This window comes from Pangasianodon hypophthalmus, chromosome 19 (genome assembly GCF_027358585.1).
Source record: "Pangasianodon hypophthalmus isolate fPanHyp1 chromosome 19, fPanHyp1.pri, whole genome shotgun sequence".
In the NCBI taxonomy this organism is placed as follows: Eukaryota; Metazoa; Chordata; class Actinopteri; order Siluriformes; family Pangasiidae; genus Pangasianodon; species Pangasianodon hypophthalmus.
In genome coordinates this window covers 1,912,361-1,984,449 of record NC_069728.1, presented here as the reverse complement: position 1 = coordinate 1,984,449, position 72,089 = coordinate 1,912,361, and the positions used below count along the sequence as shown (strand labels likewise).

General features: G+C 38.1%; 4 protein-coding genes and 1 long non-coding RNA gene across 11 annotated transcripts; 3 read left to right on the top strand and 2 right to left on the bottom strand.

Moving 5' to 3' along the window:
- The first annotated feature begins 15,033 nt into the window (after window positions 1–15,033).
- On the top strand, window positions 15,034–21,847 carry LOC113546837 (E-selectin). 4 transcript variants are annotated; one of them, XM_034313763.2, is made up of 15 exons: window positions 15,036–15,160; window positions 15,764–15,821; window positions 15,933–16,319; window positions 16,530–16,637; window positions 17,072–17,263; window positions 17,372–17,563; window positions 17,813–17,986; window positions 18,098–18,277; window positions 18,802–18,975; window positions 19,087–19,266; window positions 19,544–19,723; window positions 20,092–20,214; window positions 20,421–20,439; window positions 20,549–20,636; window positions 20,840–21,847. In XM_034313763.2, the coding sequence occupies exons 1-14, from the start codon at window positions 15,158–15,160 to the stop codon at window positions 20,607–20,609; spliced, it is 2,031 nt and encodes a 676-aa protein (XP_034169654.1). In that variant the 5' UTR covers window positions 15,036–15,157; the 3' UTR covers window positions 20,610–20,636; window positions 20,840–21,847. The 4 variants fall into 4 exon arrangements, 3 of the variants coding, with proteins under 3 accessions (XP_034169652.2, XP_034169653.1, XP_034169654.1); XR_004580119.2 differs by having other exon boundaries at window positions 15,034–15,160; window positions 20,421–20,636; XM_034313761.2 differs by having other exon boundaries at window positions 15,034–15,160; window positions 20,421–21,847.
- Window positions 21,848–23,522: 1,675 nt separating this feature from the next.
- Window positions 23,523–40,307, top strand: LOC113546838 (E-selectin). Of its 2 annotated transcripts, XM_026946923.3 has the most exons (8): window positions 23,523–23,660; window positions 23,806–23,878; window positions 24,436–24,804; window positions 29,068–29,175; window positions 29,530–29,700; window positions 34,128–34,217; window positions 34,338–34,359; window positions 37,667–40,307. In XM_026946923.3, exons 1-8 carry the CDS (start codon window positions 23,658–23,660, stop codon window positions 37,740–37,742), a joined length of 912 nt encoding a protein of 303 aa, XP_026802724.3. In that variant the 5' UTR covers window positions 23,523–23,657; the 3' UTR covers window positions 37,743–40,307. The 2 variants fall into 2 exon arrangements, with proteins under 2 accessions (XP_026802724.3, XP_053098221.1); XM_053242246.1 differs by lacking the exon at window positions 29,530–29,700.
- On the bottom strand, window positions 26,139–27,506 carry LOC117599747 (uncharacterized). Its single transcript, XR_004580120.2, has 3 exons — window positions 27,157–27,506; window positions 26,866–26,994; window positions 26,139–26,409 (listed from the first exon to the last, which is right to left on the bottom strand). It is a non-coding gene; the product is annotated as an uncharacterized LOC117599747 (long non-coding RNA).
- A 3,301-nt stretch (window positions 40,308–43,608) lies between the features above and the next one.
- LOC113546835 (P-selectin) lies at window positions 43,609–54,799 on the top strand. Of its 3 annotated transcripts, none has more exons than XM_026946920.3 (15): window positions 43,643–43,962; window positions 44,070–44,136; window positions 44,449–44,766; window positions 45,263–45,370; window positions 45,449–45,634; window positions 45,743–45,931; window positions 47,368–47,553; window positions 47,671–47,856; window positions 48,121–48,309; window positions 48,724–48,909; window positions 52,522–52,707; window positions 53,634–53,819; window positions 53,943–54,152; window positions 54,354–54,473; window positions 54,594–54,799. In XM_026946920.3, exons 2-15 carry the CDS (start codon window positions 44,070–44,072, stop codon window positions 54,656–54,658), a joined length of 2,382 nt encoding a protein of 793 aa, XP_026802721.3. In that variant the 5' UTR covers window positions 43,643–43,962; the 3' UTR covers window positions 54,659–54,799. The 3 variants fall into 3 exon arrangements, with proteins under 3 accessions (XP_026802722.3, XP_026802721.3, XP_026802720.3); XM_026946919.3 differs by having other exon boundaries at window positions 43,660–43,962; window positions 44,449–44,820; XM_026946921.3 differs by lacking the exon at window positions 52,522–52,707 and having other exon boundaries at window positions 43,609–43,962; window positions 44,449–44,820.
- A 4,601-nt stretch (window positions 54,800–59,400) lies between these two features.
- lmx1a (LIM homeobox transcription factor 1, alpha) lies at window positions 59,401–71,527 on the bottom strand. The gene is made up of 9 exons (XM_026946974.3): window positions 71,369–71,527; window positions 70,891–70,945; window positions 68,867–69,047; window positions 62,191–62,408; window positions 61,171–61,349; window positions 60,557–60,634; window positions 60,132–60,216; window positions 59,820–59,966; window positions 59,401–59,731 (listed from the first exon to the last, which is right to left on the bottom strand). The coding sequence occupies exons 2-9, from the start codon at window positions 70,919–70,921 to the stop codon at window positions 59,586–59,588; spliced, it is 1,065 nt and encodes a 354-aa protein (XP_026802775.1). The 5' UTR covers window positions 70,922–70,945; window positions 71,369–71,527; the 3' UTR covers window positions 59,401–59,585.
- Window positions 71,528–72,089: the final 562 nt, after the last annotated feature.

The following is a 72,089-nucleotide window of genomic DNA, read 5'->3' as shown; positions in this document are numbered from 1 at the left end:
TATACACTGCACATACACCGTATATATGTATAGCACACTGTACAGCTTCTACACTGCACACACACCATATATATGTATAGCACACTGTACAGCTTCTACACTGCACATACGCCATATATATGTATAGCACACTGTACAGCTACACTGAATATACACCATATATATGTATAGCACACTGTACAGCTTATACACTCAATATACACCATATATATGTACAGCACACTGTACAGCTACACTGCACACACACCATATATATGTATAGCACACTGTACAGCTTATACACTGCACACACACCATATATATGTATAGCACACTGTACAGCTTATACACTGCACACACACCATATATATGTATAGCACACTGTACAGCTTATACAGTGCACACACACCATATATATGTATAGCACACTGTACAGCTTATACACTGCATATACGCCATATATATGTATAGCACACTGTACAGCTTATACACTGCATATACGCCATATATATGTATAGCACACTGTACAGCTTATACACTGCATATACGCCATATATATGTATAGCACACTGTACAGCTTATACACTGCATATACGCCATATATATGTATAGCACACTGTACAGCTTATACACTGCACACACACCATATATATGTATAGCACACTGTACAGCTTATACACTGCATATACACCATATATATGTATAGCACACTGTACAGCTTATACACTGCACACACACCATATATATGTATAGCACACTGTACAGCTTATACACTGCACACACACCATATATATGTATAGCACACTGTACAGCTTATACACTGCATATACGCCATATATATGTATAGCACACTGTACAGCTTATACACTGCACACACACCATATATATGTATAGCACACTGTACAGCTTATACACTGCACACACACCATATATATGTATAGCACACTGTACAGCTACACTGCAAATACACCGTATATATGTATAGCACACTGTACAGCTTATACACTCAATATACACCATATATATGTATAGCACACTGTACAGCTTATACACTGGACACACACCATATATATGTCTAGCACACTGTACAGCTACACTGCATATATACCGTATATATGTATAGCACACTGTACAGCTTCTACACTGCACACACACCATATATATGTATAGCACACTGTACAGCTTATACACTGCATATATGTATAGCACACTGTACAGCTTATACACTGCACATACACCATATATATGTATAGCACACTGTACAGCTACACTGCACATACACCATATATATGTATAGCACACTGTACAGCTACACTGCATATACACCATATATATGTATAGCACACTGTACAGCTTCTACACTGCACATACACCATATATATGTATAGCACACTGTACAGCTACACTGCACATACACCATATATATGTATAGCACACTGTACAGCTACACTGCATAAACACCATATATATGTATAGCACACTGTACAGCTTCTACACTGCACATACACCGTATATATGTATAGCACACTGTACAGCTTATACACTGCATATACGCCATATATATGTATAGCACACTGTACAGCTTATACACTCAATATACGCCATATATATGTATAGCACACTGTACAGCTACACTGCATATACGCCATATATATGTATAGCACACTGTACAGCTTATACACTGAATATACACCATATATATGTATAGCACACTGTACAGCTTATACACTCAATATACACCATATATATGTATAGCACACTGTACAGCTACACTGCATATACACCATATATATGTATAGCACACTGTACAGCTACACTGCACACACACCATATATATGTCTAGCACACTGTACAGCTTATACACTGCACACACACCGTATATATGTATAGCACACTGTACAGCTTATACACTGCATATACGCCATATATATGTATAGCACACTATACAGCTTATACACTCAATATACGCCATATATATGTATAGCACACTGTACAGCTACACTGCATATACACCGTATATATGTATAGCACACTGTACAGCTTATACACTGCATATACACCATATATATGTATAGCACACTGTACAGCTTATACACTGCATATACGCCATATATATGTATAGCACACTGTACAGCTTATACACTGCATATATGTATAGCACACTGTACAGCTTATACACTGCACATACACCATATATATGTATAGCACACTGTACAGCTACACTGCACATACACCATATATATGTATAGCACACTGTACAGCTACACTGCATATACACCATATATATGTATAGCACACTGTACAGCTACACTGCATAAACACCATATATATGTATAGCACACTGTACAGCTTCTACACTGCACATACACCGTATATATGTATAGCACACTGTACAGCTTATACACTGCATATACGCCATATATATGTATAGCACACTGTACAGCTTATACACTCAATATACGCCATATATATGTATAGCACACTGTACAGCTACACTGCATATACGCCATATATATGTATAGCACACTGTACAGCTTATACACTGAATATACACCATATATATGTATAGCACACTGTACAGCTTATACACTCAATATACACCATATATATGTATAGCACACTGTACAGCTACACTGCATATACACCATATATATGTATAGCACACTGTACAGCTACACTGCACACACACCATATATATGTCTAGCACACTGTACAGCTTATACACTGCACACACACCGTATATATGTATAGCACACTGTACAGCTTATACACTGCATATACGCCATATATATGTATAGCACACTATACAGCTTATACACTCAATATACGCCATATATATGTATAGCACACTGTACAGCTACACTGCATATACACCGTATATATGTATAGCACACTGTACAGCTTATACACTGCATATACACCATATATATGTATAGCACACTGTACAGCTTATACACTGCATATACGCCATATATATGTATAGCACACTGTACAGCTACACTGCATATACACCATATATATGTATAGCACACTGTACAGCTTATACACTGCACACACACCATATATATGTCTAGCACACTGTACAGCTACACTGCACATACGCCATATATATGTATAGCACACTGTACAGCTTATACACTGCACATACACCGTATATATGTATAGCACACTGTACAGCTTCTACACTGCACATACACCGTATATATGTATAGCACACTGTACAGCTTATACACTGCATATACGCCATATATATGTATAGCACACTGTACAGCTTATACACTGCACATACACTGTATATATGTATAGCACACTGTACAGCTTATACACTGCATATACGCCATATATATGTATAGCACACTGTACAGCTTCTACACTGCACATACACCGTATATATGTATAGCACACTGTACAGCTTATACACTGCATATATGCCATATATATGTATAGCACACTGTACAGCTTATACACTGCACATACACTGTATATATGTATAGCACACTGTACAGCTTATACACTGCATATACGCCATATATATGTATAGCACACTGTACAGCTTCTACACTGCACATACACCGTATATATGTATAGCACACTGTACAGCTTATACACTGCATATACGCCATATATATGTATAGCACACTGTACAGCTTATACACTGCACACACACCGTATATATGTATAGCACACTGTACAGCTTATACACTGCACATACACCATATATATGTATAGCACACTGTACAGCTTATACACTGCATATACACCATATATATGTATAGCACACTGTACAGCTTATACACTGCACATACACCATATATATGTATAGCACACTGTACAGCTACACTGCACATACACCATATATATGTATAGCACACTGTACAGCTACACTGCATATACACCATATATATGTATAGCACACTGTACAGCTACACTGCATATACACCATATATATGTATAGCACACTGTACAGCTTCTACACTGCACATACACCGTATATATGTATAGCACACTGTACAGCTTATACACTGCATATACGCCATATATATGTATAGCACACTGTACAGCTTATACACTCAATATACGCCATATATATGTATAGCACACTGTACAGCTACACTGCATATACGCCATATATATGTATAGCACACTGTACAGCTTATACACTGAATATACGCCATATATATGTATAGCACACTGTACAGCTTATACACTCAATATACACCATATATATGTATAGCACACTGTACATCTACACTGCATATACACCATATATATGTATAGCACACTGTACAGCTTATACACTGCACACACACCATATATATGTCTAGCACACTGTACAGCTTATACACTGCACACACACCGTATATATGTATAGCACACTGTACAGCTTATACACTGCATATACGCCATATATATGTATAGCACGCTGTACAGCTTATACACTCAATATACGCCATATATATGTATAGCACACTGTACAGCTACACTGCATATACACCGTATATATGTATAGCACACTGTACAGCTTATACACTGCATATACGCCATATATATGTATAGCACACTGTACAGCTTATACACTGCATATATGCCATATATATGTATAGCACACTGTACAGCTACACTGCATATACACCGTATATATGTATAGCACACTGTACAGCTTATACACTGCACACACACCATATATATGTATAGCACACTGTACAGCTTATACACTGCATATACACCATATATATGTATAGCACACTGTACAGCTTATACACTGCACATACACCATATATATGTATAGCACACTGTACAGCTACACTGCATATACACCATATATATGTATAGCACACTGTACAGCTACACTGCATATACACCATATATATGTATAGCACACTGTACAGCTTATACACTGCACACACACCGTATATATGTATAGCACACTGTACAGCTTATACACTGCATATACGCCATATATATGTATAGCACACTGTACAGCTTATACACTCAATATACGCCATATATATGTATAGCACACTGTACAGCTACACTGCATATACACCGTATATATGTATAGCACACTGTACAGCTTATACACTGCACACACACCATATATATGTCTAGCACACTGTACAGCTACACTGCACATATGCCATATATATGTATAGCACACTGTACAGCTTATACACTGCACATACACCGTATATATGTATAGCACACTGTACAGCTTATACACTGCACACACACCATATATATGTATAGCACACTGTACAGCTACACTGCATATACACCATATATATGTATAGCACACTGTACAGCTACACTGCATATACACCATATATATGTATAGCACACTGTACAGCTTATACACTGCACACACACCGTATATATGTATAGCACACTGTACAGCTTATACACTGCATATACACCATATATATGTATAGCACACTGTACAGCTTATACACTGCACATACACCATATATATGTATAGCACACTGTACAGCTACACTGCACATACACCATATATATGTATAGCACACTGTACAGCTACACTGCATATACACCGTATATATGTATAGCACACTGTACAGCTTATACACTGCACACACACCGTATATATGTATAGCACACAGTACAGCTTATACACTGCATATACACCATATATATGTATAGCACACTGTACAGCTTATACACTGCACATACACCATATATATGTATAGCACACTGTACAGCTACACTGCACATACACCGTATATATGTATAGCACACTGTACAGCTTATACACTGCACACACACCATATATATGTCTAGCACACTGTACAGCTACACTGCATATACACCATATATATGTATAGCACACTGTACAGCTACACTGCATATACGCCATATATATGTATAGCACACTGTACAGCTTATACACTGCACACACACCGTATATATGTATAGCACACTGTACAGCTTATACACTGCATATACACCATATATATGTATAGCACACTGTACAGCTTATACACTGCACATACACCATATATATGTATAGCACACTGTACAGCTTATACACTGCATATACGCCATATATATGTATAGCACACTGTACAGCTACACTGCATATACACCGTATATATGTATAGCACACTGTACAGCTTATACACTGCACACACACCGTATATATGTATAGCACACTGTACAGCTTATACACTGCATATACACCATATATATGTATAGCACACTGTACAGCTTATACACTGCACATACACCATATATATGTATAGCACACTGTACAGCTTATACACTGCACACACCATATATATGTATAGCACACTGTACAGCTACACTGCACATACACCGTATATATGTATAGCACACTGTACAGCTTATACACTGCACACACACCATATATATGTCTAGCACACTGTACAGCTACACTGCATATACACCATATATATGTATAGCACACTGTACAGCTTATACACTGCACACACACCGTATATATGTATAGCACACTGTACAGCTTATACACTGCATATACGCCATATATATGTATAGCACACTGTACAGCTTATACACTCAATATACGCCATATATATGTATAGCACACTGTACAGCTACACTGCATATACACCGTATATATGTATAGCACACTGTACAGCTTATACACTGCATATACGCCATATATATGTATAGCACACTGTACAGCTTATACACTGCATATACGCCATATATATGTATAGCACACTGTACAGCTTATACACTGCATATACGCCATATATATGTATAGCACACTGTACAGCTACACTGCATATACACCATATATATGTATAGCACACTGTACAGCTTATACACTGCACACACACCGTATATATGTATAGCACACTGTACAGCTTATACACTGCATATACGCCATATATATGTATAGCACACTGTACAGCTTATACACTCAATATACGCCATATATATGTATAGCACACTGTACAGCTACACTGCATATACACCGTATATATGTATAGCACACTGTACAGCTTATACACTGCACACACACCATATATATGTCTAGCACACTGTACAGCTACACTGCACATATGCCATATATATGTATAGCACACTGTACAGCTTATACACTGCACATACACCGTATATATGTATAGCACACTGTACAGCTTATACACTGCACACACACCATATATATGTATAGCACACTGTACAGCTACACTGCATATACACCATATATATGTATAGCACACTGTACAGCTACACTGCATATACACCATATATATGTATAGCACACTGTACAGCTTATACACTGCACACACACCGTATATATGTATAGCACACTGTACAGCTTATACACTGCATATACACCATATATATGTATAGCACACTGTACAGCTTATACACTGCACATACACCATATATATGTATAGCACACTGTACAGCTACACTGCACATACACCATATATATGTATAGCACACTGTACAGCTACACTGCATATACACCGTATATATGTATAGCACACTGTACAGCTTATACACTGCACACACACCGTATATATGTATAGCACACAGTACAGCTTATACACTGCATATACACCATATATATGTATAGCACACTGTACAGCTTATACACTGCACATACACCATATATATGTATAGCACACTGTACAGCTACACTGCACATACACCGTATATATGTATAGCACACTGTACAGCTTATACACTGCACACACACCATATATATGTCTAGCACACTGTACAGCTACACTGCATATACACCATATATATGTATAGCACACTGTACAGCTACACTGCATATACGCCATATATATGTATAGCACACTGTACAGCTTATACACTGCACACACACCGTATATATGTATAGCACACTGTACAGCTTATACACTGCATATACACCATATATATGTATAGCACACTGTACAGCTTATACACTGCACATACACCATATATATGTATAGCACACTGTACAGCTTATACACTGCATATACGCCATATATATGTATAGCACACTGTACAGCTACACTGCATATACACCGTATATATGTATAGCACACTGTACAGCTTATACACTGCACACACACCGTATATATGTATAGCACACTGTACAGCTTATACACTGCATATACACCATATATATGTATAGCACACTGTACAGCTTATACACTGCACATACACCATATATATGTATAGCACACTGTACAGCTTATACACTGCACACACCATATATATGTATAGCACACTGTACAGCTACACTGCACATACACCGTATATATGTATAGCACACTGTACAGCTTATACACTGCACACACACCATATATATGTCTAGCACACTGTACAGCTACACTGCATATACACCATATATATGTATAGCACACTGTACAGCTTATACACTGCACACACACCGTATATATGTATAGCACACTGTACAGCTTATACACTGCATATACGCCATATATATGTATAGCACACTGTACAGCTTATACACTCAATATACGCCATATATATGTATAGCACACTGTACAGCTACACTGCATATACACCGTATATATGTATAGCACACTGTACAGCTTATACACTGCACACACACCATATATATGTCTAGCACACTGTACAGCTACACTGCACATATGCCATATATATGTATAGCACACTGTACAGCTTATACACTGCACATACACCGTATATATGTATAGCACACTGTACAGCTTCTACACTGCACATACACCGTATATATGTATAGCACACTGTACAGCTTATACACTGCATATACGCCATATATATGTATAGCACACTGTACAGCTTATACACTGCATATACGCCATATATATGTATAGCACACTGTACAGCTTATACACTGCACATACACCGTATATATGTATAGCACACTGTACAGCTTATACACTGCATATACGCCATATATATGTATAGCACACTGTACAGCTTATACACTGCACATACACTGTATATATGTATAGCACACTGTACAGCTTATACACTGCATATACGCCATATATATGTATAGCACACTGTACAGCTTCTACACTGCACATACACTGTATATATGTATAGCACACTGTACAGCTTATACACTGCATATATGCCATATATATGTATAGCACACTGTACAGCTTATACACTGCATATATGCCATATATATGTATAGCACACTGTACAGCTTATACACTGCATATACGCCATATATATGTATAGCACACTGTACAGCTTCTACACTGCATATATGCCATATATATGTATAGCACACTGTACAGCTTATACACTGCATATACGCCATATATATGTATAGCACACTGTACAGCTTCTACACTGCACATACACCGTATATATGTATAGCACACTGTACAGCTTATACACTGCATATACGCCATATATATGTATAGCACACTGTACAGCTTATACACTGCACACACACCATATATATGTATAGCACACTGTACAGCTTATACACTGCATATACGCCATATATATGTATAGCACACTGTACAGCTACACTGCACACACACCATATATATGTATAGCACACTGTACAGCTACACTGCATATATATCGTATATATGTATAGCACACTGTACAGCTTCTACACTGCACACACACCATATATATGTATAGCACACTGTACAGCTTATACACTGCATATACACCATATATATGTATAGCACACTGTACAGCTTATACACTGCACATACACCATATATATGTATAGCACACTGTACAGCTACACTGCACATACACCATATATATGTATAGCACACTGTACAGCTACACTGCATATACACCATATATATGTATAGCACACTGTACAGCTACACTGCATATACACCATATATATGTATAGCACACTGTACAGCTTCTACACTGCACATACACCGTATATATGTATAGCACACTGTACAGCTTATACACTGCATATACGCCATATATATGTATAGCACACTGTACAGCTTATACACTGCATATACGCCATATATATGTATAGCACACTGTACAGCTTATACACTGCACATACACCGTATATATGTATAGCACACTGTACAGCTTATACACTGCATATACGCCATATATATGTATAGCACACTGTACAGCTTCTACACTGCACATACACTGTATATATGTATAGCACACTGTACAGCTTATACACTGCATATATGCCATATATATGTATAGCACACTGTACAGCTTCTACACTGCATATATGCCATATATATGTATAGCACACTGTACAGCTTATACACTGCATATACACCATATATATGTATAGCACACTGTACAGCTTATACACTGCATATACGCCATATATATGTATAGCACACTGTACAGCTTCTACACTGCACATACACCGTATATATGTATAGCACACTGTACAGCTTATACACTGCATATACGCCATATATATGTATAGCACACTGTACAGCTTATACACTGCACACACACCATATATATGTATAGCACACTGTACAGCTTATACACTGCATATACGCCATATATATGTATAGCACACTGTACAGCTACACTGCACACACACCATATATATGTATAGCACACTGTACAGCTACACTGCATATATATCGTATATATGTATAGCACACTGTACAGCTTCTACACTGCACACACACCATATATATGTATAGCACACTGTACAGCTTATAAACTGCATATACACCATATATATGTATAGCACACTGTACAGCTTATACACTGCACATACACCATATATATGTATAGCACACTGTACAGCTACACTGCACATACACCATATATATGTATAGCACACTGTACAGCTACACTGCATATACACCATATATATGTATAGCACACTGTACAGCTACACTGCATATACACCATATATATGTATAGCACACTGTACAGCTTCTACACTGCACATACACCGTATATATGTATAGCACACTGTACAGCTTATACACTGCATATACGCCATATATATGTATAGCACACTGTACAGCTTATACACTCAATATACGCCATATATATGTATAGCACACTGTACAGCTACACTGCATATACGCCATATATATGTATAGCACACTGTACAGCTTATACACTGAATATACGCCATATATATGTATAGCACACTGTACAGCTTATACACTCAATATACACCATATATATGTATAGCACACTGTACAGCTACACTGCATATACACCATATATATGTATAGCACACTGTACAGCTTATACACTGCACACACACCATATATATGTATAGCACACTGTACAGCTTATACACTGCATATACACCATATATATGTCTAGCACACTGTACAGCTTATACACTGCACACACACCATATATATGTATAGCACACTGTACAGCTACACTGCATATACACCGTATATATGTATAGCACACTGTACAGCTTATACACTGCATATACGCCATATATATGTATAGCACACTGTACAGCTTATACACTGCATATACGCCATATATATGTATAGCACACTGTACAGCTTATACACTGCATATACGCCATATATATGTATAGCACACTGTACAGCTTACACACTGCATATACACCATATATATGTATAGCACACTGTACAGCTTACACACTGCATATACACCATATATATGCATGCAGTACAGCATACACACTGTTTATACACCGTATACCATGACATCCACCGTGCTCAAATTTACTGAGAGTGAACTGAGAGTATTTTGAGTTATGTAGGGTTTAATTTGCAAATTTGGCACTGTTCTTTAAAACTTGTGTTGTACTGTGTTTAGTCCCTATGTTGAGAACAGAGCTAGGCATTTAACGTTTTGATGATATGATCATCACAGGGGTGTAGCCAGACCTTTTACAGTGGGTTCACCAGGTTAGCCCCAGTGGCTTTATTGGGGTGGCAGCCTTGGGTGGGGTAAAATACTAATACTAATCCATACAAAATGGCATAATGTGGCTTCCCCTATTTGTGTATGGATCAGAGGTATTAGGCACACAACTAAGCAACTTTTTTGTCATCTAGCAAACTGCAAATAAGTCATATCTACATCATATTAGGTGACATTATATAAAATTTTAATATTGGCAGATGTCTTTGCCTTCTATTTTTCATTTAAAAGTTTTTGACTGAAGCCCATCTTTAATTTTCCATTCAAATTTTTAAAAAAATTAGTAACAAAGGATAATTTTAAACTCCATAAGGTCTATAGCTATGTTGTTGATGGGAAATTAGCCTCGGAGATTACACATGCTGGACTGCTGAACTCTTCACCATTCTTGTGGAATAGTTCAGTTTCTTTTCCTCCTTTCATCCATTTCCTCTCCAAACTTTCCCCTGATGACTTTCCCACTCTGGAAGCTTATCAGTGCCTGACAGTCTGGCTCTGTGTTTTCATAACTATTATTAATAGTACATTAGTGACCTACATTCAAAATTCCTGCAAAAATTATTTAAAAAATTAAACTAAAAATAGAAACTTTAACTTTAACTTTAAGGTTATTTGAATTAACCTGCACCTATTTCAGTTTGTGATTGCATGTGTAATTAAAGATGTTAATGGGTTGACCTGAATGTGACATCCACATTGTCTTTCAGCGTTCTATGGTCTATGTTGTGTTGTGTGTTAAAACACACTTATATTTATCCTTATTAATTAAATATTTATCAAGAATTAGGTAGCTTTAAGCAAAGGTTTTAGATTATGATCACTGCTTCAGAAGTGTGAATCCAAACCATGGCCTTGATCAAAAACATTTAAAAGTTGTTTTAGTCAGCAAAAGGAGGCTGCTGTGAATCTGTAGAAAAATACTGACAGCTTTTTTGTGAGGTAAATGTTTTGCATATTATATTATATTATATTATATTATATTATATTATATTATATTATATTATATTATATTATATTATATTTACTTTAGGCTTGCTGTACATTTAACTGGATATGTGTTCATGGAAATCAGCACCTCACTGACAGCATGTAAATCTCTGTTGTTAAAGGTTTGAAATGGAAAATAAATTTTCTGTATAAGAGGAAGCTAACATGAGTCTGTGCAAACATGCTGAACCCAAGGTCAGATAAAAACAAAGCTGTGAGGGGAAAAGGCCATGCTCTAGTGAGAAAACTGGTGATGCAGGCCAAAAATCCTTCATTGAGGTAAAACTTTGCAAACTCCTACAAAAGCCCACACAATTAAGGGCAGATGTGTCTGTGACTTTGTGTTTGTTTTGTATAAGTGGGGCCACCTCCACTGAGAATAATGAACACAATATCACTAATAAATAATTTTTGCAAGATGGTGCATAGATTTATAAATTATACATTTATGTAATTTATTACTAATTTTAAAATTATTTTGCAGTCAGGAAATGTGTGTTAGTTTACTACTCATTTACACATGTATGCTTGATATGCTTGTTTCTTCATACTGTGTTAAAAAAAATCCTGTCTGTTTATGTATTTCCAGGAATGCTGTTACTCTTACTCACATCCTGCTTTTTTCCTGGCATAGATACTTATAGTCTTTATATATACAATGTACAGTACTTTCCCTCCTATACACTGAGACACGGAAGGCAGCAAAGTGGCATTTTTAATAATTCTAGACCATGATTATTCAGTCTTTAGCATTCTAATTTGTTCACTGTAATAATGTCTCAACTAAAAACATAGAAGAAACATGCTCAGAGACAGTGATATTTTGCACGAAATAAGAATACATCTGCCAGCTGAATGCACCCGCGCTGGGCCCAGTGCAGTGATCACTCCTTCACATCCTGGTCTTCTGTAATAACCTTATTTACAGCTTGATAGGACAATGCTGAAGGTCACTGTCAGCAACCCAAGGCTACAAAAGGCTATTTTGAGTCATTGTTTTATTCAGGGTTATGGAAATGAAAAGTATAAGTTGGAGCATGAGAGACTTATCAGCATTATACATAGATTCCGGGGAATAGCCTAAACATAAGATATAAGTGAGCTAGCAACGTTTGCAGGATAGAATGCTTAACCACAAAATATTTGAAAAATCAACAAAATCAAAATGTGGAGCAATGTGGATAAAAGAGAAAAAGTACAACAGGCCAAAGAAGAGCAGCAGAGGAAACACAAAGAAAGCAGAATAAAACAGCTAATGTGATTTATGACATTTTCTGAATCTGAAACATGCAAGTCAATGGGCTGATTTTCTCCCATAGACAGCTCTCTGTATTTCATGTCAGTTTTTAACAACAAATGCAGCCTTCCCAGATGAAACCCAGGGCTCAAACCAAGAGTAAACATTCAGAGCTATTAACTGTTTAAACAATCAATCTAACAGGGCACACCTGGGCAACAAGAAATACCTGTCAGTCACATGTTCCAATATTTTTGATCTCATAAAAAATGGGTGATTTGGGCTGAATATGACACTTCAGGGACCCATATAGAGGAAGGGTATACACTAACAGGTTCGTGCTCCAGCTGGCTGATGTATAACGCATCAGAATGACTCACAGCCCACCTGTGAAGGTAAGAAGAGGCCACAAACATACACCTTGAAAAATTTAAAAATGGGTGGGTTCAAACAAAAGATGCCATGTTCTAAGTTGTTTAACACATCTAGATTTATTATCAGGAAATGAAATCTGAAATTCTGATCTATCATTTCATATTCATCTTTTGATCTCAAACCCAAATATCTTCAGTGTAGAGCAAATAATAATAATAATAATAATAATAATTATTATTATTATAATGATAAAAGAATTGGCCTTGCCATTCCAATATTGTCAGAGGGAACTGTACATGTTTTACAAGAAACCATTAGTTTATAATAAAGATATTAAATATGTCATTATAATTATGGCTTTATCTAATCATTGTTCTACAAGCAGGAATTTCCCAAGATAGAAAAAAAAATGTGATTATGCCCTTTTGGCTTTTTCCATATTAGCATAGAAAGGGGAAAGCAAATCTCCTGACACACTTCCTCACGCAGTCTACTGAGGAAGTATGGAAAGTGAGAAGAAGGGTATTTCCAGAAAGCGGAATTCCAAAACTCTAATCCATGTCGCCTCAAATTCCTGGACACGGGCTAGGGAGGAGTTGAGCCACCTATTTAAATCACCCTTGCAGCAGCTCTGAACCATAAAGACATTCATCCTATCCTGATATTGCGACTATACCTCATAGGATTACATCCAGAGAATCACTTACAATGGTAAGTACAAGGAATTCTTAGCAGTTGTGCTGTTATAGTAATCTCAAAAATTGTAAACGTCTTCTATGGGCTCCTGTGAGTGACTATTTGCATGTCAGTATAATACAAATGTGATATATTAGCAAGTGAATTATCTTGAATATGGGCAAATATATTTAATGTTTCTTGTTATGACATTATTATAAATCAAATATAATATTATTCAGCCTGTTATTAGATGATGTTAGTTATTTCAAGCTTTAGATTTTCTTGTTCTTTTGGCAGATAATGTTGCTTCTTTCTAGGAATAAATGCTTAAAATTAGCAAAATTATCTGCCAATAGAATAAGATTAAAAATGTAGAGAAAGAAAAAACCTCTAGAAATAGGTTTATTAATCTTATATTTGGTTTATTGTATTCTTATCTTATAATGGGAAATACTAGATACATTTGACTATATTCAAGATATTTTTACTTGCTATCATTGATTGCAGTGTGCAGTTGTAATTCTATTGTTCATTTTTCCTAAAAAAATTGCAGATGTTTCCTATGGGCTACTGTGAGTCAGTATTTGAATGCCAATAGTAAGCTAATTACATTAAAGCCTTATTTCACTTTTACAGGATTTCTACAATAAACGTTTGTCCACAACCTCTACATTTTTCATCTTTCTCTTTTCAAGTAAGAAATCTGTTCAACCCTTACAACCAATATAACATTACCACCACATGTATTAGAGTAGCAGTCTGGAACTGATTGGTGTGCAATAAATATCTTTGCTTTCTAACACAGTGCTGAATCAGTGGACAGGAGTGGAAGGCTGGTCCTACAATTACTCAGACACTACCATGGACTGGGCAACAGCCCGAGATTGGTGTAGGAACCACTACACAGACATGGTGGCCATTCAAAACCATGGTGAGATTGAACACCTCAATAACATACTCCCCAAGGTGGCAGGATACTACTGGATTGGTATTCGCAAAATCAACAATATCTGGACCTGGGTGGGAACCAAGAAGCATCTGACAGCAGAGGCTGAGAACTGGGCCCAAGGGGAGCCAAATAATGGACGCAACAATGAGGACTGTGTGGAAATCTACATCAAGAGAGACAAGGACATGGGCAAGTGGAATGATGAGTCCTGCCAAAAGAAGAAGACTGCACTATGTTACACTGGTATGTGATAACTGAAAAGAAATACATCATCTTGTTATAGGTGAATAGACTGGTTTGATTTATTATTAAGAACTTGGTGGTATTAAATGCAATCTGAGTTTAAGAGAATACAATTACTGAGAATAAAATTATTGATTGCATTTAATTTACTTATTATGGATTCTGTCTATGTTGCATGTCCAAGGGGTAAACCTTTTTTCTTTCCTTCAGCGTCCTGTAAGAAAGACTCCTGTAGTTCTTATGGGGAGTGTGTTGAGACCATCAACAGCCACAGGTGTAACTGTTTTGAGGGCTTTTATGGAGTCAAGTGTGAACATGGTGAGTAGCATCATAAATTTGTTATTGTTCTTTCTTGTAGTATTTTGTTTATCTGCTTATAGTGATATAGAAAACTAGAGTAGCAGTTACCCTAAGGCCATACATGTCTTACCATGTACCAAATATCCAAGTACTGAGCTTCTATCACCATGTAGAAACTGTAGTTTAGTAAAGGTACAGATTTGTATGTTGCTTGTTTAATTATTTGCACTTTCTCTCCAAGAAAGGTTAAATCTAGTTCCTAAAATCTAGAACTGAAGTGTTGTCTTTACTGCCCCTGTTTTGTGTTGTATGTTTTATTATGGTCCTGGAAGCATTATATTTCCTCCCACTATATACTAATGTATGGATGAGATATAATAATGTATATATAATAATATAAAAAATAACTAAAGAGATGTAAAAATTAACTTGGCTTGAAACCTGATTTTCAGTTGTCAAATGTGACGCAAAGGAAATCTCTGATCCTGAGCATGGCAGTGTCCAATGCCACCACCCTAATGGAGATTTCTCATACAAATCTGAATGCGAGTATTCCTGTGATGAGGGCTACCAGTTAGTCGGTGCAAAAACAACACAGTGTGGTGGTACTCAAGCATGGTCCAACAAACCTCCAACCTGTGAATGTAAGTAATTAATACCACCCCTGTTTAAACCACAGAAACTTACATTTACATTAAACAACTTGTGCTCAAGTTTAACTATATTGTTTTTTTTTATCCTTGTTTTTGTAGTAATCCAGTGCTTTGGGCTGAATATGACACTTCATGGAACTATACAGTGCAATCATCCGCTAGGAAACTTCAGCTATCTGTCCTCGTGTGAGTTTAGCTGTGAGGAAGGGTATACACTAACAGGTTCCAGCTCCAGCTGGCTGATGTGTAACGCATCTGGGCGCTGGAATGACTCACAGCCCACCTGTGAAGGTGAATCCCAATGCTGAAACTATGAAAATTCTCATGCTATAAAGTTAAATGTAGTTCTTGCCCTATTTAAATCCATAGATGTTTGAAGCAGTTGACACAGTTACAGGTTAGCTGTAAAGTCATACAGTGTGCAGTTAACTTAACTTCATGCTGAATAAATTGCTGACTCAGAAGGCACTGCTGTTTTGGGCTAGAGTGCCTTTAATGAGTGTGTCCATCAGCCTGACCACTTCTGTGTGTACCTCACAGCTGTCCGCTGTCCCATTCTTGAGGAGCCAATGGATGGGAAAATGAGCTGCAGTGGTGATAGTTATGGGAGCCGGTGCACATTCAGCTGTAATGTTGGGTTCCGACTTTTGGGCGTGTCAGAGCTCACATGCACCAAAACTGCTCAGTGGAGCCAGGAGACACCATCCTGTAAAGGTCAGAAGCAAGACTTAATCCTTCACAAATTTCATTTTCTGTGCTCATTTTTGTTCACATAAGTTAAAACACAATGGAGCAAACCAAGTCCTACTTGTGTTTAATCTGCAGCTGTGCAGTGCCCTGCTCTCCAGACTCCACAGGATGGCAGAGTGTCCTGTAAAGACCAGACTCTCAGTGTAGGCTCTGTATGCAGCTTCACTTGTGCCGAGGGCTTCATCCTGGAGGGTGCATCAAGCACAGTGTGTACAGAGACAGGAGAATGGAGCACAGCTGTCCCCAGCTGCACAGGTACAAAACCCAGCCCAAAGATCATTAATTCAACTTCTGAGGTCCAGCACCAAAGTCTAGTAATGAACTGCTATTGAATCAGGTGTCTTTTAGCAGTTAAACTAACTGAAGCTGGGAACCATAATCTAGCCAATCTAAAACACTCCAAATACCAAATGTGTATGCCTATACCAAATATATATATATTTGTTACATGTATGTAGAGTAAATATATATATGTGTGTGTGTGTGTAACGCATCTGGGCGCTGGAATGACTCACAGCCCACCTGTGAAGGTGAATCCCAATGCTGAAACTATGAAAATTCTCATGCTATAAAGTTAAATGTAGTTCTTGCCCTATTTAAATCCATAGATGTTTGAAGCAGTTGACACAGTTACAGGTTAGCTGTAAAGTCATACAGTGTGCAGTTAACTTAACTTCATGCTGAATAAATTGCTGACTCAGAAGGCACTGCTGTTTTGGGCTAGAGTGCCTTTAATGAGTGTGTCCATCAGCCTGACCACTTCTGTGTGTACCTCACAGCTGTCCGCTGTCCCATTCTTGAGGAGCCAATGGATGGGAAAATGAGCTGCAGTGGTGATAGTTATGGGAGCCGGTGCACATTCAGCTGTAATGTTGGGTTCCGACTTTTGGGCGTGTCAGAGCTCACATGCACCAAAACTGCTCAGTGGAGCCAGGAGACACCATCCTGTAAAGGTCAGAAGCAAGACTTAATCCTTCACAAATTTCATTTTCTGTGCTCATTTTTGTTCACATAAGTTAAAACACAATGGAGCAAACCAAGTCCTACTTGTGTTTAATCTGCAGCTGTGCAGTGCCCTGCTCTCCAGACTCCACAGGATGGCAGAGTGTCCTGTAAAGACCAGACTCTCAGTGTAGGCTCTGTATGCAGCTTCACTTGTGCCGAGGGCTTCATCCTGGAGGGTGCATCAAGCACAGTGTGTACAGAGACAGGAGAATGGAGCACAGCTGTCCCCAGCTGCACAGGTACAAAACCCAGCCCAAAGATCATTAATTCAACTTCTGAGGTCCAGCACCAAAGTCTAGTAATGAACTGCTATTGAATCAGGTGTCTTTTAGCAGTTAAACTAACTGAAGCTGGGCACCATAATCTAGCCAATCAAAAACACTCCAAATACCAAATGTGTATGCCTATACCAAATACATATATATTTGTTACATATATGTAGAGTAAATATAACATATTCAAAAGATTAGAGCTTTCATGCACTGAAGTTTTTTTCCTTATTTTTCTTCTATGCAGCAGTGAGATGCCCTTACCTCCAGGAGCCAATCAACGGCCTCATCAACTGTTCTTCAGAGGAGGCTGTCTTCAGCACTTCCTGTTCCTTCAGCTGTCTCAATGGCTATCAGCTTCATGGTCACAAGATGGTGATGTGCAGCCTTAATGGCAACTGGACTGGAGAGGTGCCTGAGTGCCAAGGTAAAAATCAGGCTGAACCTCACACTGAAACGTTCTTCAAAAATTTATACATGCGTTTATATATATATATATATATATATATATATATATATATATATATATATATATATATATATATATATATATATATATATATATTGTGTGTTATTTTATACTGGCACTGAATACATGTGAGCCAGACCAGAATTTTCCTTAAAAGAATAATAATAAAAAAAACATGATTATCAGTTTGAAACTAATTCCAAAGTCCTAACACATCAGTTTCTTGAAAAAAAAAAGTTAAATAGGGAGATATAGATCAGGAAGCCCATTATTATTTTATTATCTTCATTTCCGTGTATTCTTTTTATTATCTCCATTTCCACCAGCTCATCCTGTGTCCTTCCAGCCATCTTTGGTGTCTGGCCTGACCATGGGTGTAGGAGGCACTGCTGCATTTTCCAGCCTTGCTTTTGCTTTCTGGATACTGAAGAGACTCAGAAAGTTGAAAGGTGAAAAGAAAGAATTCATTATTTCACCCCCTGACCCCAACTCCTCTCTACTTTTCTTTACTACATATACAATGGCTTTTTTGTAATATTGCTGCTCTTAATCTTTCTCTACATTCTTATATTTATTTATTAATTTATTTATTATTTATTAAATTATAATAAACTGATGTTCATATATATGTATGTTTTTCTTTATTCAATTACAGCTAAAAAGTTTGACGTCAGGTCAGTATTGATTTCTTTTCCGACATATTTACAGAATGTTTATCTTCATGTGTGTCGAATGTTCTGGTTGTGTTATGAGGCTGACCTGTCTTACGTTTATTTTTTGCAGTAATTCAGACATTGATGTACCACCCCAGGTATACAAAAATAGCACTGACAGTCTCATCTAGACATAAGTGACTACAAGCTATATCTAGGTGAGTTTACAATATTTCTTTTATAACAGTAGTAATACTCAGAGTACTAAACTGTGTTTGTCACAATCTAGGGTTATTGTGATTATTCAGTTATTCTATTATTTACTGCTTGAAGCTCATATTATACTAAATTGGATTCTGTTAAGTCTGATTCAAAACCTTTTTAGAGTCTTTTCAGAGTCTTTATTGTTTTCTTCACACAGGTCTCTACTGATACTGCATTGTGGACACAGCAATTTCTACTGTAGAGTGAATGAATGTACTCCTAGTTCTATTAAATTTTATCTATAGTGCACTTTTAAAAATGGACAGTGTCACAGAGCAGCTGTACATAAATCCGATCATGGATTTAGATTTAGATCCGTAATGAGCAGACCAGAGGCAACGATGGTGAGGAAAAACTCCCTGAGACAACGTGAGGAAGAAACCTCGAGGGGAACCAGACTGAAAAGGGAACCTCATCTGGGTGACACCGGATAGTGCGATTATAAATCATTACTCTTCCATAACTCTATAGTATAGAGTCAAACAGTGCTAAGTGTGTTGAAAGGATCTTCAGTACGAGCATCAGAGTAATTGTTTTTTATTTCATCAGCGTTTTAGCTTTAAGTCTATAATAACGTGTGAGGTTATCCACTGAATAATGAATGAGACTTGAATGCAGACTGTTTTCAGTAAGTATGATCTTAGGCTGTCCAAGTGACACCAGCCACAGCCATCTTTAGGGTATGTGTGTGGTACCAGCCACAGTCATCTCACAGCAATCTTTAGCCTAGCCATGAGGGGCCATCCTCAGCAGCAGCGAGTGATTCTCAGGTGAAGGAACTAGGTATGCTCTGTGCACTGAGTGCAAGCAGAGACTAGCTTTGACAGCATAACTAAGAGAGAGAGCCAGTTAAATGAACTGAGGTTGATCCTCAGTCCTCTGTAGAACAGCTAAATAAATGGACATAACTGGACATTATTAGTTACTTAATATATTGTCTACTTTCCAGTGGAAGTATTTATTATGTAATTTATTGAGCATATTGTTCTATGCTGTTTGTGCTATTTATGAATTTGAACAATAGCTATATGTTGTTATGTACTGTACATACATTTTTCTTTTATTATTTTACATTTGTGAATATATTTACAGTGGTTATTTTGGTTATTGTAGCTCATTTCTTTGTCCTATTAAAATGTGAATTGTCAATAAATGTTAATGAGCATAACAAATATAATAGGGGTTTGTGTCTTTTTAAAGGAGGGAAAATTAGTTCATAGAAAGTCTGTAAAGATGAAATATATATTTAAAAAATAACATTTAAATTGAAATATGTACAACATTGGAAAAAGTTTCTCTGGCCATACAATAACACTTACAAAGAGAGAACAGGTTTCTATCCAATACACAAACCTGTCCTTTAGATTCCCTATCCACTTTCCTATTAGCCATAACCCCATGAGCGTGCATAGTTTTTATTCTAACAAAGTACCACAGACATAATTTAGAGAAACCTACAGAAAGACACAATGACAAGGCTGTTAAGCACTTGGGTGCACAAATCGCATTCATCTTTTTGCCTGCAACGAAAAAAAAGAAGAAGAAAAAAAGGAAACCTAAAGGGGGTACAAATGAACACAATTTGATTTTGGTCACAGTTGAGTTCAGAGAGTGAATTTATTGTTCTATTTCCCCTCATACATGTCACTGAGCCAAATATTGTGTTAAACACACTGATTGACTGTGTTTTGATGACCAGGCCAGTCTGGCTTTGCCTTTTCCTGTGACTGTGGCTGAGGTGGAGAGAAAGGTTGTGACCCCTGTACACTGTATTTATGTTGCAAGTGTATTATTCTTTTTGGGCCTGTGGCACTGTGATGGCTGTGAGAATGTTTTTCAGAAAAACACTTATGTACATTACTCTCATTAGCCTTTAAAGCAGATTGGTCCTTTTGGAGTAATTAAAAATAGTCTCACAGAAACAACCTGCTGCAGTACAATTTCTCATGGTTAAGGGGAAGTGTATATTTTAAAACGTCCTTGGCTACAATACATCTACAATGACTCATTTACCAAGACTTTAATGTGGTTTATTACTATGATGAGAATGATTCCTATAATCTCTCAAAAGAGAATCCAAATTTTCTATTCACAGTGGATATATTTATAATTCACAAAAAAAAAAAAAAGAATCTGACATCACTAGCAATGAACGAACAGCATCATTTTTTTTCCTGACAGTGTGCACCAGGGTTACTTTTCACATAAAATATAAAGACAGGACAGCCCCTGCTAGAAACCAGCATTTACCCCTACACTCTATAAAATTATCCATGTGGCTAGTGAGAAAAGCTTAAAGAACAATTTCGACATAAAAAATAAAAAAAATTTTTTACATGTACATGTGTTAGTGAGTTGACAACTTATTTTAAGATGTTTGTCAAACTGAAAAGAAAGAAATCTGTCTCAGCTTATTAATATATGAATTTTGAACTAAGAATTAAGTATAATAATAATAAGAATTAAGGTAACAATTTGCATGGACATTTCTGAGTAGACTGAAAGCAAAATAAGTAAGACAGAACAGCTTAAATTGACTAATTTGACCACATAATAATATTAAGTTGGCTCAACTTAATTAAGCTTTTAGAGGACAATTTAAATCATGTCGGTTGTGCTAAACAAACTGAGTTGAGCTAACTAGAAAGTCTCACAATATTTACTCAAAAATGGCTTGAGTTGAAATAACTTAAAAAGATCCATGCAAATTGTTACCTTATTTTTTAAGTTGAGCCAGCGTATTATTTTTTAGAGTGTAGGTCAAAGGGTCATAATGATTACATTGTGATCATGTGCAAAAGCATATCCTGCCATTTAACATTAGCTGCCAGCCTACATGAGAAAGACCCTGACTGAAAGCTGCCTGCAGTCAGAGAGAGACAGAGTGTGCAGGTAGAAGGACTTCTGGTGGAGTAAACAGTTTGAAGAAACTTGAGACTACTTGGAGAGTGATTCAGGAAGCAGGAGAGTATATCATGGTATGTATTTTTAAATTTTGTGCAACTGTATTTTTAAAGCACTTCTAATGCACATTATACATGTGGTCTAATGCCAAACAAAAAATATTATTAGTGTATACCATAATGCAAACATCTGAAGTTACTGAATAATTCTGATATTTAGGCTGGAGCTATGATGTTAACCATGAGGCTATATCCACAAACACAACTTTTGCTGTACCTCAGTTTAACATCTGGTAAGTCATCTGGTAAATTTAGTTTTTAGTTACATTACCACTCAAATGTTTGGACACACCTGCTCATAGAAGGAGTTTCTTCATTTTACTACTTTGTAATATTTTAGAATTATTTATATTTACACTATAATGCATGTGGAATTATGAAGTAGCAAAAAAAAAGTGTTAAACAAATCAAAATGTTTTTACATTTTAAATTTTTCACAGAATTCCCGATGAAGCTTTGTACAGGTTTGCCATTGTCTCAACCAGCTTCATGAGAGAGCTTCAGGATGTTTTGTCTTTTCTGAATCTAACTGAGCACGTCACAAATTCTCCGAAATTCTAAATTAAAACTTTTTGCTTGGGAGGCAGTTTAATTTTAAGTAAAAACTACTTTAAAAACTACTTGTTTTAAGTAAAATATCATCATCACAAAAACAAAATGTCTTTGAGAGAATTAAAAATATATATTCAACCTAATCTGTCCAAACCTTTTACTGGTAGTGTACATCAATTTTAAACACTTAGTCATCATATTCGTATCTGAAATTTGTTAATTTGCCATGACTTCACAGTGCTTGTCACGAGCTGGACCTACACATATTCCAATGAGACGATGATCTGGACAGAAGCCAAAGCATGGTGTGAAAATCAATCCCAGAGGCTGATGGTTATTCAAAATGAAGAAGTGAACAATTATCTTAAAGATAAGCTCCCAAAGCTAAAAGCCTACTACTGGATTGGACTCAGAAAGATTGCAGGCAGCTGGACTTGGCATGGGACAGCAAAGATGTTGGAGGGTAATGGATCCTGGGCTCGCAATGAACCAAACAACAAAAAGCAAGATGAGGACTGTGTGGAAATATACATTAATAATGAGGAAACAAATGGCAAGTGGAATGACGAAAAGTGCACCAAAAAGAAGCATGCCTTGTGCTATAATGGTAAGGATATGCATGTATATTCATGAGACGCTCCATAAAATCTAAAACCCTATTCAGGGGGAACTGAAACACCTGGATATCTCCTTGTGCACATGACAAAACTTCAACAAAGTTACATATTGAAGTTTGACTCTGTATTTTTTCAGTATCTTTATACTTTTTGCATATTACATGTACGCAATACAGAGCGATCTGCTTTGCCCCTCGTTACTGATCTTAGCTTAGCTATGAATCCTTTTTCCTAGATAGCATTACTAACAAACACTAGCTAATCACTCACTGATATCACATTTACAGCATTTGGCAGACACTCTTATCCAGAGCAACTTACATTTATCTCATTTATACAACAAAGCATTTGAGGGTTAAGGGCCTTGCTCAAGGGTAGCTTGACAGTGCAGGGATTTGAACTCATAACCTTCATGGCTCTAGTCCAACATCTTAACCACAGAAGCTGCACTGCTTCTACGGGCTTTCACTGTGTAGTTTTTCCTTACCATTTTGTATGCAGTGTTGGTAAACTCTCATCTTACAGTTTCTCGATTACAATTTTTTGATGGCAAAAGTATTTTGTTTGTGAAGTCCCAAATACTTTAAATGGCCATGTTACATTCCGGCAAGCTGTAAACAAGACCCGAGGTGACACCTTGTGACTGCGTGACTGAATTCTCGAATCTGATTGGTCAGAAGGTTTGCACTATTTTCGTATAACTGCACAGGCTCAGACAGTAGTTTCAGCTGTAACATGAATGATAGCTTTATATTAATTAATTATTTGTATTAATGTGCATGATGTATATATTTGTATTAATGTGCATGATATTGTGCATGATATAGTAACTGCTCATACACAGGGTCATGTACGGCAGACACTCCATAAAATCTATAGCCCTATTCAGATTGGATTAGTTAATTAGGGGGACATCTGTAATTTTTTTTTTTTACACATCTCCTTAGTGATAAAACTCTCACATCCAGACAGCAATAAAATGACCACAAGAGAAGCAAGTTTCTAGTGGGTTGACTTTTCTACAGACCTGCCCAGCAGGCACCGGACGTCTGTTTAACGTCAGAAAGACGTCAGACGTTGAATATTGGTTGGAAATGAAAATCAGGTTGACGTCAAAACCCCACATTGGACAGACGATGAATTTTGGTTGTAAATAAAAATCAGATATCTGTCAAAACCCAACATTACCTGTCAAATTCCAACTTTTTTCATCAAGGAAGATATTGAAATTTGGTTAGTATGGATTTTGTTGGCATGATATCAAACTTTTAACAGAGCCAGGTTTTTCTTGTAAATGAAAAATCAACATACTGAGAAACCTGGATCATGTAATACCAAGGTCAGACAGATGTCAAGATCCAATGTCAGACAAATGCTGGACAAATCCACAAATGTTTGGCAGTTTTACTGGATAAATGACAAAGACATGCAATGGGTTATCAAAATAACCTTTTATTGTAACATTTTCAAAGTTTCTTCCTGCCCCTCCAGCCACCCGGTCTGGGGCATACTTCAGGCAGAAGGCAACAGCCGCCACAATCTTTGTCTCTTTTTCCTCTGTAGTCCTCTGGACACTCTGTAAGAGATCTTTGAAACTGAAAATGTATGGAGAATACAGGATAAGACAGGCTAGAGTGAGCAGTAAAAACATTAAGTTGCAGACATTCTTAAGGGCCATGCATTTTAACGCAGAAAGAGAAAGATTTCAGTTGTTGATGCAGTTTACAAATAGCGAGCAGCTGGCTGCATTCTGGCAGAAAAGTGAATGCCAGCAGCTCTCTTTGTTTTACAGGGTTTTCTCTGCCATACAGCCTGGCCTGCAGCTGCTGACTAGCCTGTACTGTCGGGAGCAGCGCTGCAGTGATGAGGAGGGGCACAGGCGCCTTGTAATGTTGCATGAACCGGCTCTAGCGCCATCTAACAGCTTCCCTGGCTAATGTAACTGCATTCAGTACATTAATGTCTATGTAGGTTAGCCAGGTTAGCAATTTCTTACCTTTTCGTTTCAGATCAACACACCTCTCCGTTTCTTTCCCTCACAAAACTCTCACCTTTGTTCAAACTTTCATTCTGACATTTTTTCCGCTCCGCAGAGCCACACAGGTGCTGTGCCTGAGCCTCAGTGCAGCGGGGAGGAGAAGGACTCCTGCTCCACATCAGGCTCATGCTGGTGTCTGAAGCTTAGGTGGAAAAGTTCACAAAAAATCCACTGCTGACAGAACGATACTTGACATCGCTATCTCGCTATGTCACACCGATAAAAAAACAATAATAAAACTAATACGCAAACGTTATCATGGCCAAAAGTAATTAGTATTTTCCTTGACTCTGCTCACGGTTACCTGCCACAACAGGTGCTGAAGTCCAGACACTGGAAAAACAGCTGATGGTGCGCTGGTGAAATCTGTCCAACAGGAAACTTACTCTTGTATCTTTCCGGAGGAAACTGTAGCCTAACTGTTACTGCTTAGAAACTGGTTTCTGATTTGTTCAGACTTGGAACATCCAATGCAAATCTACAATTTGATGATCATTTTTCAATACATGGCTATTGTTATTAATGTTTTTCATATTATTATCTTTATTACGGGTCAGCATGGCTAAACTATAAACCAACAAAATATCAGCATCAGCTGTCGTAAGGATTCTACGTCAAAAGGACGTCGGCATTAGACGTGGTTCCTGACGCTGAATTTTGGTCATCTGACGTCACAACCTATATTCAACCAAATAACAACGTGTTATGACGTGGGTGGCTCGCTGTTTGTGTCACGTGGCCAGTTCCTTAAATATGTACTGTTAAATGTTGAGAAATTAATAACTGTAAATGATTAGCAGTTTGAAGATAAACAATTAAATCATTTACAGCATTAATTGATCAGCATTTAGCATGAGATATTTAAGGAAATGGCAGGGATACAACTAGTCATTATTTAAAGAAAAATAAAAGTTGATGATAATGTGCATATGTGAATATAAAGTAATGCTTTATACCTGTAACTGCCAGTATAATGCCTCCTTTAATCAGCCTGCAGGATCTCACTGTTCTTAATGATTTTATTTACTTACTCCTCCTGAAAATGTTTTCCCAGGTAGTGTGTGTGGTCGAGATTTTACTGTCGAGACCAAGTATACGGTCGAGTGCTTCATTTAAAGCATCCATTTTTCCTTTCACCACTCGGGAAGTGTTTAATATTTGGAGCAGGGTCTCTGATATGCACGCTACAAAACTGAATACGACAAGCAGCAGACAAACATCTTTTTCCCAACATGAGATAATATCTGCATAGAAAATCATGAACGTAAGGACTAAAATGATCAGACAAATGATCAGTTTGATGAAAAACAGTAGGTAATTCGGCCTGTAATTTTTACTGAGGAGAATGGAGAAAAACACAGACATGGCCAATCCAGATGAAAAAAGTCACGGAGTGAAAACTGTGAAATAGGAAATACCCCAGGACCCCAGGTACGTTTAAGGGCGTCCAAATAGGGCTTAAGACTAATAACAAAGAGATTAAAAAACCAAACCAAAAAAAAAAAACGTATAGTTGTGTAACAAAGTAAAATGTATAATCTATGATGTGGTGATTTTTTTTAAGAGACATAATTTAACATTTATGGCAGGAGTCTTGGTTGTCAGTGCTTTGTAACACGCTTTACGTATTCTCAATAAAATGACAGGCTGTGTTTGTTTTTTTTTGTTTTTTTGAGAGAGTGAGAGAAAGAGAGAGACTGGTGAGGGAACGACGTTACTACTGTAACGTAAGTGAGAACAGCACACACTTGTCTATGCAGAGGCTGGCCTGCTGGATGGTGTACATCATAACCTTGGCCTATAGACAGGCTGTGCACACAGCTCCTACTGTGACATGCCACTCTAGGCATCTAATCCTCATGGACCTTATTTAGAGGTGTGCCAGATTCTCCAAACGTCACCCCTCCCAGTGGTGTGAGTGTGGTAGTCATCTGAGATACTGCTGGTGTACATTATCCAGGTGTTTCACACCTGTCCCTGCCTGTTAGGAGGGGTAAAATAGAATGCTAGTTACATATGTAAGTTGTATGAACCCCACATAACTGCCTTGTCATTTCCCTGCTCCAGCTTTGGGAAACGGTTCGAAGGAAAGGTGCCTGTGTTGTGTTTAAATAACTCAGTGTCGTCCTATTGCCAACTCATCCAGTTTTAAGATACATGCAGGCATCTTCTCAAGAAAAAAAGGTTTATTTTTTTTGTCTGTGTTCGTGTGTAGCATCGTGTTTCGAGAGGTCATGCAGCAAGCATGCTGAGTGTGTGGAGAACATCAGCAACTACACATGCAAGTGTAATCCAGGATTCACTGGTCCCAACTGTAAGGAAGGTAATGTAGATCATCCAAACCTTTATTTTTATAACATCTATTCATTGTACATGTTATAACATTATTCAGAACATTTACACAACCCTGTGTGATCACACGGGACAGTGGACACATAACACCCCGACCTGCACAGGTACTACTTCAAAAGTTAATTTGCTGGCAAAATAAAACATACAGTACATGACAAACCTTTCTTACAAATAAATAATATAGCTTCACAAGCACACTTAAAGTAACATATGTATTTGCATATTTTATGTATGACTTGAAAGTTGTTTTGATCATTATGTTTTTTTTTTGTGGAATAAATTTACCTTATTTTTAAAATAAAACTGAATGATCTTGTTCCTGTAGCCATGTTGTGTAAGAATCTCTCTGTGCCTGATGGTGGCATCGTGAGCTGTTATAAAGGCAACAGCACTATCTGCACAGTAGAGTGTCCCCCTGCTTACCTGCTGCTGGGAGCTCGTGAATATACCTGCTGGCCTGATGGCTCATGGAGCCAATTCCAACCTCTGTGTGCAAGTGAGAATTGTCCTTTAGTTTAATATAACAATTAATGTTATATTAAAAATTACTATTCAATATAACAAAATAAGGGGGTCTAGTTCAGTTATAAGTTACATGTGATTCAGCTCATGAAGAGCTTGATAACGTTGTGAGTAGAGAATACTTGAATCTGTGAGTATTGTGGCTTTCCAGGACTGAATTTGCTAATCTCTGCTTTAAAGATTACATCAGTGGTCCTCACTTTCTCATCCTGCAGTTCCCTGTCAACAATTTTTAAAAGTCATCTGGCACAGCTATTAAAAGTCTTAGTAATTAGCTGATTTAATTAAATGAGGATTTATTCATTGGCATTCAAGCAACACTACCTGCGCTGGGTGCCACCCCATGAGGATTTAGATTAGGGAAAACACAAATACAAGTGGGAATCAGGTGCTCAGTACATTTTATAGGTACAGACTTATGTAACATAACAGACTCAGGAGGAAATTGAAGATCCATATGCGGAGAGACTTTATAAAAAGCAAACAAACTTGAAAAACATTCCAATAATCAGTGTAGGAAAAGTCAAAACATGATCAGGTATAAAATAACTAAACCAAGGTATAATCCAAAGAGCAGTCTGATAAACAAGGCTCAGAACTTACTCAATACAGGAATTGGCAAGTCTTGGAAAGTTATGGTAAACATGTTGAACTTATATACGTTATATGGCCAAAAGTATGCAGACACGTGACCATCACACCTATATGTGGTTCTTCCCCAAACTGTTCCCAGAAGGTTGGAAGCACATGCTTGTCTAGAATGCCCTTGTATGCTATAGAATTAAGATTTCACTTTGTGCACAAATCGAGCACCCCTGTGCACAAAGCGAGCTCCATGAAGACATGGTGTGTGAAGGTTGGAGTGGAAGAACTCGAGTGTCCTGCACAGACCCCTGACCTCAACCCCACTGAACACCTTTGGGATGAACTGGAACACCGACTGAACCCCAGACCTCCTCACCAACATCAGTGTCTGATCTCACTAATGCTCTTCTAGCTGAATGAACACAAATCCCCACAGCCACGCTCCAAACTCTAGTGGAAAGCCTTCCCAGAAGAGTGGAGCTTATTATGACAACAAAGTGGGGTCCAACTATGGAATGGGATGTTCAACAACTACATATGGGTGTGATGGTCAGGTTTCCACATACCTTTGGCCATACAGTGTAGAGTGGAGTCAGAAAGTAACCTGGAAGTGCATGTCAGAGGTTAAGCTCGAACTCTGCTTCTGCTGGCACGGAAGGGGTAAATATCCTGTGCTTGTATGTGTGTATATATACTGTGTGTGTATATATACTGTGTGTGTGTATATATACACACATACATACATACATACATACATACATACAGTGCACTCCGAGACTATTGGAACAGCAAGATCAATTTGTTGTTTTTGATGTGGACAGAAGATATTTGGGTTTGAGATCAAAAGATGAATATGAGAAGAGAGTTTAAAATTTCTGCTTATAGTTCCTGGTATTTATATGTAGATGTGTTAAATGACACTGAACATAGTACATTTTGTATCAGACCACCAAATTTTTAGGCTAGCAAAAATATTGGAACACACTGACAGGTATTTCTTGTTACCTAGGTGTGTCCTGTTAGTTTAAACAATTAATAGCTCTGAACATCTACTCAACAGCAATTTGGAATGTCCTAAAAATGAATGACACCACTGGTGTACTGTGCGACAGACATCAAATGGGTTTGCCAAGGAAAACAACAACAGTTGATGTTGACAGATAAACTGTGAGACAGTCAGTGACATCACCAACAACCTTCACAGGGCAGAGGTGAAGGTATCACAATCCACCATTCGAATAAGAATTCAAGAGCAAAAATATAGAAGCCATATCACAAGATGCAAAGCACTAGGTAAGAATCAGAAGGCCAGATTGGAATTCGCAAAGAAATACAGAGATGAGCCACAAAAGTTCTGGTATCAACATTAACCTCTACCAAAGTGATGGAAAGGCCAAACTGTGGAGAAAGAAAGGATCTGCTCACGATCCAAAACATACAAGCTCATTGATCAAGCACGGTGGATGTAGTGTCATGGCTTGAGCTTACATGGCTGCTTCTGGAACGGGCTCACTATCTTTATTGATGATGTAATTCATGATGTAACTCAATTCAGAAGTTTCCAATTCACAGACAAATGCATCCAATCTAATTGGGAGGAACTTGATCATGCAACAAGACAATGATCCAAAACACACTGCCAGCACAACAATGGACTTCATCAGGGGAAAAGTGGAAGGTTTTAGACTGGCCAAGTCAATCACCAGACCTTAACCCAATTGAGCAGCCTCCTGAAGAGAGGAACCTCCCAAAAAACAAACAACAGCTGAAAGAGGATGCAGTACAAGCATGGCAAAGCAACACAAAAAGAAGAATGCAACAGTTTGGTGACGTCAATGAGTCGCAGACTTTATGCAGTTATTGCAACCAAGGGATATGCAACCAAATATTAAGTGTTACTTACTTTAATTTAACTTATCTGTTCCTATATTTTTGCTTGCCTAAAAATTGGGACTGTAGGATATATATATATATATATATATATATATATATATATATATATATATATATATATATATATATATATATATATATGTGTGTGTGTGTGTTTGTGTGTGTGTGTGTGTGCATGTGTAAAGAAATATATATATATATATATATATATATATATATATATATATATATATATATATATATATATATATATATATATATATATATATATATATATATATATATATATATATATATATATATCTTTACACATGCACACACACACACACTGATACACACTCAGCTAAAACATTAAAACCACCTGCCTGATATTGTGTAGATCCCCCTTGTGCCACGAAAACAGCTCTGACCCGTCGAGGCATGGACTCCACAAGACCTCTGAAGGTGTGCTGTGGTTTCTGGCACCAAGACTTTAGCAGCAGATCCTTTAAGTCCTGTAAGTTGTGAGGTGGGGCCTTGTTTGTCCAGCACATCCCACAGACGCTTGATTGGATTGAGATCTGGGGATTTCGGAGGCCAAGTCAACCCCTCAAACTCTTTGTCATGTTCCTCAAACTATTCCTGAACAATTTTTGCAGTGTGGCAGGGTGCATTATCCTGCTGAAAGAGGCCACTGCCATCAGACCAGGCCAGCATTCTTCCATTGCTCCATGGTCCAGTTCTGATGCTCACATGCCCATTGGACAGGTGTCAGCATGGGCAATCTGACCGCTCTGTGGCTATGCAGCCCCATACAATAAAACCACTGACAGGTGAAGTGAATAACATTGATTATCTCATTGTAATGGCACCTGTCAAGGGGTGGGACATATTAGGCAGCAAGTGAACAGTCAGTTCTCAAAGTTGATGGGTTGGAAGCAGGAAAAAATGGTCAAACGTAAGGATCTGAGTGATTTTGACAAGGGCCAAATTGTGATGGCTAGACGACTGGGTCAGAGCATCTCCCAAATGGCAGGTGTTGTGGGGTGTTCCCAATATGCAGTGGTTAGTACCTACAAAAATGGTCCAAGGAAGGATAACCATTGAACCGGTGACAGGGTCATGGGCGCCCAAGGCTGATATGTGTGGGGAGCCTGTCTGGTCCGACCCCACAGAACAGTTATTGTAGCACAAATTGCTGAAAAAGTTAATGCTGGCTATGATAGAAAGGTGTCAGAACACACAGTGCATCTCAGCTTGCTGCATATGGGGCTTCGTAGCCGCAGACCAGTCAGAGTGCCCATGCTGACCCCCGTCCACCACCAAAAGTGCCTACAATGGGCACGTCAGCATCAGAACTGGACCATGGAGCAATGGAAGAAGGTGGCCTGGTCTGACGAATCACGTTTTCTTTTACATCATGTGAATGGCCGGATGCGTGTGCATCGCTTACCTGGGGAAGAGACGGCACCAGAATGCACTATGGGAAGAAGGCAAGCTAGCGGAGGCAGTGTGATGCCCTGGGCAATGTTCTGCTGGGAAACTTTGGGTCCTGGCATTCCTATGGATGTTAATTTGACACATACCACATATGGCCTCTTTCAGCAGGATAATGCAACTTGCCACACGCAAAACATTTTTCAGGAATGGTTTGAGGAACATGACAAAGAGTTCAAGATGTTGACTTGGCCTCCGAATTCCCCAGATCACAATCCGATCGAGCATCGGGGGTATGCTGGACAAACAAGTCCGAGCCCCAAACTTGCAACTTACAGGACTTAAAGGATCTGCTGCTAACGTCTTGGTGCCACAGCACACCTTCAGAAGGCCAGTGGAGTCCATGCTTCAACACGTCAGAGCTGTTTTGGTAGCACAAGGGGGACCTACACAATATTAGGCAGATGGTTTTAAGGTTATAGCTGATTGGTGATTATGTTTTCTCAGGTTACAAACATATGCTGATGGCTTCGTCAGGATTTGCAGTGTTTTCTACCATCTGCTGCTGTATGTTCTGCTATTCCTACCTCAGAAAGAGTGAGTACTTCTATGCACTCCTTATGTGCAGCAGGAATGTTGTTACCTTAAAGAAGTAGAAATATTTTATTAACCTTGTTCTCCTTTGATCTTTTTCTTCTATTTATTTTTTTGTAATAGGAAAAAAGTCAGTGAAACAAAAGTAAGACATGAATTTTATTTCATAAATGCTTTTGTAAAATCTGAAGCATTCTGTTATGAATTAGATAAGTCATTATAAGTGTTTTAACTGAAAATGGAAGGTTATGTATACTATATGGCCAAAGGTATGTGGACACCTGACCATCACACCATATGTGGGCTTTGACTTCAACCCCACTGAATACCTTTGAGATGAGCTGGAAAGCCAACAGTATGCCAGGCCTTCTCATTTGACATCAGTGCCCAACCTCCCTAATGCTCGTGTAGCTGAATTTCCAAATCCCCATAGACACGCTCCAAATTCTAGGAGTGCCTTCCTAGAAGAGTGGCAGTTATTATAAGAGCAAAGGGGGGACTAACTCTGTGTTAATGCACATGGTTTTGGAAAGGGCACATATGGGTATGATGGTCAGGTGTCCACATACTTTTGGCCATATAGTCTATGTCACTATGGTTCAACAAAGTGGAGGAACACTAGGAACTTCTGAACAAGTGGAGTTTTCCCAGATGCTCATTTACTTGACAAGTACAAATAACATAAGTTTTCACCTTGTGACTGTGACCTCATTTAGGCAGCCTAGAAAAGATCTATGTTTCATTTGTCCTCTGGCCATTCTTGTCTGTGTCCTGGCAGTCTTCCTCTTAATTATAGAATCACAATTACATACAGAGCCTTCCATTCTACTTCCATACCTTCCAGATCACCAGTTTCCTTTGGAACTAGTGGAGACTACATATCATAATGCACTCCCAGACAATAATAGATGGAACTTATGAATAGTGCTGATACCATTCTTAATTGACTATGGGGATCATTCATAATGCTGATACTGTTCTTTACTGAGGATAAGAATCACTCAACTCACCACACTGAAGGAAAGTGTAATGAAGAAAAATTCAGCCTATAAAATTTGAAGCTTGACAGTGAGCTCCATGTCATTTTATAAGTTTATTACTGTGCTGTGAGTCTACTTGCTTTGGCAGGAATGCTTGATTTGGTCACAGCATGACATATTTGAATTCCCCCCCTGCAGACACTGTGTGCAGCAAAAAGCTATCTTAACTGAAAGCCATTTTATCCGTATCTATCACAAACTGCTTAGCACCATGTCCAGATTCCACTGTAGGACCATTGTTTTGCATGGAGGTCAGAGATATTCCATGGCCTTAGTTTTGACTAGTTTATGTGTTCTAGTGGCAAACTAATGGCAAACCAGCCCCTGGTGCAAAGACAGTGCCAACCCAGGGTTGACATAGAAGAAGGCACCTCTAGCTGACTCTGCAGAAAACCCATTTTGAGCATACTGACCAGTGTCAGTATGCTGGGGCCATTCCCACGTACCAGACCTACAATTTTATGGTGTGTGGTCTGTTGTGCCACAATCCATCTGGTTCAGTTAACTTTTTGTAGTAACCAGCATACGCTTCATCTGGTCCAGCCAGTGACACTAACACTGGGCTCTTCAGCCAGAATGGGGATATCAACGACAGTGGTTGCATATTCAGTTGGAGGCACTACAGTGTAATCCACAGCAGCATCTGGAATGCATCTGTGCCTTGTCCGTGAACCACACTAGACAGTGAGTTGCAAAGAGACCGACCTCCACTCCACAGTACAGCATGTCCATTATCGGAAAGCATTGGTCTAAGCTTGCTTGTCCATTCTAAATCAGTTGCAATTTTGTGCCCTCTTGGTGGTTGATGTGTTGTCTGCACTTATATGTATGACCCACTTAGGGGTTACTGAAAATGTTGTGGCACTACTACTGTCCACATCTAATATGCGTAACATACTGACCAGCACTCATTTTCAAAAGACGGTTAGGCTTCTTTGATCCAGATTCTACTTGTATAAGCATGGTTATATTGGGCAGTGGTTGTTCAGTGGTTATGCTGTTGGCCTACTGATCAGAAGGTTGTGAGTTCAAATCCCAGGACTGCCAAGATCAAGGGCCCTGAGCAAGGCCCTTGACCCTGAACTGCTCAGTTTTATAAATGAGATAAATGTAAGTCACTCCTGATAAGGGTGTCTGCCAAATGCCATAAAAATAACCAGATATGAGACCAAGATGCCTTGGCACATTCAGTGAATCATGCCCTGGAAGTGTGGTTTGGCATGAAACTCTTCATGTTCTTGGCTATTATGGCCTGCTCTGTATACTGCATAACTCCATTTTTGCAGTTTCTGAAACTCAGCATTCTGCTAGTAGACAAATACACCTAAAAGTATCTTTCCTGCCTAAATTGTCTAGACAAGGAGGAGGCAGCAAACTAGCATCTCTTGGACCTGTGCCATGGGTTATGGTTACCAGCAGCAGGTGGTGAAAAGTGCTTTTACCAGCAATGGTACTTAAGCCAGCTAAATATGCCCTCTTGTGGTAAAAAAAAAAAAAAACAGTGATCTACCACATTCCACTGTTATCGCTCCCATTGTTGGAGTGCTGCCTATAGGATTTCCATACTCACTCCATCTGTTGGTCTGGAACAACGGTGCCACCATGTTAGAGATACAACCCACATTACAACAGTGGCATATGTCTTTTATGTTAGGGATGTAGAAAATGCAGATTTGCACTCAGAGCTTCATAAGCCAGTAATGCTACTGGGACCACTGCTGTCACAATCGGGGACATTAATCTCAGTCCTAATCCTTCCACATCTGCCATCGTACCAATATAGTCTCATGTTCATTGTGCTTTTGAATGAGCATAAAAGCTGTTTAATAAAATTGATACATTGTGGAATAGCTCAATAGCTCAGTCATTTCATTTGCGTGGGCACAATGAAATAGGCTAGGGATTGATCAGCTGGTGGAGGATCCAGATTTAGTATTGCTAAGACAACCATAATACCAACTTGCAATATACTCACTGCTGCTTCTGAGCCATATACCTTCATTATGTTTGATTATCAGAATGCTCTAATTATGCGTATCAGCACTCTCCACCAAGATGGGCTCACTCAGAGAATCTTATGGAAAGTATTGTCTGTTCTAAAGTCAAACATGGCAAGAATAGTCAAACACTAGAATTACCATTACAATAATTGCCTGTCAATACTCCTTTGAAGGTGCAAATTTAACAATAAGACGCTCTGTTGAATCTATATTGTTACAAAATGGTTAGGGCACCATACTGTATTTTTAGCATCATGACATAGTGAGGAGCTTTTACAGACCTTTTATAAGCACAAATCTATTTGTAGTAACAAGCACACACAGAAAGACTCCACTACTTTCAAAGGAAACCACCCTGACAATCTGCAATATAAGGTATTAGAACTGATCTGATTTTCTTCTTCATTAACAGTGATCAAGGGGAGGTGATGAATCCAGTATATAATGTGGGTGATGCACCACTGGAGGACCCACTGACTCTTCAGTGAGGACCTACTGACATTTCATGCTCAGTGTGACATTTCAGTTCACCACAACCTTATGTTCATTTGAGTCATTAAGTTCAATGTGTCTTTCAATACCTGACAATTCAAAATATACCCAAAGGTCCTTCTTAGTGAAAACTATTTAAGCAGAATTTTACATATAGGACTTTCTGGAAATCAAGAAAAAAGCACTTTGGTTAAATGAAAACAGTAGCAAAAAAAATAGCAAGGACACTTGATAAAAATAAAGTCCCCTCTCTCTACTTCTGCATCGGTCTCTTTCTCTCTTGTGCACAAATGCAAAAAAAAAAAAAAAGCCACTCATTTGTGTTACTGATAATAAATTATTGTTGAACTGAGAAACATTAACTAAAGCTAACTAATGACAGCTATGTATGTCCCTAAATGCATTATAATAACTGAGGAAGATATACAGTGGGGTCCGAAAGTCAGAGACCACATTGAAAATACAGGATTTTTTTTTTAATTTAAAATTGGAAACAAACAGAAGGTTTTAGAATTTTTAAATATTTAAAACAAATAAAAGAAATGTTCAATATCTTGAATATTTAATAATCAAGATTCTGCGCTATTTCTAGGTCCCTATTTAAATGTAAACAAATTTGTGATACTGACCATGTTAACTGCTTTGTACAAAAGGTCAGATTTTCCTCATGTCTAATCTCTTGGACTGAAGCATGTGTTCAGACGACACTCCAATGCATTTGATCTAAAATGAGGTAAAAATAAGGTTTTGCACCGCCTTGTGGAGTCCATGCCAGCTCGTGTGCACACTGTCATTAAAGCAAAAAAGAGACGTACCAAATACTAAGGAACTCATTCATGAAACTCATTCATGTAAATATTTCTAAGATTGTAGTTTTTCACTCAAGTTGTTGTCAATAATATAATTTGTAATGAAAATTGTTGTATAAAATTAGAAAAGAATGCAAAATAGAAGCATTTGCACTAGGTTTCTCAGACTTTTGGACCCCACTGTATACTAGTCTGCATGCTAACAGGTAATGGGTCTCTAAATCTGTGTTGAGGGATATTTAGTAAACATCAAAATGTTTTTTGGTTGTTTTATTTGTTCCTTTTTGTGGTAGTACACTGCTTATGCATATACACATCAAGTTTAGAAGTTTACAAATAAATACATCAGGGATCATTCAGTAGGGCTGTAGTCAAAACCGCCTCTGTCAAGTCAAGTAAACCTGAGTCCAAATGAAAGTGAGACCGAGTCAATACCGAGATAGAAAACCAGTGGGCTTGGGGTTATGGGGGCCCTGGGCTTGAACCACTAGTTGGGCCCTATACATACACTATGACATGAATTGAAAAAAGCAAAGCTGCTATTACATAAAAGTGGCTAGTAGCAGTAATAACAAGGAACAGCAAGTATTGTCTGAGCAGAAAAAGACAGAGAGAGGGAAAATCAATCCTTATAGTCAGAAACTGAAGCACAGAACCTGAATAACAGATTAGAAACAGAAAGAGTATGCAATGGAAAAGCTTAAATTTATAATAATAAAAGAATACAAACATGAGCAAATGATTTATTAAAGGAGGGAGTGTGTGTGAGTGTGTGTGCGTGAGAGAGAGAAAGAGAGATTGTGCATGCACAATAGGGAAAAAAGAACAGAGAAATTACCATGGCAAGTAGAAATTAAAAGACTTCAGCTATTTTAACAAAGTACCCACATAAAACAGCACACACACACACACACACACACACACACAAATCAATTTGAAAGTGGGAAAATGAAAGGTGCACAGAGGTGTAGTATAAGCTAGACAAGGTGCACAATATTGTACAGCTTGTTTTAGAGCAACACAGATTATGCAGATTATATCATGGTAAAGTTTCTTTTTCTATATCAGTATCAATTACTAATAATTATTTTAAAATCTATTACATGTTCATTACAAATATGAGTTTAAATATGCCCAGCTAGTGAGTATTGTAGAAGGCTCATTTCTGTTGTCTTTTGGAGACACGGTTGTAATTATGATTAAATGGCTTGCATTTCATAGCTCCTATGCAGCATTACCCTACTGAAATCAGGCACTTGGTAATGTCAAACTTTTCATACTTTCTTTGTTTGCCTCACTTTAGCAGCGGCCCCTAACAATTCAGCGCTGCAGATGAGCAGAGAAAGGCGTTTAACCAGAGTTGGCAAGTAGCTTATAATACACAACTTTGGGCTTCTTTTTTTTTTTTTTTGAAGTCACTTGAAAAAAATCATGGACTGCGGGTCATGTTTTTTTGGGCTTGTTTTTTAAAAAAAAAAAAATGGTTGCATGTTAGGAAAATTTGACAAGCAGCTCTTTTTTTAACACTTTTTTTTTATTTATTGTCACTATTTTCCCCAGTGCACTGATTGACACTGTTTGCTCTCATCACAGCCTCACGATAATATCAGTGCTGTAGTGTAACTCGCCCTCCCACAAATTTCCATGTAGACCGATCCTGCCCCCTCCTTGTCTCACTGGAGAAAAATCACGTTGTAATTCCAAGTGATGATAGTTAGTATAATAACTAACTATTAAGTATAATAGTTAGTATAGTAGACGTAGGTGGTGATAGTTAGTATAGTAAAACATAGGCGATGATAGTTAGTATGGTAGACATAGGCGATGATAGTTAGGATAGTAAGACATAGGCGATGATAGTTAGTATAGTAGACATAGGCGATGATAGTTAGGATAGTAAGACATAGGCGATGATAGTTAGTATAGTAGACATAGGTTGCGATAGTTAGGATAGTGAGACATAGGCGATGATAGTTAGTATAGTAAGACATAGGCGATGATAGTTAGGATAGTAGACATAGGTTGCAATAGTTAGGATAGTAAGACATAGGCGATGATAGTTAGTATAGTAAGACATAGGCGATGATAGTTAGGATAGTAAGACATAGGCGATGATAGTTAGTATAGTAGACATAGGCAATGATAGTTAGTATAGTAGACATAGGCGATGATAGTTAGTATAGTAGACATAGGCGATGATAGTTAGTGTACTAGACATAGGTGGTGATAGTTAGTATAGTAGACATAGGTGGTGATAGTTAGAATAGTAGACATAGGCGACGATAGTTACTATAGTAGACATAGGCGATGATAGTATAGTAGACATAGGTTGCAGTAGTTAGGATAGTAAGACATAGGCGATGATAGTTAGTATGGTAGACATAGGCGATGATAGTTAGGATAGTGAGACATAGGCGATGATAGTTAGTATAGTAGACATAGGTTGCGATAGTTAGGACAGTGAGACATAGGCGATGATAGTTAGTATAGTAGACATAGGTTGCGATAGTTAGGATAGTGAGACATAGGCGATGATAGTTACTATAGTAGACATAGGCGATGATAGTTAGTATAGTAGACATAGGTTGCAATAGTTAGGATAGTAAGACATAGGCGATGATAGTTAGTATGGTAGACATAGGCGATGATAGTTAGGATAGTGAGACATAGGCGATGATAGTTAGTATAGTAGACATAGGTTGCGATAGTTAGGATAGTAAGACATAGGCGATGATAGTTAGTATAGTAAGACATAGGCGATAATAGTTAGTATAGTAGACCTAGGCGATGATAGTTAGTATACTAGACATAGGTGGTGATAGTTAGTATAGTAGACGTAGGTGGTGATAGTTAGAATAGTAGACATAGGCGATGATAGTTAGTATAGTAGACATAGGCGACGATAGTTACTATAGTAGACATAGGCGATGATAGTTAGTATAGTAGACATAGGTTGCAATAGTTAGGATAGTAAGACATAGGCGATGATAGTTAGTATAGTAAGACATAGGCGATGATAGTTAGTATAGTAAGACATAGGCGATGATAGTTAGTATAGTAGACATAGGTTGCAATAGTTAGGATAGTAAGACATAGGCGATGATAGTTAGTATAGTAAGACATAGGCGATGATAGTTAGTATAGTAGACCTAGGCGATGATAGTTAGTATACTAGACATAGGTGGTGATAGTTAGTATAGTAGACGTAGGTGGTGATAGTTAGAATAGTAGACATAGGCGATGATAGTTAGTATAGTAGACATAGGCGACGATAGTTACTATAGTAGACATAGGCGATGATAGTTAGTATAGTAGACATAGGTTGCAATAGTTAGGATAGTAAGACATAGGCGATGATAGTTAGTATGGTAGACATAGGCGATGATAGTTAGTATGGTAGACATAGGCGATGATAGTTAGTATACTAGACATAGGCGATGATAGTTAGTATAGTAGACATAGGCGATGATAGTTAGTGTACTAGACATAGGTGGTGATAGTTAGTATAGTAGACATAGGTGGTGATAGTTAGAATAGTAGACATAGGCGATGATAGTTAGTATAGTAGACATAGGCGACGATAGTTACTATAGTAGACATAGGCAATGATAGTATAGTAGACATAGGTTGCAATAGTTAGGATAGTAAGACATAGGCGATGATAGTTAGTATGGTAGACATAGGCGATGATAGTTAGTATAGTGAGACATAGGCGATGATAGTTAGTATAGTAGACATAGGTTGCGATAGTTAGGATAGTAAGACATAGGCGATAATAGTTAGTATAGTAAGACATAAGCGATGATAGTTAGTATACTAGACATAGGCGATGATAGTTAGTATACTAGACATAGGCGGTGATAGTTAGTATGGTAGACATAGGCGATGATAGTTAGTATGGTAGACATAGGCGACGATAGTTAGTATAGTAGACATAGGTTGCGATAGTTAGTATAGAAAGACATAGGCGATGATAGTTAGTATACTAGACGTAGGTGGTGATAGTTAGTATAGTAGACGTAGGTGGTGATAGTTAGGATAGTAGACATAGGTGGTGATAGTTAGTATAGTAGACATAGGCGACGATAGTTAGTATAGTAGACATAGGTTGCGATAGTTAGTATAGAAAGACATAGGCGATGATAGTTAGTATACTAGACTTAGGTGGTGATAGTTAGTATAGTAGACATAGGCGATGATAGTTAGTATAGTAGACATAGGCGATGATAGTTAGTTTAGTAGACGTAGGCGACGATAATTAGTATAGCAGACATAGGTGATGATAATTAGCATAGCAGACATAGGCGATGATAGTTAGTTGGCTGATATAGTTAGCTAGCGGAGACTCATGCAGACTTCCTGCAACATGAAAGCGCAGATAAACACAAGAGGAATGCCATATTAATATCAGGCTTGTTTTTGAAGCTGGGGTTACTTATTTGTCTCGTGAGAGTCGGCAACACTGCATTTAAGTCTAATCAGCTGTTTCCTGACCTGATTAAATGGGTGTAGTTGGTTCTCTTTTCAATGCCACATTCAAATCATGTAATCTTACAATAGTTTGTTATGCCGTTTGTGCGCCACGGACCAGAAATGTGTGAATATGAAACTAACTTTCTAAAATCTACTCTGCAATGCCCCCCCTTTTTTGCATGTTTTTCCATCATATTTTCTGTAATCCAACATTAACACAATTAGCTAATATTAAAAGCCCACATGACCACAGCCCACACTGCACCTATGTTCCTCCCACTGTAAAAACTAATAAACCCAAGCCAAATATGACCGATATACAACACAACATAAAGCAGATAAAACGTAAATATTTATTCATAGGTTTTGATTAATTTGGGGCCCCTTTCAGCCAGGGCCTAGGCTAGCCTGAGCATAGCCACATCAAGGAATTACTTCATCAAACTTTGTGTATGCAGTAAGAAAAGACAAGACAGACATATTTTTTTATAAAAAATATGACCATATTTAGTGGAGAGACTGAGACAAGTTTGGACTGATTTCCAAAAATTACAACTGGTCTGTTTTGAAATGTAGAGTGTAAAAAAAATCTAAAGTGAAAGACTTGGGAAAGTTCCCATCTCAGCTGTCTGAAGTAACACTTGTGTAAACTGCCTTGTCTTGCTATGCCTCAGTCAAATAAATGTTGTTCGCCTCATCACATACATCCTGGTAAATCTTTTGACTTTACAATCTTTTTGCCACATTTTTTTTTTAAATTTTCATCATAATAAAGACATTATTGCTTGACCATTCCATGCTTGCACCACAAGTTACATCATTTCCTAGTAGGCGTAATTCAGCTTGGCACAGCAAGTAGAAATGCAATCACCCAGATACACTGTGGTAATGTGAGAAGAGTGAGAAGAGTTCTTACTCTGGAAATGCTGATAAGGTGAGCTTTATTACTGACGGCTTGTTTTAGTAGTGACAGCATGATACATCATAATGCATAGTATATTTAACAATTTGAGTTCTTTCAACTTGTCTTTTGTCCATCAGATGTTTTTTTGGAAGCATATAAGGATGTATTTTGGATGGGTAGTGCTTATGATCATGGTGAATAATGGTATGTTTTTACTTTATCAATGATAAGCCATTCATTTTCTAATCCTAAAGCACATTATTTGGTGCTGTTGTCTTCTTGTAAAGCAGTGCTTTTGATGATTCCTTGAGGCAGATTATAAATATAGTTCTTGCATGCATGGTCATTTAAAAATCTATATTTTTAGATTATAAAATATATTTATAATCTGCCTCAAGGAGTTACACTTAGAGCAATGATATTAATATCCATTCAGACTTCATTGAATCAATAGGTGAGTAATTAGAATATTCTCATAAAATTATGACACGTATATTATGTTAATATGCCAATTAGGAGTCCAGGCGTGGACATACCATTACAACACAAACAGCAACATGGAGTGGGAGATGGCTCGCCAGTGGTGCAGGCAGCATTATACCGACATGGTGGCCATCCAGAACCAGGAAGAGGTTATCTACTTGAACCAGATGTTGCCCTTCCATAGCTCGTACTACTGGATTGGCCTTAGGAAAGTGGATGACCGGTGGATGTGGGTGGGTACCACAAAGCCCCTGGCACCCGAGGCAGCCAGCTGGGCAACAGGAGAACCCAATAACCGGGGAACTAGCGAGGACTGCGTGGAGATCTACATCAAGAGGTCCAAGGACACGGGCAAGTGGAATGATGACAAGTGCAGCAAAAAGAAAGCAGCGCTTTGTTACACCGGTAGTATTTACATTTACATTTAGTCATTTAGATGGCACTCTTATCCAGAGTGACAAAAAGTAAACACAGCTTTCCTGCCCTGAAATGACAGGAAAGACACAACAATACAAAATAGTTAATGACTTGTAATGATTCGCATCCTAAAAGCCTACAGTGTCGTTGATAGCATTCTGAGTTCAAGTGCTTCATTTTCATTTGACCAAACTCACTCGTGATTAAAAAACTTAAACGACCAGGACAAAGTGAGGAGCTAGCTTGATCAGAAATAATCTACTTGAATGATACTTATTAGATTAACTACAATGACAGAGCTTTGACCAAATACAGAACCTTATTTTTTGTATTACATACACAAAAGATGATGGAAATTCTGTTTTGATTTGAGTACTTTTTTAAATTAGCATATTGTAAGCATATATTGTTGATGTGTGTTTGCGTGTAGCATCGTGTTTTGAGGGGTCATGCAGTGAACATGCCGAGTGTGTGGAGATCATTGGAAACTACATATGCAAGTGTAATCCAGGGTTCACAGGACCCCGCTGTAATGAAGGTACTGTAGATAGTCCAGACCTCAAGATTGTGTCTAAGTATGTGTGCTACATGCTGTAGTCTCTTTCTCTCTTTGCAGCTGTAGAGTGTGGCATGGTTAAAAATCCAGAGCAGGGTTTTGTGCAGTGTAACCATGTTTATGGAGACTTTCGTTTCAATTCATCCTGCGACTTCCACTGTGCCCGTGGCTACATATTACAGGGTTCAAAACATCTACACTGCTTGTCATTGGGGAAGTGGGATAGTGAGCCTCCTAAGTGCCAGGGTAGGGAATGGTATACACTGTCCTTCTGTTATTACTACTTATAACATCTGCATTGCATAGATGATTTGTAGCTGCTTCATAACTTGTTTCTCCTTCCAATAATTATAGTTGTTAAATGTCCTGCAATTACCACTACAACCAGTAGTTGGAATATGACATGCAGCCATCCTCTGCACACAAACAGCTACAACTCTACATGTGTGTTCAGTTGTGAAGAGGGCTTTGAGCTGAGAGGTTCACACACAACCCTGTGTGATCACACTGGACAGTGGACACATAACACCCCAACCTGCACAGGTACTTATTCAGATCAATATATATCTGATGCCATGTTCAAACATATATGGATTTTTTTTTCATAAAAAATCAATAATACAGATTCACTTACACACTCAGAATGACACGTTTATTACTAAAAAAGTTCTTTGTATTATTGCAGTGACTCCAGCAGGAAGTTAAAGCCTCTCCCTTCCTTTTTTGTGAAACAGTTTTAAAGTTGCACAACATGACCATATTTTTATTTCATGTACATGCAGGAATTGAGATATTAAGCTTTGCTATTACAGCAGCTATAAAAAGTCGACACATCTCTGTTAAAATTGGAGGTTTTTGTGATGTAAAAAATGAAATCAAGATAAATCATGTCAGATCTTTGTATAGCTTTAATGTGATACAGCAACCAACAAAAAAGTGAAATACAAATAGAAACATTTTAAGGGGAAAAAAATTACAAATTATGTGACTGTTTAATTCTGAGCATAGTCACATGCCCCATTATAACAGCGTGTGCACACTAAAGCAACCTGTGGAATGACTTGAAGATGGCTGTGCACAGGAGATCCACTCACAATTTGATAGATCCGAAGCATTTTTGCAAGGGTGGAATAAAATTGCCAAATGAAGATGTGTTAAGTTGGTAGACTGCAGAGTGCTGCATTACACGCAAAAGGTGCTTTAACAAAGTATTATGGGGTGTGCACACTTGTGCAACCAGGTTATTGTAAGTTTTACTTTTTTCCCTAAAATATTTCTATTTGTTTTTCACCTGAATTTTGTTGGTTGCTATAACACATTAAAGGTGGAAAATGATCTGACATGATTTACTGTATCTTGGTTTCATTGTTTTTTTTTACATCACAAAAACCCACAACTTTAACAAGGGTGTGTACACTTTTTATATCCACTGTAAGTGATCACTGATGGCAATATGCATTTCAAGATTTTTGGTCCTTGCTTGCACAAGATCTTGCAGAATTCATGACCAAAGGTAGCTGCCTACATATAAAAAATGTAACATTTTTTAATATCAAGGTAATTCACAATTTTGCATTACTTTTATTTTGGATGCGTGTCAAAACTAAATAAGGATGTAGTTTCACATATCATCATTCAGAGAGCTGTTACACAACACCTTGCATTGTAAACAAACCCCGCTGTCCTCAGCTAGATAACTATATAGTTAGTTAAGAGTCTCACTGCATCTACTATTAACAGTTAGCTTGGAGGACCAGAGCTGCAGGAAACCGGAAGCACCTGATATCGCATTTGTATTTACATCTGTTGTGATGTTATGATCACACCTATTAAATTACACAGTAATAGACTTTGACATCAAAAATATAATGAAGTAATCTATAAACAATAACTTTTCAAATAAATAATACTATGGTTATAAGTATTTCATTTTTGTAATCCATTTTACATTTAGGCTGTTATTGGTCTTTTTATTCCAGCTGTGACCTGTGACCCACTTGTGAGCCCTGTAAATGGTCACATGACCTGTACTGATCCACTGGGAAAGTTCTCCTTCCGTTCATTGTGTGCTGTGAACTGTGAGGAAGGATACAGACTTAGAGGAGAAAACACACTCACCTGCCTCAAGACCGGCAACTGGTCAGCAGCAACACCAACATGTGAAGGTACAGTGGTAATAGATGTAGTCTATGATTACAGTTAAAATGTATTACTGCTTAGAGTATTATGTAATGACAGTATGTGTGTTAGTATTATAATATATTTCTGTGCTTATATTGAAGTCGTAAGGTGCAGCGCTCTCAGTTCTGCTCCTCGTGGCTCCATGCATTGTACGGACCCATTGGAAAAATTTGCTTATGGCTCCATTTGTCAGTTTGAGTGTGACATCGGGTTTCTGTTGATGGGTTCAAACTACACCTACTGTAACTTACAGGGGAAGTGGACCCACAGTCTTCCAGTATGTCAAGGTAAACTAACATTGTATTGACTGCTAGAAATGTGCTCTGTTAAAGATTTAAGTATCATAGATTATTGTCCCTTTAGGACTATGATAAAAAAAAATTTCCCAGGAAATAATTTTTTGACATTGCACAAACTTATAATTTCAAGAGGCCAAAGTTTGTCACAGAAAGAGACAATTCAAGATTTCTCAGCTTCATTATTATAGAACATAAAACATATCTCCCTGCTTTGTCTTGTTTTAATACACTGTATTGTGTGTGGATCCACAGCGGTACAGTGTTCTCCACTGTCTGCTCACTCGAGTGATCTGAGAATGGACTGCACTCATCCCCTCTCCACCAACAGCTACAGCTCCACTTGTGTGTTTAACTGTGACAAGGGCTTTAAGCTCATAGGTTCCTATAAAACTCAGTGTGATCACACTGGACAGTGGACACCCAAGACCCCGACTTGCAAAGGTAGAAAGTCCAGTATTATAGCAACTCATTTGCTCTATATAAAATATCTTCCTGTTAGGCTCCAGGTGCTACAGTCATTTCAGCATTTAAAATCACATGCGTGAAATTAAGTCTATTTCTTCACTCAAGAATCCCTTAATATGTTACATGTGAGTCAGTACAATCAATCAGATTTCTCTAAATTCAGTTCCACGGTAAAATATTTCTGATCACTGATACTTCCAACAATCAAGAAATGTGTTATATCTGTTATAACTATTATGGGCTTGCTATGACCTGTTTGGTGTAAAATCATGTCTATAATGTGAATTAAGTGAATTCACATTCCTACACAGTATCAATGCTAATATTATAGTAGGCTGTGCATTACACAACAGTCTGTACCACACCTCAATACCTCAATGCCTATTCCAGCTGTGACCTGTGACCCACTTGTGAGACCTGAGAAGAGTCACATGACCTGTACTGATCCACTGGGAAAGTTCTCCTTCCGTTCATTGTGTGCTGTGAACTGTGAGGAAGGATACAGACTTAGAGGAGAAAACACACTCACCTGCCTCAAGACCGGCAACTGGTCAGCAGCAACACCAACATGTGAAGGTACAGTTTTTCTTCAGGAGGTGAGATGCACTGAAGCGGCACGTTAGAGGTGTTAGAGTTTAACTGAATTTTGTACTTAGGCAAATTTAGTGCACTAGAGGCAATAGTTTATTGAGAAGCTCACACGCAACCCAGTATGATCACCCTGGACAGTGGACACACAACACCCTGACCTTCACAGAGACTGATTCACATATTTACAATTTATTTTGGTTTAATTTAATTTGAATCTATTTATTTCTGTAAAGCTGCTTTGTGACAATGTACAGTACTGTGCAAAGAAATGCTGTAGAGCAAAGATGCCTTTAAAAATAATGAAATTAAATGTTTCTACATTAAAAAAATCCTATAAAGAGCAGTAAACAGTAATAAATGAAAAAAAGTCAATATTCAGTGTGACGATCCTTCGCTTTAAAATAAACCAGTATCTCAGGTGCAGTGTGTGCAGTTTTATAAGGAAATGAGCTGGAAGTGTTACTGAGCATCTTGCAGAAGCAGCCACAGTTCTTCTGGAGATTTTGACTGTCGACTCGCTTCTTATTTCTGCAGCGAAACCCAGCAGCCTTCATTATGTTTTTATCTGAAAAGTGTCTCTTATGGAATCTGCTGCTTTCTTTACTGACATACAAACATTTTTCTGTAACATTTATTTTGTGCTGGAAAACTAATGTTTGGAATCTAAAATGTTTTTGTACTGAATCAATAATGTAGAAGTCAGAAAATAAAAATCTATAAGAAAGTTTGTGCTAAAAAAAAAATAGGGTGCCTAAGACTTTTGCACCATACTGTACATTGTTAAAAGTGCTGTACAAATAAAATTGAATTGAATTGAACTGATTCATATGTATATTTTCTGGGGAAGTAAAATATATGCAACAAACTTTTAGTATAATACAGCTTCACTGGCAGAGTTTAAATGACATGTTTATCTCCGAAATGTCTTTGTGTTATCACTGTAACTCCAGCAGGAAGTCAAAGCCCCTCCCTTCCGTTTTTTTGAAACTGTTTTATGCCATTGTGTAACATGACCATTTTTACTTCATGCTCTGTGCATCTGTGTAAATGCAGGAACTGAGAAATTATGCTTTGTTTTTAAGTAAATGATAATCCACTGATAACAGCAGGTTCTTGCCCTTTGGTGCACCTGAGTTTTGCTGTGACCCTGCCAGAGCCAACATACTGTTCTCCATAATCTTCTTCTTATTATTATTATATTAGAAAATTTTGTCCATTTTCACGGGGTACATTTTTGACGTAGATCCATGAAATTCAGCATATTTGTAAATCCTGTACAGGAATCGTGTGCTTGTGCTTTGTGGGAAAGATCGGAATTTGCTACGTAGCAACGCTCCAATGTGCATTTTTATTTCTCAATTAGCAGTACATGGGAAATGGTTCATTCATCCTGCTTTCCTTCCTTTCAGCTTGATCCTTCTTAATCAGATATACTTAAGACAAAACTGCTTTGCTCCACCTACTGAAATCCTAGCAACCATCTGGAATATTACAGCAACCAATTAACAATCTAGCAACCTGTTGACATTCCTTAGCAACCACCTAGCTACAACCGAGAAACACATAGAAACCTCCTGGAAACATCCTAGCAACCATGCAGGACCCAACAGCAGCAAACTAGCAACACCCTCTCAATCACCTGGAATACTATGGCAACCAGCTACAACACCTTAGCCACCAATTGGAATATAATAGCAACCAATTAGTAACACCTTAGCAATAACCTAGAAAATCATAGCAACCACCCAGCAACAGCCTAGCAGCCACCCAGCAACAGCCTAGCAGCCACCCAGCAACAGCCTAGCAGCCACCCAGCAACAGCCTAGCAACCACCTGGCATTACATATCTCCCATAACTAACTACATGTTTTAACCTTTTAACATTTTAACCTTTAGGTATGTTTTAACTTTTTAACACTTTAGTCTTTGAATATGATTTAACTTTTAACATTTAAACCATTAAACATAAATTAAAGTGCGTTAACATTTTAACTTTTAGACATTCTTTTTTCAATTTTAAATTTTTAACCATTATAACTGTGCCACTTTACTGGGTTGGGCTGGAAATGGGGAGACAGGAGGCAGGCTTGGGACAAATCAAATGTGCTCTTTATTTTTTCATTTTGCTTTTCAGTGATTTTATTTTACTACACAGGCACACACACACACACGCATACACACACATACAAACACACCCCCTTGGCTCTGTGCTGCTCAGCTCTCTCTCTCTCTCTCTCTCTCTCTCTCTCTCTGTCTCTCTCTCTCTCGCGGCTCTTGTCTCTCCCCACTTTATCCTTGCTGCCGCTTACTGAAACACAGAACACATGTTAGAGCAATCCCGCACAGATGTAGATCCCAGGTGTAGATCCTTAGCACTCACTTTTGCCGGCTCCGCCCTCTATTCACAAACCAGCGCTCGACCACGCCCCCGCCTCCACAATAACCTTTTAGCTTTTTAACCTTTAAATACTTAACTGTTAAATGTATTACCATGTTAACATTTTAAAATCAAGGACAACAAAATGCTGTAATATGGTTTAGCTCTTTTATCTTGTTTAGTGGGCTCTGTCATGAAGTTCATCCATGAATTTTAACCTTCTACTAAGGATGTTATCAGTAATAATAGCAAGACATTAGTGACTGCTTTTTGATTATTTATGAGATACTTTTTAATCTAGCCAGTTTATTTAGTTTCAGTCTTGAGTAATCCTACTCTCTTTACCTAAAAGTGTAATTAGAAAGAGGAATAAACAGTTTTTTGACTTGTTTTTCTATCAAAATTGCAAAGCATAGTCATTCTGTACTGTACAAGGAGCAAAAGAATTGGAGCAAAAAAGTCTTGTTTTGTTTCACTGTGTTTTGTTAACTTATGATAAAGTCCTTAGTGTCACATAGACAAAAAAAAAAAAAAAAGATGTATTTTATGGTGTCATGTAGCTTTCTGAACACTGCCCTGTAGTAAAGTGTTACTTATTATATTAGATATTTGTCATAACTTAACAAAACCACATACTCTTGACTCAGTTGGTTGTTAATGTAATACATATGCTTCATTATTTCCTGATGTGCTTAGGATTAGGGCATGTATTAAACCATCATTATGAAAGCATTAATTAAGTATTAAGATATTGATAGAAACACCAACATGTGAAGGTACAGTGTTAATAAATTTAGTCCATGATTACACCTGTGTCTTTAACTGTGACAAGGGCTTTAAGCTCGTAGGTTCCTATAAAACTCAGTATGATCACACTGGACAGTGGACACCCAAGATCCCCACTTGCAAAGGTACAAAGTCCAGCTCTGAATTCCAGGTGCCACAGTCACGGCAAGATTAAAAACCCATCTGTGAAATAACTGTAAGCCTAGCTGAAGAGCGTCAAGTAATTTTTTTTTCTTACGAATCACAGCCAGTTAGAGGGTGTTTACCCATTAGTAAATTGGTGAGTATAATTTGGAAATCAGAAGCCAATGAGCCCAGGCTTGTATTCTTCACTCGTGTACTATACCTACATACTTATAAGTTTAGTTACTGAATCGTTTATAATATTGTAAATATATTCACCCCTCAATACTCTGTAATGATGCCTATTACAGCTGTGACCTGTGACCGTATAGTGAACCCTGTAAATGGTCACATGACCTGCGCTGATCCACTGGGAAAGTTCTCGTTTCGTTCATCGTGTGCTGTGACCTGTGAGGAAGGATACACACTTAGAGGAGAGAACACACTCACCTGCCTCAAGACCGGCAAGTGGTCGGCAGCATCACCAACATGTGAAGGTACAGTGTTCAATTGAACTTTATTTGTATAATGCTTATTAATAGAGATTGTCACATAACAAACTTACAGCTAGCTCCTTGATGACCAAGCCAGAGGTGTCAGTGTCAAGGAGAAACTCCCTGAGATGACATGAGGAAGAAACCTTAGATTAGAGTTGGTGAATTAACTTCAAAGGTTACATCAATATTTACGTGGGGAAAGTTCCTCGTATTCAGACTACACAGCAGCTCAAGTGAAGTTTCTGGATGGCCCATTCAGATTATTAAAGTAAGCTGCATGTAGTTGCTAGATTTGTCTTCAGTAAAGGTGTCTTAGAAGAGTTTTTTTCAATAGCATCTAGATTACCACCTTTAAACACTTGTGTTTTAAACACTTGTGTCTAAAAGTGTATTAGTTAAGATTAGCCATTTATATAAGATAGATAAGATTATCTCTCTTATATAGATAAGATTAGCTTTCTAACTGTCAAGTAGGTGGTTAGACATTTGAATTACTTTTTTTAACTGCTTGAACCTCTTAAAAATGTTCCTCCATATTTACAAAGCTCTGCACCTAGGATCTTCAGCCAGTATAGTATAAATTAACTAATGGGAGGCCTATCCAAACACAAACAAGGATTACAGACCAGAAATCAGTTTTCCAAATGGGTTTTCTCAGCCATATTATACTTTTGTCCTGAGGTCATGGCTTAAACTATTTTTTTTTTAATCATGTTCTACATATTTTGCAGGTTATTTGTAAGAATTTTTAAAATTTTTTAGAAATTTTTAAGTATTGCACCTTTAAGTATGCACATGGAACTATACTGATCAGTATTTATGATAAATCCATTACAACATGCACACCAGTGAGTGAAGGTGTAGGTTTATACTGGAACTGTAGCACTTTTTGTTGACATTAACTTTGCACTCGTTCTTCTCTGCAGCTCGACAGTGCCCTTTGCTGTCCAGTCCAGAGAAAGGCTGGATGAATTGCTCTCACCCTCACTCGCGCTTCAGTTACGGCTCACGTTGTAGTTTTGGATGTGAGATGGGCTATGTGCTCAGAGAGAAATCTAAGCTGGACTGCACATCAGCTGGAACCTGGAGTCAGGAGATACCTTCTTGTAAAGGTAAATATCACACAAAAATGAAAAAAGCAATTTAAAAAAATACATAAAAGGCAAAGGAAAGAATATCTGTAGTATTTCATCTATTTCTCTTTCTTTTTCTTTTATACTAATACATTTACACAGTTGTTCAGTGTGAATCCCTCTTGTGGGCACGTCTTTCGCAATCAAATTCCACTCCTGTCCCCTTTATGAACTGCTCCCATCCAAGAGGCAACTTCAGTTTCGGCTCCAAGTGTGTGTTCAGCTGTCCTGAAGGCTACAGGCTGAATGGAACTACTGACCTGATCTGTACGTCTGCTGGACTTTGGACTGATCTGCTGCCTACCTGCATCAGTAAGCCTTTCTACAGTGAACTATTCTTCCTGTGTTTATCACTAAGCATAATTATGGCAAATACTAAATAACACTGAAAGTGTGAAAATATTTATATGTGTATATATATATATATATATATATATATATATATATATATATATATATATATATATATATATATATAAAGGGTCTTGGGTCTTGTTTGTGTGTGTATTTCAGTGGAGGACATGCCATTAGGTACTGCCTTTCTTGTATACAGTGCAGTAGGAGCAGCATCATCACTTGGCCTGCTGCTGATGGGGGGAGTGGTCATGCTGTTGGTGCGGCAGTTCAGCAAGGGTAAGAGACATGCTTTTCTTATATTTTACATCTCATAAACATTCACAGACAGTGCTCAAATGTTATTTTTACATGTCAGGAACAAACTGTTCATATGTCTGTGTATTTCCTCTGCTCTAGATAAGTTCACTCCAGATTACTCAGCCTGGGATGGAGCTCTAAATCCAGTATTTGAAGAAAATTAACCATTTTATGGATAACATACAATACTTCATTATGTACTAGGACATGACATAATAATTGTAATGTTGATTGGATGAAATTTTACCACCATATTAACTGTCTTCCTGAGGATCTGAAATACGAATAAAGGAGAAATATTTTGATCAGAGGTTTTGATTGCTACAGATAGTACCATAATGGTAATGTGTTAGTTATTAGTTTTTTAATTTATGGCTAACAAGTGTGCTTTAGTCACTACACATATGCATACTTATTAGTCAAAACATGTATGTCCTTCTGTGAAAGAAAAAACATGATTATTGTATCAGGGGACAAAAAATAATTTGATGTGTCTGTGAGTCACCCTAACAGTCGTGTAACAGTAACTCACATTCAGCTCTGTGTCAGGGTTTTCAGATTGGAATTGCCAGGAAATTTGTAGGCATAAGTTCAATTCAATTCAATTCAATTTTATTTGTATAGCGCTTTTAACAATGGACATTGTCACAAAGCAGTGTTACGGAAATAAATACATTCAGGATATAAATTGTAAATGTATGAATTTATCCCTAATGAGCAAGCCTGAGGCGACGGTGGTGAGGAGAAACTCCCTGAGACAATATGAGGAAGAAACCTTGAGAGGAACCAGACTCAAAAGGGAACTCATACTTATCTGGGTGGCAACAGAAAGTGTGATTATAAATAATTTCCTTCTATAAAAATAGTCAAATAGTGCAATTGTGTAATCAGGAAACTCATTACAGTTTTCATATGAAGTCTGTTTTGTTGAACCTATTCACTGTCCACTGATGGAGACCTGATTGCAAAACTGCTCGCAGCAACCGCAGCCCCAAAGCCACCACAGCAATCACAGTCCCAAAGCCATCTCCGTGGTCCCCAAGCAGCACCATCCCCAGCAATCCCAATGATCTTCAGACCGTCCAGGTGGGGCCACCCCCAGCAGCAGTGAGCGATCTCAGCTGATGAGGACTCCAACCAGAAGTAGTTCATCGGGATGGATTAAGCAGGTCTGAAGAGCAGAAGGGGTCAGAATCACTGGTATCTCAGGACTAGCAATGTGTAGCTCGACAGAGAGGGAGAAATAAGGAGAGATTGTTATGTATGCTTTTTGTTCCGTAATGTCATAAGTCATAAACTAGCTCAGGTATATCATTATACATTATCAGGTTTCTGGAAACATGCAGGTTAATTAACAATTAGTCATATTACTGTAACACCCTAACTATGCTCTGAATCCACTGTATTTGCTTTTAACTGCATGTAGTTTACAGTGAAAACTACACAGTATTGGGAAGTTACTACTTGTCAGGTTAAAAAATATAGCAGGTACCAAGACAGTCCAACTCAATTACATTGAAAAATGCCTAACAGGTTTTGGATATTAAAGGAGACTATGAAAAATGAAGCAAATTGAATATTCAGATACATGTCAATTTCATATGAATATTTCACAAAAAAATTAAAATATAGGTAACACTTTACATTAAGAAGACTACACATTTCCAGAAGAGTAGTTATTAAGGAGAAGCATGGAACACCTACAGTGTGAAGTAAGAATATGAAAACACTAAATAAAGCACTAATAAGCTGCTAATGTTGTCAAATAACTGCGGTATTCACTATTTACCTGCATGCTTATTAGTTACTTACTGGTTACTAATAATATGTGACCCTTTATACTGAAGTTATATTATACTGAATAACATTAAAATGCTGGATTCCAAGTAATAAGGTGTAATTTTTTTCACCAAAATCACTGTCTATGTAACCATTATCTCAGTCAGTCCTAATATATCTCAGGTTATGTGTATGTTGTTGTTCTTCTTTCAGCTGCTCCCATTAGGGGTCGCCACAGCGGATCATTGGTCCGCATATTTAATTTGGCACAGTTTTTATGACGGATGCCCTTCCTAATGCAACCCTCCCCAATTTTATCCGGGCTTGGGACCCACACTGGAGTGCACTATCTCAGGTTATGTGTATATCAGGTTTAATATATCTCAGGGTTAAAGACAGGTATTATAGAACAATACAGTAAACATTCTGGCTGCCAATGACTTGCAGCAGTGTTATTCTTCAATGTCTGGGTATCTCTCTTGCTGTCTCACTCACTCTCTCTACCTCTCTGCTGGGGGAGGATAAAGAGTGGCCCCTGCTGTGGCTCCCCACAGTGAGATCGCTCACACACCCATGGCTTCTTCCATCTTCACCGCAGACACCATCGCCCTAGAGCGGGCATGCAGCCCAGAGCATGCTGCCTCCAGGCACTGTGCCCGCCGTCGCCTGCTCATTGCCCACAGACTGACCTCTGCCCGTTCACCTTGCTCTCTGTGTGGGAGACTCTTAAGGTCACAGGGTCTGGGGCTGTTTCTTTTTCCTCTGGAGTAGGGGGATGGACAGATCTGATGCTGAATTTATTTTTGGATTTTTAAGATTTTTAAGATCCTGGGTGCTCCATTTAAGGTCAGCATGGATTATACAGAAAATGTAATATACAGCAGCATTTTACTTCCTTTTGTATAGATGTATAAAAAAGATAGATATATGAATTTTTATTTTATTTGTAGTTTTGACTGGTGCAGCAGGAGATATTTTAACAGACCTATATATATATATATATATATATATATATATATATATCATTATTAAAAGAAAATTTTCTGTGTTTGAATTCTTTTGCAACTTCTGCTACACATGCCAAGCAGAACCTCTCTATCCTCAGAGATAGACAAATTGCCCAAGGGTGACGAATTATGAAATTAAAGGGCAACAAAAGAAAACCAGATCTGTTAAGCTGCAGAAAACACTGACGAGGAATCTTCAATATTTCAGAATATTTGGAAAAAAATGTTTTCCTGAACAAAGCCGATGCATCTGTCGTTGCAGTTTCTCAGCATGATGCCAATTATATCGGTTAGTAGACAGAGGGTTTGCTGCCTGTCCTGGCACGGTCAGAGTAATAAATAACCGATCAGCTGACTGCAAGTCTCTTGGCTGCTATCAGAATAATAACGAGGCTATTGGTGCCTGCTGTGCCCGCATGATAGCCGTTTGATTATTTTTCCTTTGCCTTGCATAAGAAGCAAGCCAACTGCCCTTCCTATGCCAAGGAATGCACCAGAGACTGGAAGGCATGGGGAAGCAGGTGTGCACTTGAATACAGTCCTGAGTTCCTAACAATCACTGGGTCTAGTGGATTTGTGCACCTTATGTTTGTAAAAGCAGAAATTGTTGTTGTATAATGTAAACAACTCTTTAAACACTTTGCTTATTTTCAGTAAATCATATTGAAGTAGGATATTATTTAGTAACAATTAGCAACAAACATGAAACTAATAGCTGTGTAGAGTTAGGAATATAAGTCTGTATCCATCAATTTGGTGACTTTCTTTATAATTCCTGACACATACATGTCTAAACCTCTGCTCATCTTCACTTTCATACTGTACTCTCATTTGGCAGGTCAAGAGCCCGGTGACAGACAGTTAGATTGTTCCTGACCAGCTCTTGCATATCGAGCATATCAAGCTCCTATTTCAGTCTCAAGAAATATGAGCTCCTGGGTTGTGGAGAGCGAGGGTTCACCGCTGGGGCAAGAAGGCCACACGGATCATATCAATATTGGCATGCCAAATATTTTTTCCTGACATGGCTCTGAACCCAGTCATCCATAGTTCTAGTCCCTCCTCCCAACCCCAGCACATTCCAGTGGTACTGGGTGGTCTGGATGTACAAAAGGAAGCAGAAGAATTTTGGACTGGCCCGAGAGTGAATGAAAAGAGCACAATACTGGCATTCATTATGGACTGGGTCCATTGCTCGAATGGTCATTCTGACTGCTGACCTGTTAAGCTGTGGTGTGTAAGGGCCACAAAGCTGAGAAAGTGGATCTGCAGTTTTTAAATATAAGTATGGGGATGCATATTAAACCTGAAGGAGTGTCTATTAATTTCTTGCTTTCCTTATAAATATGATATTAAAGGGTACTTTAGTACAACACCCTGTTTACATCTCTGTACATAATGGTTCAGATTTGAAAATGATATCAGTCATAGTGATGCATTATATTGCAAATATATTTTACTAACAGTGTATTAACACATATTGGGCTTGTGTTAATATCATTAGTACAATTAGTAATAATAGTACAATAGTACAATACTTAGTTAAAATAATTAGTACAATACTAATAATAATTATTTCCAACATGAAACTTGTTTATGTTTGGCTCTTGTTTAGTCATATGACCTTCACCTGCAATCAGAAGGCTCCCAACCATAAGACCCATAATAATATTCTCAACTGAGATTAAGATATATTGAGTTCTTACACTTACAAATACAAATGTTATATTTGTATTTCTATAAAACCAAAAGCAATGGCTGCTTTATCCTGAGAGACCCTGGGCACGAAGTGGAAATATACCCTGTATGGGATGCCAGTGCATTGTAGGGTATCTCTCTCTCTCTCCCTCACACACACACACACAGACACACACACACACTCTCTCTCTTTCACACCTAGGGACAATTTAGCATAGCCAAGCCACTTACTGCCATGTTTTTGGGAGATGAGAGGTACAATCACAGGGAGAACATAAACAGAAATTCCACATAGACAGTTCAGGATCGAACCGGGGACCCTAGAATTATGAGGTTACTACAATACTTTCTGCACCACAAACTAAAATAACCATTTATTTAAAAAAAATCCTCACACCTGTTCATAGTTATACAATGTCCTTTTTAATCAGTCATTTATTTAATAGCAAATTGAGTCCAATGATCCAAAAGGATTACAGGGAAAACACAGCAATAAATATAAATTACACAGAGAACATTCCAAATCACAATCTGACACATTCTCTTCATTAATCACTATTAATCCCAGAATGCTGAACCACACACACACACACACACACACATATTGTTACACACAGGAGGCAAAATAAGAGTCCTGCATAGAATATAGTCGGTCAATCGGTGTCAGAACAGATGTCTCCCCAGATGACAGACAGTCTCTGAGTGGGTGAAGCAGGTCGCTGTCCATGTCAGTGTACCAGGCATCTGTACAATCTACAGAGAGAGAAACAAAGCTTAGAAAAAGAATGCAAATAATATTTGCACACTGTGTGTACAAATAGGAATGTGTAGTTTCTAGTACCATATGGGTTCATGTGATCTCCAGGCATCTGAGGGGGTGTGAGACCTTGTCTGAGGTCCATCTTAAAGCTATGGGTTTCCTGCTGTTGAGCTGCAGATAAATATGTGCTCAGGCTCTCCAGCTCAGCTGAAAATCCAACAGAGGGCGCTGTATCATTGGGAGAATAAAATGGCAAGTCAAAGCTTACATACTTCAGACTTTTACTGGCTTTACTAACCCGCAGTCCTACCCCATCAACATCCCCAAGTTTCAACAGAGTTCTAGGGTTTAAACATCCAAGCCTCACTGGCGTGCGCCTGCATGTGTTCATACCACTGGTGTGTGTTTTGCTGTCACTGTGCTCCTGAGGGGACTGGCACTGCTGCTGCTGCTGCTGTCGTCTGGCCAATTTCTTCATCTATAGTTCATAAAAAAAAATCCATTTTCAGTTGGAATTCAAATTCTCTCAATTCAGCTGATGCATTTACTTTACATTTTGACTACGTGTCCCAGCAAGGACACCACGTACATGCATTATTATGCAATGTAGACCCATTAGGAACACCAAGGGCATCTGATGTAAGAAAATACAGGAGGTAATTTAAAGTCATGTCATCAGTTTCCTGCATGATCCACTAACACTGTGTACTTCTTCACTGGCAAGGGAGATCTGGCAGAAAGTTTTAAATTTAAATGTTGCTTTTGGTGTGTGTGTGTGTGTGTGTGTGTGTGTGTGTCCATGATGGGCATCATGTTACCTTGGCTCTTTGGTTCTGGAACCAGACCTGGACGACTCGTACGCTCAAGCCCGTCTCAGCTGCCAAGGTCTCCCTTACCTTACGGTAGAAGGAAGAGAGAGTGAGATAGATACAGAATGACAGATAACGAGAGAGAGATAGCATGACCTTCATGGTTTGTGGGTCATGTAGGCTAAGTAATGTACTGACCCTCTATGGAGTATCAGATCAACAGAGATAAATACAAGGCAGTACCCAGAGCGACAGCACTACACACACACTTTTCTTTGCAATCGCTGTATGCAATGTGTACGTATTCTTGAATAACTGGAAATACTTCATTCAAATTCTATGGAAATTTTCTTTAAAAAGCGTGTTAGCTTACATCAGTTAAAAATTTAAATGAATTTTAAAAATTATAAATGTGTGTTACATATTATCATATACAACTCCCTTTCGGTATAAACAAGCATCTATATTCTATATAAGGGTGTAAATATAGTATACTGTCACGACATACAAAAAAAAATATTTAAAAAGGCGTGTTAACTTACAATCAATTGCTAACACTATTTTACGTAACTGCACTGCAGTTCCATAACTGTAGAACGCGTAACAGTTTGAGGTGTTCCTACTTTTCTGCAAGGTTTGGATGAAACTTCAAATGAGGCTTTGAAAGCTCGTCTCTGCTGTGTGGTGAGGATGGTGCGTGGCCGTTTCGGTCTCTTATGGTCCCCGTCTCTGCTGGGGTTTCTATCTCCTGCCACCTTAAGGTTGCTTTCATCCTCTTCATCATCCTCGTCCTCACTTCGGCCTGCAAAAGGTATTGACAAATAAAGCTGTGTGTAGGTGTGTGTGTGTGAGAGAGATATCTTGGTAAGTCCTCAAACTATTCCTTGAGTCAGGCAGTCCACAATTTTACTTATTCTTAGTTAAATTTATTTATTATTAAAAATTTATTTATTATTAATAAAATTCTTAGTTTATTTATTTATTCTTAGTTTGAGAATGCCTGCTATAGTTTTGGAAAAAGAACATACTTAGCGTATCTAGCAATTCTAAGAGAAGCCTGTGTCAACCTGTGAGTTTCTTTTTTGAAATATTTATAGCTGTGTGTTTGATTAACAGATGGTCACCTCCTGGGGCAAACATTTCATAAATTATACAAGCAAATTTTAGTTTTAGGATTAAATCAAATTAATTACTCCTAATTTCCAAAGTCCCTGTTAATATATTGTGACAAATTTTGAAAAACAAACAAATAAACAAAAACCAAAACAAAATGTCTAAATTCTAATTCTTTCATACCGGGTAAAACATCTTTTACCGAAACCTTTCCAGAAGACATCCAAGATCAACTAGTGCATCAAACTCATCTAGTAACACTAGTGACATAAAAGTTTTAATTTCTGAGTAATTTAGTATCTGAGTGTGCATCAGTTAGGTTCACTTTTATGATTTTAAGCCATAAATACAGATACAACTTTTTAACATTGCACTTTTTTAGACTTTTAATCAATATTTTGGTATAAAACTTCACACATATATTCAGGAGGATGTACAGATTTATAATCATAACTCATTCATTCTTGCCAGGAATGTCTGATAGAACTTTATAATCCCAAGGCCTGGAAACATGAGTCCCTGTGCACTACCTGAGTCCGTGGTGGTGGGACTGCTCAGTGTGTGCTGGTAATGTTGTGTACAGAGCAGCTTGTCTCCCACCAACACACAGCGATCTCCTTTCTGCAGCCGGCAGTCACACACTGAGCAGCAGAAACAGTGCAGGTGGAAAACTGCATCACCCGCTCGCATCACCAGCTCTGCCGGGGAGATAACCTCAGCACAAGCCCTACAGCGCACTGAGAACAGTCTAGGGAGAGAGAGATAGAGAGAGAGCGAGAGAGAGAGAGAGAGAGATGATATGACATAACATGCCTCCAAGACTATTAAGCAACATACAAAACAGGATAAGGATAAGGTGAAGGAAATTATAACCCTACGTTCACACTAGCCAGCGACAGGAGAATGTTCATTTTATACATAGCAGTATAAAGCTTGAAAGGAAGTAGCAGAAATTGTTGGTGGCTCAGGTGAGTGTACATAACTAGTACAGTTAACATGCTTAATCAAGCATGTAACGTGAATCAGACAGCCAATTTTCACACTGATTACTACATTATTTAATAATTATTTAATTTTTAACTTGTTAGCTTTAGAAGCTATATATAGCTACTACTTTCTCATCATTAATTAAAAAATGTTGGGTAGTACCTGCCCACAAGTGATAAACTATAAGTGACATGGGTGACTGGTTGCTTGCTAGTGTAAATGTAGCATGAGGTGCAAACAAGGCAAGAAGAACAGTACACAAAACTACAGTTTCTGTATAATATTCTGGACATTCCAAGTAAACACTCAGCACAATGAGCACAAAGACCAACAGGAGCAGCAACAGGATAAACTAGAGTACACAGACTGAAGATATTCCTGGAACGTTACTCTTTTCATATAGGAGTTGGATGAAACTGTCGGCTTTTTCCTCAAACCTGCCTCCCCCTGTTTTTCCACCCTTTGACCCTCCTAAAACACACATATGCATAGCCCCTACCTCAGTCTTAGCTCCTAGCAACTGGAGCTATGGGTCAGAAGGAACTGAGACGTGGGCCGTCGGCTCCACTGCAGTGTCCGAGGACAGAACTCCCAGGGAGCAGAGAAAAAAGCAGCTCGGCAGGCCATGGCTCCAGCCCGAGCAGTCACGACAGGGCCTCCTGGCGAGAGAGGCTGAGCCAGGGAACCGTCTTAACTCGACTTAACCGATTGCAGACAATTGCAGAACTTGGCCCCGAGCTGCGCTTGCATTGTTGTGTCCTGGCAGCCGCCGCATTTTCTGTTTGTCAAACCGCGGGCTGAGATTTCCACGGCCAGAGGGGGAGCCGGGTCTGAGTTTTGGATGCAGGTGACAGGGGAGGTTTGCTTCCAGAGGGGTGACAGCTCTCGAGGAGATGAGCTCACTTTTGGAGTGAGGAATTCATGATGTTTCAATTTCAGTTAAATTACAGTTAAAGTTCTACATGTAGCAAATGTTACTTAATCATGTAAATTTGAATGTAGAACACTTTTCTTTGTTTTGCATTTAAATTTTTTGATTTTGTAAACTGGCTGCTCCAGTGTTAATTACGCTATCTCAGTATCTGAAGGAATTTACTCCTGGTATGCACCGTGTGCAGACACACACACACACACACACACACACACACACACAGTGAAAATCCTCCTGTGATGAGCATGAACTGAAACATCCCGAAGCCTTGCATTGTTGTGGGTTATTAGTGTTGCTGTGGGAAACCAAGTAAGGTTTTTCTAGAGCTCACAGGGGAAGAAGCAGGACTTATTGGTCATACAGTCAGTCATTTTACTGAGAGTCTATGAAGCCCATGTTATTTCTGCTGACCAAAAATACTTGCATTAATGCAGGCAGTCTCTTAGACAGCAAGAGACTTAACTGGTTAAATAGTATTACTTTTTTTTAGCATGCTATTGATACTAGTCAGTGTCTGAAAAAAATATTTTGAACACAGCCTAAATAATAATGATAATAATAATAATAATAATAATATATATATATTATGTAATTAAATAAATATCAGTATGATTATTTTATAATGATTTATATATATATATATATATATATATATATATATATATATATATATATATATATATATATATAAATCATTATAAAATAATCATACTGATATTTATTTAATTACATAATTATTTCAGTGCATCATGAGAAACAAAAACTAATCCCACACTGTTAGTATCATACATCTGTTGGTTTGTGAACATTTGTCAGACCTAAAGCCCAGCGGTTTACTCGAGGTAGAAACTAAAGAGGGTGAGAGAATTGAACCTTTATATGTCTCCTTAATTACAGATACACAGTAAACTTTAATAAACATTATCTGCAGGTTTAGAACTTATCCCATGGCAAAAGAACATGAGTGACTCAAATGTGTAATCAAGTGATTTTCAGTTTAGGTAGATGTAAATGGTCATAAGTTTGCTAAATATAAAGCAAAGGTTTAGAGCCATTAGTCTTTAAGTCTGGTCTTAAAAACTGTAATGCAGGGAGAAAGCCTGTGAATGCTGCCACAGGGCCTGTTTCAAGCTCATTAGTCTCAAATTCCACAAAAAATTTATCTTATAGGCATCTCAGGATCAAGAACTTCAACAATCTAAATCTTTTTGACAGTCAACTGACCACCAACTGATATTATACAAATCTACTGTAATCTATAATAGGGCAGTATAGCAATCAAGAAAGATGTCATGTGGACTATCCAGGTGAAACTGAGCTGAATTAATTAAATAACTTTTCACATGGAGAATGAGACACACACATAAGGGAGTAGCTGCCCTTATGGAGAGTTACTCCTACAGTACCTTATATTACACAGAAACATCTGATTATCCTGAATAATCTTTTACATTTTATGTTGTGAAGCCTCATATTACACCTATATCAGTGAAAAATGATGTGATCATTCCTTTATTCAATTCATTCATCTTCAGTAACTGCTTTATCCTGGTCAGGGTTGCAGTGGATCCAGAGCCTATCCTGGGAATACTTGGGAAAGAGGCAGGAAAACACCCTGAATGGGACTCCAGTCCATTGTAGGGCACCATGCACACACACATTCTCACACTCATTCACACCTAGGGGCAATTTAGAGTAAACAGTCCACCTATTAGCATGTTTTGGTTAGTGGGATGAAACCCATGAGGACACAGGAGGGAACCTGCACAACTCCACACAGACAGAAACCTGAGCTCAGGATTGATCGGGGAACCCTGGGGCTGTGAGACAACCACGCTACCCACTGCACCACCCCACCGTGTGGAGAAATATAATTGGATAGAATTATCTGTATTTCTTTCTGCTTCTTTGGGAGTGATTTTTGATTTTTGAATTGTACTCTATTATTGTGCTATTGAAGTTGAAAGGCAGCACTTGTTGTGTATGTACAGTACGATCTCATAAGAAAACCTTGGATCACCCAGTGCACTGACCCACTTACAGTAATTCTGCTCCTCAACAGAATACAAAACGTGCCAGCTAGAGCCCTGGTGGACAGGAACCAAGTAGACTCCTGCACTTAAGTGGTAAGGTAGTGGGCAATGCCAGGCACTGGGTATGTGGCTAATTGGTCAGGTCATATAAGCTCACGCTTGGACGAGCAGCGCCCCTGAGATGAACAGCGAGGCATCAACCCAGATGGCTCAGTGCAAGGTACAGTCTGGGAGCCAGCCCTTCACACACACCCACACACACACACACATGCACATAGACACTCTACACACAGAATCCCCTCCTCAAAGCTCCCCCTGAACATATGGTCTACTCCTCACTTCTCCTAAAATCCTCCATTAACTTCACAGCCTACTGCAAGTCCACTTATTAAGAGCACAGTGGTCATTCTTCCATTATTACCAGTTCAGCTCATGGTCTATGTGTGAGTGTGCGTGTGTGTGTAATAGAAGAAAGAGGACAGCTTGGGAAGCCCAGACCAGACAGGTTTGTATTTTAGCTTTCTTTCAAAGCGGCAATAAAGTCTTTTGTTTTAAATGAATAATTCAGGGTCTTTTTTTCAACAAAATCTCTGTCTACCACAGCTGTAAGGTAAAAGGTAAAATATTCACTGTACTGAGAAAAGAACAGAAAAAGTTGCTCTAAACTCACGTATTATTAAAGTCTAAAGGCATTTATCTAATTCTGTCAATAAACATTTAGCAAAACACATTTTACATCTTCATGAATTCTTATGCTATACATATGTGTAAATTAACCTCTAAATCTGTGTCATTTGGCCTTTCAGGGACGGAGCTATGCTTATGCAGAAGAAATAATCCTCGTAATCCTGCACATCTGATCCAGCATGGATGCACACAGCAACAGGGAAAGCATAAATAGCTAAAATTAATTTTTACTGTATTGCTAAGCTGCTGGAAAGTCAGATAAAACAAACAAAAAGTTTTGGTTAAGACTTTGTCTCACATCTATGTCATACTAACATTATTGTTCAAGTGTAATGGTTATAGTTTGAAACACTTGAAACTTTCAAGGCCGATTTCTTTATTATTTGGACCTGCTGTCAGTTGACTCTGTCTGGGTCATCTTGTCTTCTAGCCTGGCTTGTGTTCTCATATTTGGAGGTGAGAACAAATGTGTGAGGGAGAAAATGCATGGATATGTTTTTGAGGGGTCAACGGGGGGGTGGCACACGGCGGCGACGTGGCCATATGCTGTCCCCAGCTTGCAGTTGCCACGTTGATGAGTCTCGCTAATTTAACACATTTTGACAATGTGTCAGTAGTGCCGTCCTGGTCTGGACCACTCTTTGTGTGTGTGTGTGTGGGTGTGTGCGCGCTTGTGTGCTTGTCCACACATTCCTTGGCCCATCACAACCCTTCCCTCTTAGTCACCTTGTCTTGAAGGAACTCAGTGCCAAGTGCCTCAACCTCCCTACATATGCACACACACACACACATACAGAAATAAATATACAGAAAATTTTGTCCACACTCACTAGTCTAACCGTTCTTCCTCAGTACAGGTAAATTTCTTTAACCCTCATCACATGTTGTATGTCTGTATTGGAAATTACCAAGTGGAACTAAATAAAGACACAGTTGAGAACTTTGTTTCTGCCCAGCTGAATTTAGCTATAAATGATTTCCAAGTAATGCTTTGGTATATGCATTTTCATTAAGAGTTTACTACACTGACGTCTCAGTTACAAGAGGCAGTACTACACAGCTCGTTGCTGACTGAATGCCCACAGTGTTGAATTAACACCAGCAATACAGTTCTAGCACAACTACAAAGTTTAAACTTAGGTCAAACCTGTAAGATTTAAAAATTCAACCTAAAGGCTAATTTTAATCTTTAAAGGCCATTACATGGTTATACTGTTGGTTGCCTTGTCAGTATAGTGTTTTAGTGCTTTTCCAATAAAAAGTATGGTACGTCTTGGTAAATAAACTGAATCCAGAACTATTCACATTCTGGTCAAGTACCTGCATCAGTTTCCCATCTCATAACATTGTGCTTTAAAGTAGGAGGAGTTGTGCGATGGTGACTAGTGACTAGCATGAATAATCAATGAATCCAGTACTAATCCAGTACTAATGGAGTAAGTAAAAATGATTAACCATCTAACTGATTCACAAAATGCTACTCGAAAATTCTTTGGCACAAAAAAATGTTTATTTTTTTTGTTTGTTTGTTCATTCATTTTTAAATTGGCTGATTTTACTTTAAAATGTTGGTTTTGCGTCTGTTTCACTTTTACAATATAAAACTATAGATGGCCCATTTCACAAACTTTGTTTATGACAAGAGATGTGATATTAAATTCATGATTACAGATCACAGTGGAAAAGCTTACTGCACATGATAAAGAGAATTATTGGGGCTGTTTAGAATTGTTGACAGACACCTTGGAAAATTATTGAACAAATCTCATAGAAAATGGTACAAACTGAATTTGTGCATACTGTATGAGTTTAAACATATTATGTGGTGCAATTTAGAATATTTATATTCCTGTTTGGGAAACTGAATCTGTGAAATCACTCAGTTAAATTAGATTCATTGAAACAAATCAGCTTTGTACACTGAATCTAACTTCCTCTCATTACAATGTAGCATAAAAACACTGAAACCAGTCATTTGGAATGCTGTCTTGAAGATGCTTCAGAGGGTAATGTTGCCTCCTCACAGTGCCAGGGTCCTGAGCTCGCGTTACTGTCAGTGTGGAGTTTGTGTGCATGTTCTCTCCATGTGGGTTTCCTCTGGTTATCTCGCACTGGCCAAAAACATGCAGGTAGGTGGATTGGCTACACTAAATTACCCATAGGTGTCGATGAGTGTGTGATTGTGTGTGTCCTATGATGGAACTGGCAGGGTGTGTCCCTGCCTCGCACCCAACTGTTCCCAGGATAAGCTCCGGATCCACTGCACCCCTGACCAGGATAATGTGCTTACTGAATGGATGATGAAACCACACAGTCATTATATTAATACTGAAAATAGCTGTCCCATACTGTCCAATAGAAAAGCGATTAGAACCACACCGGGACAGTTCTCTAACAGCCATTTTTGAACATAAATGATCTGCCCTATGTCTAGCTTCACTCATATGTTCCCTTTTTGTATGCATGGTACCCTGGCAAGAAGGAGAACCAAATTCAGCACTGACACTTAGTTGGGTCTGTCATACAGGTCACCTGGCAATGGTTCAGTAGAAGGTTAGGGGATCTTACTGTTGGTAATCTCGTCTGCAGTAGATCTTGGAGTCTCGCACGAAGCAGGTGCTCTTCAGAGGCTCAGCACAAGTAGCACACTTCACACAGCGCTCATGCCACAGAGAATCATGCACCCGCAGCAGGAACCGCTCACCGATGGGCTGGTGGCAGCCCTCACACACCGGACTGCATGCACCCTCTGTATGGGAACACACACACACACACACACACATATAGTGATTAGAGAGAGATTATTCTGTATGAGAGACAAATGGCAAGAATGAGTTAGTATGAAAATGGTTGAATGAAACAATCATATCGGTAATCTGCACATCAAAGTGCATTATGGGTATTATTAAACTTGGGACTTATTAAAATACGTATATACATAATTCATCATTTGTGCACTATTGCAGTGAATTGTGTAATTCAAAACGAGATTACAGTGTGGTCGTGATATATGTAACGTAGGGTACTGTGTGTGTGTGTGTGTGTGTGTGTATGTATGTATATATATATATACATACACACATACACAGTCAGATCCATAAGTATTTGGACAGTTTATAATAATTTTGCCTCTGTACCCCAGCCATTCTTACAGAGTTCCTCCATTTTCACAGGCTCAAAAGTAATTGGACAATTGACTGAAAAGCAGTTTCATGGCCAGGTGTGGCCTGTTTCTCATTATTTCATGACAAGTTAAGGAGATAAAAGGTCTGGAGTTGATTCCAAGTGTTGCATTTGGTAGCTGTTCATGGGAACTCTCAATATGCGCTAAAAAGAGGTGTTTATGTAAGTGAAGGAGACCATCATTAGGATGAAAAAACAGAACAGACCCATCAGAGAGATAGCAGAAACTTTACGAGTGGCCAAATCAACAATCTGGTATGTCTTTAAAAAGAAGAAATGCACTGGCGATTTCAGCAACACGAAGAGTTGCAGAAGAAAAACCCCTTCACAACATCTAGCTAAGTAAAGAACACTCTGGAGGAGTTATGAGTATCACTGTCAAAGTCTACAATCAAGAGACGCCTTAATGAATGTAAATACAGACGGTTTACCACATCATCTGTCAAACTTGTGGAGGAAATGTTATGGCATTCGCATGTATGGCTGCCAGAGGAAATGAGTCTGATGATGTGACTGCTGATAGAAGTAGCAGGATGAATTCTGAAGCGTATAAAGCTATACTCTCTACTCAGATTCAGTCAAATGCTGCAAAACTGATAGAACGCTGCTTCACAGTACAGATGGATAACAACCCAAAACATACTGCGAAAGCAACTCAAGAGGTTCTTAAGGCAAATAAATTAAATGTTATTAAATGTCCATTGACCTCAACCCAATTGAGCATGAAGACAAAACTGAAGGCAGAAAGACCCACAAACAAGCAGCAACTGAAGTAAAAAGGCCTGGCAAAGCAACTCAACGGAGGAAACTCAGCATTTGGTGATGTCCATGGGTTCCAGACTTCAGACAGTCACTGACTGCAAAGGATTTGTATCCAAGTATTAAATATAATCCTAATATTTATGATTATGTTAGTTCGTCCAATTACTTTTGAGCCTGTGAAAATGGAGAGACTCTGTAAAAAATGGCTGTAATTCCTAAACGCAATATTTAAAGAAATATTTTTTTAACCCCTTGAATTAAAGCCGACAATCACACCTTCATTGCTTCATTTCAAATCCATTGTGGTAGTGTACAGAGGAAAATTATGAACATTGTGTCACTGTCCAAATACTTATGGACCTGTCTGTGTATATATATATATATATATATATATATATATATATATATATATATATATATATACAGACAGTGTGTGTGTGTGTGTGTGTGTGTGTGTGTGCATGAGAAATAACATCAAACTCTCGAAATAGTGCATAACGTAGTGAGTAGAGTGCAGACTCAGGCAAAGATCTTTTGATGAAAGAGGGTAAAACAAGCTTTGTGAAAAGTTTTTTTGACAACAACAACAACAATGATGATGATGATGATGATGATGATGACGATGATGAAGAATTAGATTCACTTACCCAGTAAAGTTGTTAAATTGCCTTCTCCCATGATCGGCTCTTCAGAACAAACCTCCTGGAAAATATCATTATCTTTTAGGACACTTTTCAGTCGTAACTCAAATATAATTAAGTTAAAAATTACAGCAGTGAAAAAAATTCTGAACTCTAACTATAAAGCGCTTCCAAAAGATTTTAGTGCGCAGATAATGAATTAATAGAATATTTGAACTCGAGGTTTTTCCTCCATAAAACCGAACTGATTTTAAGCTAAATAAATTCTTTTAAAATCTTTTAAACATGGTCACATAAAAAAAAAAAAAAAAGTCCAGATAATCTTAGGATCTCAGTGTCTCAGTTGATAAACACCCCGTCTATCAGTACAGAACTGTAACTCTCATGTCCCGGCTATTCACCGCATCATCTTTCACAAGCCCTCACTGGAGGATGAGCTCACAGCTGTCCATCTTAACACATTAATAACTTTCAGTATACTTACTGTTCATCCGCTAAGTTCACCAAGAGCGTCTCTGAAAGGCTCCACGTTGGAGTGTGTGTGTGTGTGTGTGTGTGTGTGAGTGTGAGAGAGAGAGAGTGAGAGACTTTGTGAACTCCCGAGCAGAGATCTGCTTACTGCTGCGCTTTAACGCACATTACATTACAGATCTGAGCTCTGATCACCTGCACGACCAGAGTCTCCATCCATCCCTCCATCCATTCCTCCACCCCCTCCATCCATCCCTCCATCCATCCCTCCACCCTCTCATACTGTGTTTCTGCTAACGACTTTCACTCTGAATCTTTCATCCTCTGTTCTGTGCAGAAGTCTTAGACACATGACGAGAAATGCCGTCAAACAAAGATGCCTTCAAATATATTAAAAATGAGACGTTTTCTACATTAAAAATCAACTGTAAAGAGCAGTAAACAGTAATAAACTAAACAAAGTCAGTATCTGGTGTGACAGTGTTTGCTGTTTAAATATGCATCAGTAGTGTGAGGTTCAGTTTGTGCAGTCTTTAAGGAAATGAGCTGTAGGTTTTTCTGTTCCTGCAGTAAAACCCCCAGAATTCAGCTCAGCTTTGTTGCTTTCTTTAAAGACACTCATCATTTTTCTGTAACATTTAATTTTGGTTGAAAAAGTAATGTTTTACCCAATAATGCAGAAGTCGTGAAACAAACATTAAAGAAATAATTGGTATTTAAAAAAAATCAGGGGG

Coding starts and splice junctions, on each gene's coding strand:
- LOC113546835 (XM_026946919.3), top strand. CDS start 44,070: ATGTTTTTTTGGAAGCATATAAGGATGTATTTTGGATGGGTAGTGCTT. Junction 44,137..44,448: donor TATGATCATGGTGAATAATG/GTATGTTTTTAC, acceptor TATGCCAATTAG/GAGTCCAGGCGTGGACATAC. Junction 48,910..52,521: donor AGCAACACCAACATGTGAAG/GTACAGTTTTTC, acceptor TGCCTATTACAG/CTGTGACCTGTGACCGTATA.
- lmx1a (XM_026946974.3), bottom strand. CDS start 70,921: ATGGGAGAAGGCAATTTAACAACTTTACTGG. Junction 62,409..68,866: donor TGCAGACGAGATTACCAACA/GTAAGATCCCCT, acceptor CTCTCTCCCTAG/ACTGTTCTCAGTGCGCTGTA. Junction 59,732..59,819: donor AGATCACATGAACCCATATG/GTACTAGAAACT, acceptor CTCTCTCTGTAG/ATTGTACAGATGCCTGGTAC.
- LOC113546837 (XM_034313761.2), top strand. Junction 16,638..17,071: donor TGGAGTCAAGTGTGAACATG/GTGAGTAGCATC, acceptor CCTGATTTTCAG/TTGTCAAATGTGACGCAAAG. Junction 17,264..17,371: donor CAAACCTCCAACCTGTGAAT/GTAAGTAATTAA, acceptor TTGTTTTTGTAG/TAATCCAGTGCTTTGGGCTG.
- LOC113546838 (XM_026946923.3), top strand. Junction 24,805..29,067: donor GCATGCCTTGTGCTATAATG/GTAAGGATATGC, acceptor GTTCGTGTGTAG/CATCGTGTTTCGAGAGGTCA. Junction 29,701..34,127: donor ATTCCAACCTCTGTGTGCAA/GTGAGAATTGTC, acceptor ATGTTTTCTCAG/GTTACAAACATATGCTGATG.